The following is a 72,089-nucleotide window of genomic DNA, read 5'->3' as shown; positions in this document are numbered from 1 at the left end:
ATTTTATGTCAAAAAACATTTTATATTTATGACTTCATTTAATCCAGGGGGTTCATCTGCTCCCAAACACAACTGCCAATTTGTTTCTTTTTGTTCTAATCTATTATTTGTGTCCCCAATTAACAATCCCTTCTCAACAGAATCTAGAACAAAAAATTCAAATTTTTTTTAAATCTACACATACCTGAGAATGTTTGGCTAGAGAATTATTCTTGTCCTTATTTTTAATTGCTAGGTTATGCTCATATATCCTACGATGTAAAACTCTCTTTGTCTTACCTATATATATAGTAACTGTCACATGTTACACAAGTAGCTATATACACTATATACACAGCAGATGAACCCCCTGGATTAAATGAAGTCATAAATATAAAATGTTTTTTGACATAAAATAATAAAAATAAAACTGTGTATTTTAAGAAATAATTATAATAAAGAATCTTGGCATTGATATACAGTGGTGGGTCAAAGATTAAATAACTTTTAGTAAACAGTTGAATATGCATTTGATTTGATTTATTTCACATAAGGTATTTTCATTTTTTATGTTTTATTTTTTATTTTTTAAATTTGACTAAGTGGAAATAGGTCATTAAGTCCATATGGGGCTCAGTGTATTAATATAGGAGGGTAGGTATTTTTGATTCAAAATGTGGTTGTTCAAAGTAGTAATCCTACTTTTGGACAATAAATCCGTTTAATATAAAGATGAAGTAGGATAGTATTAGTACACTATAAAATTTAGGAGTATTCATTCATTTAATAAGCTTAAATCTACTTATTTTTTATATAAAGTATGTTATCAATACTTTTTTAATAATAATAAGAAAAACGAAAAAATACACATTTTTTATATGAAATATTTAAAATCAAGTATTTATAAGTATATACTTTCTATTAATGTATAAAAGTTTGAATGTTACATTAATTTTGATTTATGGCATCAGTCTGTTTACATAAATGTGCATACAAACAATAATTTTCCCAAAAATTTTTTTGCTGTTAGAAATTATGTTAATATTCATGTTTACATCACTTCCTGTAATTTTTCATAAAACGGGAGTTGGGGAGATCTCCCGTTTTTTCTGAAGAAGTTCACGAGCGAATTAAAGAGTGAAAGAAAGCGCTAAAAATATACACCTGGCTTTGTGGATTCCTTTATTGTAGTTTACTGCTGTGGACGGTGTGTTCTGTTTTAGAACTCAACTATCTTCCTTTTTTGCATTAACAATGTTCATATGTCTGTTATGTACCTGGAGCTTTTCTCCCCGGGCCTCCGCTGAAAATGGACATGTATCCAGTCGGACTCTCCCGGTTAACAAATGTAAAATAAAATAAATGAAATAAATAAAATCTTCAGCATTAAGCAGTTTGTCAAACTCTTGTATTTGATCCAAAACTCTAAACTTGTAGTCTGCCTTGCATGTACTATTCTTAATAGTGTTTCCCAAATGTGTTTTTTTCATCCCTCATCTGAATTGCATACATGTGCTTATATATTCATTTATATAATTCTCTAGTGATACGACCTACATAAAAAGCATGCAGGACCAACAAACTACTAAATATACCACAAATTTTGATTTACAAGTAAAGTGTCCCTTAATTTTAACATTATAATCATTAATACTATATTCTTCTATACCAGTGAACAGATAATCACAATAGTTACAGTTATAACATTTGAAGATACCTGGCTTTGTGCATTTTACTCTGGGCATATTTAACTTAGATTGAAAGTAAATTCTTAAAGCTCTTGCCCTTCTTTTGTACAAGCACTGATTGTTCCCCAGCATCCTTGTTTACTTCTGGACAACTTTTTGCAATTTTCCAGTTGTTAGCTGTTATATTTTTTTTTAGCTTTGTCATCAACTGTGTTACTTATTTGCATGGACACCCTGCAGTTGACCTCATTGGGTTTAATAGCTACACAATTTCCTTGTTTTCTCAAATTATACACTTCAGGGAATTTTTCTGTCACTAACCTTGTGGGGTAACTTCTACTTACAAATTTATTACATAAACTGACACTTTTATTCAAAACAATCTTGATCTTTTACTGTCAGTCTGTTAGCTCTCATAAGTTGTCTCTTCAGAATATATATATATATATATATATATATATATATATATATATATATATATATATATATATATATTAGGATGCATATTGTTATAATCTAGATATGCATTGTTTTGAACTCCATTCTTAAATATTTTGGCTATTAATTTTCCATGTCTCTGAATTGCACTTTAGCTAACAAAACTTTGTCAGATCTGACAATGGTAGTGTTCATTTTTTTGAATTCAATGGTAAGATGTTTTGCCAGATTAATGAGGTGGCAATGGGGGCCACTATGGCTTCCAGTAAGGCCAATATTTTCATGCATGGATGGGAAAGGAAAACATAAAATGTCTGATGGCACAATCTCAAACTAATAGCAAATTTGATAGTATCATAAGCTCATCCTAACACTCTATGAAGCATTTGCAGATATTTACATTATAAGACAAATCAGAGATGATTCAAAGGTGACTATTCATGCTAACCCATAGTAACAGACATATCCATTCTCATTTCTTGCTACCAGGCAAGATGAAATCATAGCATTATCCATTATAGATCATTCCAAGAAGTCACAAGATATTCTATTTCATAAATTTCAGCCTTCAACATAAAATAGCATATTTGTTAGTACAGACATTCTGTCTGCTGTACAGCGGCATTATTGTTATGTGCTTTAATTCAAGGATGTTTTAAGCAAATTTCAAAATCATTCTGTGTTAGCCTGACTTGAAATTGTAGTTAGGAAAAACATACAAAATCCATTTCAAAGAGAGAGATGCATAATAAGATATTAAATACAGCATTACAACAGGTGTATTTGATATTCTAGGTAAAAAAAAAAATCTGAAAAATTTTATGACTAAAAGAAATAGTAAACAACAACAAAGGGGCTATTATGGTGTGATGCTTGAAAAGCAGTTGATAGCATTAATCCTGAACAAACACAAAGTAAACTGGAGTATATTATAGCATTGGGGAGTAGATAGCTGTAAATCAAATGTAAATGTACCTTACTTATAACCCAGCTTTAATGTAATGCACAGCAGAATTTTCATATACTGAGTGCTTCAGAGAATAGCTACAGTTTCCATAAAACCATACTGACAAGCCCAAAAAGGGTAAAACATGCCATGTTTACAGTTAGCGGACTCTAGCTTTATTTGTAAAAATAAGTTGTGGGTATATCTACAGGTGTTCAAGTTGAAATCCCTTGACAGTCAGTTGCTCAAAGCACAAGACACAGAGGAACACAATGATAATCACTGTTTTCTATAAGAAATCACTGTCTGTGTGATTTCTAAGAGAGTATGCCAGCTGTAATTCCCTCATTTTGGGAGATTACTCCCTTCTTTGTGTTGGTGCAGCTGTTTAGTGGGTATTTGTATGTTCAGATGTTGTGCGGCTCTTCTCACCCATACTGGAGGGTGCAGAGGCTCTTGCAACCCTTCAAAAAGTACTTGCCATTTAATTACTATTCCCTTAGAGTTTTGGGCATGTTTTTGGCATACTGGTTCCTTGGCATTCTGATGCCCACGGCTTCATACTAGAATCATCATTGTGTATTCAAAAGTGATAGAGTTGGAAAACAAATATGTCATTAAATTGTGATTTCCTTTTATCCCATGATGCCTTCATCAAGAGAGATTTGTAAATGTTGTTTTCAGAAGGTATTGTTTTCCAAGGTCTTTCTGATTTGGTCAAATATGTATTTGCTCTGGGACATTTACTTTTTGTTTAAACCTTCTTTTCGACCTACCAACTAATCCAACTGACATCAGGCTTTTCATAAGCTAAGTCTTTCACAGAAAAGCTATACTCTTTAATAAATGCTATCCTGATAAATTCTCCCCAAAAAGTGAAACAACTGTCATGTCTAAAGCCAGTGGAGGCTGGCTTTATTGGTTGAAATGTATAAATAATGATTTCTAAAAAGTAAGTGTGATTGCACACTAAAAGCCATCATACTGAAATACTTGAATGCCCTGAAAGAGTGATTTGTATATCTTCCATGATGCCATCTTTGGAGGTAATTTGTAAATGCATAAAATATATTCATATGTACAAGTGGATTTACAACAACTACTTGACCCAAATAATTTATTTATTTATTATTTATTTATTTGCAGTTGGTTTACCAGGATAGTCCATTGGGCCAAAAGAACCCGTTTTCAATGGAGTCCTGGGGAGAAAAGCTCCAAAACAGGCAAACTAGGTACATACAAAATATTGCTAATAATAATTATACAAAGTACAAGATATAATATATATAATAAATAATATAATTTGCAAAGCTTTACAAAAATAATTTTTATAATGTGAAAAGTCATCTTCAAAACAGAACACTAAAAAATTAGTTTTTGAGGGGGGCAAGCATGCTACACCCCTCATGTGAGTACAGTTTCCCCAAACACTGAATTTCTAATCATACTATGCATGATTACACAGCCCTGAGGGTAAAGGAATACTGAAACAGGGATTCACCTCCATACATTCTCCATATCCCAGTGCAATTATACACAGCTCAATTTGACCATTGTGTGTGTGTGTGTGTGTGTGTGTGTGTGTGTGTGTGTGTGTGTGTGTGTGTGTGTGTGTGTGTGTAGTCTGACAGGGTAAAAAGGGCTGTTCAGTTTCTAACCTTGAGTTTAAAAGGGGAGCATCTTTTTGTATGAAACACAGCTGCTGATTAATTATTTTCTGCATCTATAAGTTCCTAGCAATATATTGTATTCCTGTTTTCTTCAAAGAATTGTTTACTTTACTGTTTTATAGAACTGTACAAAGGAACTGTTTCCATATATCATTTACAAGAGTGGGTGGGGCATTCTGCTGCCATCAGACCCCTTTCACTAGTCAGAGACAGTGCAGCAGTGACACCCGTTGCACTTCCTACCCAAAGAGGGTTGCTGATTGTTCATAGCGGTAGGGCTTAAAGGTAAAGCTAGACAATTCCTGTTGTTGATGAAATGGTGAATTTACACCAATGAGCTCTCATCAGTGTAATTTTAATCACACTTTGTCCTCTACAGTACAGCCTTGAGCATTCTAATAGTAGACAGGTTACTGATGACAAATGGAAGATTTTAAATAGTAACCCAAGGCTACACCAAAAAGTGTACAATGTCCCTCAGTTTACAAATACAAGAGTACAAATCTGAGGGGCTGCTTTAAAATGACAAAAAAAATCATGATATTTTACATACACAAAAAGCCCAATGGAACTTGGGTCCACTTCAAAATACTGACTTTCAAAATCCCTAAACTCAAAATACTGAGACCAAGATCTCTAAAGCTCAAAATACTGAAAACTCAAAATACTGAAACTCAAAATATCTAAAAAAAAAAAAAACACAGTACAACAACACAACTATATTGTAGCAGAACTACATACAGAAAATATTACTTTTCTGCAAGTATAGGTAGGGGGGAAAGCCACCTTGCATCCCCCATGTGGGGGGGGGGATGCACCCCCACACCCCCTGCTACTTAAATATATCAACTCCAAGATTGCACTTCACTACACTAAATTGCAATCTCAGAGTTGATATATTTAAATAGCAGGAGGTGTGGGGGGCAGAGCCCCCACAGGCGGGTGCAGGGGGGCTTGCCCCCTGCTTATACTTAGAGAAGAGTAATATGGTTTGTGTCTTATTTGTTACAGTATGTACTTGTGCTGGAATATAATAAGTGTTGGTATTCTGTGTGTTTCAGTATTTTGACTTTCAGTATTTTGAGTTTTCAGTATTTTGAGCATTAGAGATTTTTGTCTCAGTATTTTGAGTTTAGAGATTTTGAAAGTCAGTATTTTGAAATGGACCCATGGAACTTACATCTGCAGCATTTGTAAGTACTGCTATTACATTTATGTCAGGCCTTATGTGAAATCATCTGATTTACTAAAACAATAGAAGATGGAGCAGATTTTGGTTATAACAGCAAACATGTAGTGTATCTAGCTCTCTGTGACAGATATGAGGTACTCTATGCATTTGAGATGTTTTACTAAATGTCACAAATAACTTATGAACAACGTTATGCTAGGCACAAATGCTTTAAATAAACATTCCCATATTTGTTCTCAGTTTAAAAAGAAATATTTTTGTACTATGCTAGAACATATTCTACAGATCAAAGACTGCTTATTACAACAAGTCCTGGTTTGAATTATTCTGTAAATATTAAGTACGTACTGAAGACAAAGGTGGCACAGTTTTAGAATTAAATAAAAAAGCAGTATGGATTTAAATTTGAATAGTTCATAGTTTCATTGATAAGTAGCAGGCAATTACAAGCCTTGCCAAAACCCCATAGTCAAAGGTTTCTTCTAGCCTCAAGGAAAGCAACACAAGAAAGACCATAAAAAGATTGAAGTTGCCCACCCAATTATTTACATTTCTTTTAAAAGTGACAAGGCTGTTACTCTGGCTGAAATGTAGAGGAAGGTTATTCCAAAGCTGTGGATATGTTAGGATATAAAGCTATCATGCCAGTCTGTCTTATTTATTGATAAAGGTCTAGTTCCATTAATTGGGTGTTTCAGTAACCATTTGTTCTGAAAAAGAAGAGGAAGTCAAAGAAGGTCAAATGTTTCATGGCTCAAAAGACTAAACACAAATCCCAAAAGAGGAGTCTAGAAGAAACTGAGTACAGAAAGAGAGCTGACAGACTTTCCTGATAACTAAGATATTTGAGGCCAATGATCTTTTTAGTTATGTATCTCTGAGGTGTCACAAGCTGTGTAGTAAGTTTGGATAAATTCATGCCAAAATGGGAATTATATTCAATAATGAGTCTCACGAGGTATGGATAAAAGGTAATTAAGACTTCTTTGAATTTAGAGAAGATGCCTTTGGAAATTAGATGGCTATTTACTGGAGAAGCAGGATGGTCAAAAGATAGGGAGTTCTCAACAAGGGTACCTATATCCCTTAGAAGAGTGTCTGAGTGGAGTGATGTGTCACTTATATTTGTTGGGAAAATGTTTTGTTTACTAAAATGAACTATACTTTGAAATCTAGCATACTACTCAAAAGGAAATGAGAAAACAGTAAGTTTAACAGTAAAGAATTAGTCAAAGGGGGCTAGGTCAGTGGTTGACTTAGGTGGGAGTAGGAAAAGATACACTAGCAGTAAAGAAACATTTAGCTGAAAAGGCTAAACAGTTATCAAACAGTGTACTTACCACCATAAAAATTTGCTCTTAACTGATACTCCAACATGGAATCACCTTTCCAATGCTCTTCATGGCAAACAAGACCTCTAGCAGAGAGGGAAGCATTGTGCAGTTTGGGAGAGAGTGGAAGAGTTTGAGTATGGGAAATTTCTATGGGTGCCAAAAGGTATACCACCTGCAGCAACCAGTCCTGCATTGGAGTGGACAGACTAGATCCATCATGTAAGAACTGATGTTTGTCAATTGCCTTGTGAGACTATAAAACAATGTGTTGTTCTGTAGGCATCCTAGTCATTCCTCCATCACATATGCATTTCTGGGTGGTGCTGATACTATTCCTGCTTTTGTAACTCCATCCTACTCTGGATGAATCACCCCTGAGGGTTCACCCAGTCTTTCTTTTCCAGACACAATCTTCCTGGTGCAAGGAATTCCTTAAGAATGTTTATGTTCTATAGATTGTGATTGGTCAGACTATGACATGTGGATAGTAGTTCTTCAATCTGATAAAGTCTGGTACAAAGAAGTGACAGTGCTAAATCATTTTCACTAAGGTACTTTATTCCCCCCATTGGTATGTTAGTCAGTGGATTTGGGTCTTTGTCCACACTTCAGTATTTCTTTAAAGTGATGGTAGAAGTGGCAGTCTCCTGGATAAAAATCATTTGGTTTCTTTAATCAGGATATGGACAGCATTTCAAGTTTTCATCTTCCTTTGAAATGATAAAATGTAAATATTCCAAAGTGCTTCTTTGTACAAATAAACTGTGTAACATTATTCAGGAAATTACCACTTTCATTTTTATACTTAGTACACAGTGCCTTGCCATTTCAATGAACTGATAACCTCTTATGTTATGTGTTATCACTCATGATTTATTTGTTCAAGGGCACACATAATTACCTTTCCTTTGCCCATCCCCATTCATAGATGTACTGCCAGGACCTTTTTAAGCATTAATGCTGCTGAATAGAACATGTTGCCCACCAGACTATCCAGATCCATGCTCCATATGTTGAGGCATGTGGAGTCCATCCTTTTTTCTTCCAAATGAACACAACAACTTCCAGAACAGCATTAGCTGAGGAAGACACTCATGAATTATGTCTTATGACTGACACAGCACTATGCACCTTTTCAATTCTTTTAACAATTCTTGCCCTATCTACAATGGATATTGTATTAAAGTCCTGTGTTCATGCTGTGATATGGACTTGCATGCAGTGTTGATAGCTGCTTTGTGGTGGTAATGTTATCATCATCAGAGCATGGAGGGAAATATTTTTACTAATGATGGATGGAAATATTTTTTTTACTAAACATGCTTGCTCCTGTACAATTCTCATTTGCATGCTGCACGTGTCTGTCCTTACAGCAATAGTGTTAATGTGTGATTCTGTTCCTTTCTAAAAGTAAAGGTGCATGTCAGGATTGCAGGGGCAGCTCCATGTGAACTATCATTGCTATAGCTTAACATTTCCCACTTCAGACATGAGGCCATGTAACGGATTTTGCTTTATTTCTTTACTTGCTTGCACATAGTGTAGTTAGCATACACATTATTGTTTTTCTACTATTTTCACTACAGAGTATGTGGGCTAATATTAGTGACTAGGTGCCTTTCCTCTTCTGTGACAGTACTTTCCCTTTTGCCATATTCAAAGGCTTTACTTAATTTGTTACATGACAGTTGATTTATAGGACACATCAATGCATCTATACTTTGTCTACTAGCTGCTCCTTCTCCATGTTTTACATTTTTATCCGGCTTTTCTTGATACTCTTTTTTTTCTCAAATTTTTTTTTATTTTTCAAATATATATGAATGAATTCCATAGTATTTATACATAACATCTTAAGTAACTATGTACCCTGATTACATTAGCCTGACACTATAACAGATCTTAGTGTATACAGTTACTTTATAAGTATGTCCAATCTATTATCAGAGTGCCTGGTCAATTATTGTATAGTGCCAATCAATGATAAGACTTAATGGTGTGGATAAATTCTTTGTTCTTTAATTTTAATTTCCACTAATGCTGTGGTCTTCAGTAGGCTGTAGAAGTCTTCCAAAGTTGGTATTGAGTTTGTATTCCATTATGTTGTTATACACTTCCTTGAAATTGCAAGTATAGTCCATACTAGATACATGTTTGATCTATTCAAATGAGGACATTCGTTCACATTTAATAATTTATGAGCTTTAGTTAAATAAGCATTTCCAATTAAAAACAAAACACACACTGGAGCCAGTATAAATTTAGCACTTTCACCCCGTTTATTACAGAACTTCTTCAGAATTACCAAATCCAACATTTACATATATTTCATCAATAATAAGATAGTTGTTTTAATATCTTCAGTTAACTGTATCAAGTGTCCTTTTGTTATATATTTCCAATATGAGGTTTTGGGTGTTGTTTTATAGTTTATGAATGTTTAGTAAAATTTTGAAATACTGTTTCCCATGTCAAAGTCATTGTATATGATTTCATGTATGTATATTGTAAATGTAGGTATTTTTTTTAATGAAGAATTGTTAATTATTCTACTTAAATCTTGCAAATATGACAGAATACTCTGTAAAGTTAGCCAGTCCTTTTGTGAAATTTTGTATGTTGCTTTTATTACTTGCATATTTAACACGTTTAATTCTTTGATACATTGGCACCAACAAACAAATCCTTTCTTTTCCAGGAATTAATAATTTCACTATATATTTTATGTGGAAAGTTCTTTATAACTATAAATGGTGTTAAAAGATCAAACCATTTTTTTAAACTCTATATTTGCATTAATAATTTTCCTAAATGAGTCGATGTAATAATTAATCATACGAGTTTTTAGTGGGTTTAGTTATGTTATAGTGCATACTAATACATAATATATTTCATGGCAAATTGTTTTTATCTGTTATTTGAATTTTTTTTGTAAATCAAATTCATTTATTAATATTGCAGCTAGTAATTCTTTCCAGTTTGCAGAGTAATTTAGACTTATCTAGTCATTATTTAATAATGATATAGGTCTGTATGAGGTACAGAGGTTTGGGGATTTGTTTTCCTTTAGGATTGGTGTGATTAAGGAATATCTCCAAGAGGGTAGTATTAAAGCTTCTGACTGAATTTCTAATAGGGTTTTATGAAAGAGATATAGTATCTTTGCAAGAAAAAATATATATATTTCCATAATTATGCAATCTATACCTGGACCTTTATTATTTTTACCCTTTTTTGTTGTATCTGTAATTTCTTTGTAGGATATGGGTGCTTACAGATCTAGTTTTAATTTTTCTGGTATTTTTTTTATATTAGAACATTTTTCATCTAGATTTAATTGATTGATGTGTATGTATATTTTCTTTTTGGAAATGTTCCGTATAGTGATTTCTATAGGCATCAAGAATGTCACCTATATCTGAGACATTTTTTCCTTTCTTTTCATGGAAGATACTTTTAATGTTATGAGTTGCTGATTGCATTTTGATTATTGTGGCTAAATTATGTAGATATTTGGGAGAACTGGCCAAGGTATTAATCTTTGATTTTTCTAAAGCTAAACTAGTTTTATGTGTTAGAATTTCATTGTATTTATTGTTGAATACTTCCACTTTCTTTTTCATCGTTAAATGATTTTGATTTTTTTCAGTTTTTACTGACAAAAGTTTGGATTGTAGATCTAATAATTCAGAATCCCATTCTCTGATTTTTTTGTACCAAGATAGAGTTTTACCATATATGTAAGCTTTTAATGAGTCCCATATCATTATTTTATTTACCTATGTGGTGTAATTAATATCTAAGAACTGTAATTCAGATAATAACCAGGGTATGAACTCTTTAATTTTAGTTATATATGCTGGAATTCTGGAGTTAAAGATTAATGGTTTGTACCCATTTTGAAGTTTTAGTATCAGTGAATTGTGGTCTGAAAAGGGGCATGGAGTGATTGAGAAATTAATGATTTTAGAGTGTAAGTCATGGCAGCAAATATTTTATCTGTTCTAGTTTGGGTACCAAATCTGTGATCTTGATGGGAAAACAACAAAGATTTATTTTCTTTAAATTTGAAAGAATCTACAAGATGAAATCATTCTACCCACTTGTTGAAAGCTTTCGATACAGCAGATGTACGCAGTGGTCTTTTATTTGTAGTTTCAGAAATATCAAATATACACTTAGAATCTTTTCCTAATATTACGTTGCCTTTATAATTATTGGAAATGAAATCCAAGTGTTTTTTAACAGTTCTTGTTCTAATGCCCATGAACCAGTATAGACTGGCAAGGGTCCATATTATTCTGTTATTATATTTAACTATTACTAATGCCATAAAGCCTTCTTTATCATCATACTTACAAATGATTTCTGGGTTAATTACATTTGTTTTCCATAAAATTGTTACACATTTTGTCTTTGTCTAAGTGAATTACGCCAATATCATATATTCCTTAGGATTCCAGTTGTAATTGTCATTTGTTTTAAAATGAGTTTCTTGAAGGAAGACAATTTGTGCTTTGTTCAATTTTAAATATTTCAGTAGATTTGATCTCTTGCTAGGATTGTTTAAGCCATTGGCATTTAAAGATAATAAAGTTAAATCTATCTTAGATTATTTAGACTATGTATTTTTTGTTTTATTGTGACTATTAAATATTTTTGAGTGGTTACCAATAAAGTAATGTTTTTGTCAGGCATACTAAAAATGTTTTTGTGAAATAAATTTAAATTAATAAATGTTAACAAAACTAAGAACTGCACTAGCCATGGAATGAAAATCATTCCTAATCTGATAGATAAATCTACGTCCATCAGATTGTCACTCATACCTTGAAAATCCAGAACGTCTGAGCTCCATAAATTGAATTATCATATGGAAAATATTTGTAATAGGAATAAGCAATATTTATATTATTTTGAACAGATATAGTACAATTGTAGATTAGACAGAATTCCAATACAATATAAATGTCTACTATTGTATAAGCAATTATTTACATGAAAGATAGATGACAAGCAATTCAATCATAGTAAAGTAGGATGTATCATATATAAATCCTCAGTAAAAGATTATAACGCTCAATTATTTAAAATATTCACCCTTATTGATGAAGTCATTCAAAACTTATTACTTAATATAAATAGATGTGATAATAATATTTATACCTAATGTTTATAATACAATGTATTTTACTGGATATATCAGAAGTTATAGTTAATTGTTTGCCAGAATTTAAGTAATCACTTTGTTTGTTGCTAACTTACTTAAAGCATCAAGTTTGTTTTATGTGAACACTGATGAAAGTTAGTGCATTTTAATTATCAGTGCATCCATTTTCCCCCCATTTCCTACACATAAGGATTTCCATATCTGTCATTTCTTATTATAAAATGAGTGAAATTATAGGTTAAAAAACACAAATTCACTTATTGTGATTAATTAATACAAATTCCCCTTTCCATAGTCATTAATTGCCATTTTATGGCATACACTGCAAGTTTTTTTTAGATTTAAATGGCAACATTCTATTTTGTATCATCAGCAAAGGTAAAACTAAGTGATTATTGTCAATTTAATACTATTTGTTCAGAATGTAATTATTACATTCTGTGACATTCCTAGTTCAGGCTTCTATTGTTTCCCTTGAACAACTTTGTCAGTTTGATGTCATGTATAAAACATTAGTTGCGTTGGTAACAGCTTAATTATTATGTATGGTCAAGATGGGTTACAAAACTACAATTCAAGTTAAAGCAATTATATGACTTGTTATGCACATTTACTTATATAAGAAAATCATCATGCCTCCCCTTTATGTTCAATATAGTGCATGTCATTTATGACAAGTTAAAACAGTAGTGTTATTATACACAAGCCCATGTTATTAAATCCTGTCTTTAATATCTAAATTTATCAGACTGTTTCATCTTATATGACAATTATATATTTTATGTCTAGAGTTACTAAAATCATACATTACATAACTATTGTTTTTTGTTTTTTTTTTTTTTGGCTGTTGCTTAATTATTTGAGAGACCACAAGCTATAATGCTTATTCTTATCATTATATCCCTCCAGACATGTTTATATAGTCCATAGACTTTAAATTATGAGACCCTTCTAGTTTCTTACTTGATATAAGTATATCCCCACCCTTACATACACACATATCAGTACTTCAAGCACGGGCAACAATACCTATCCAGTTTTGCCAGAATATCATTCACTAGTTCATGTGGTGCATTTCCAGGCTGTTCTTAAAATATCCAAACCAATATTTGTCCTGTTCCATTTTACCAGCCTGTTCCTGTAGTGGCCACTCTTTCAGTGAACCACTCAACACACCTTCCATTCCCACAGATATTTTCATGAAGGAAATTTGATGACTCCCTAGCACTTCCCGGCAACCCCAAACACCCCTAGAATCAGCTATCCCCATATGCCCAACACGTCCAAGAAAGCTCACCTCCCAGACCACTGCAAAGGGTTCTATTCAAGACCAAGTGCTCTTAGTCTTTCACAATAACTCAGACTTCTACTCTTATGTAAGTCCCTAAAGTGTTTAGGCCAAAATACATTTTAAATATAAAATTGCACTTATTATTATTATTTTTTAATTTTATTTATTTTTTTTTATGAAGAATCAACTTAATGACCTAATTGGAGTGTTGGGAGACCATCAATATGTGTACACGTGGTTTAAAATAGCCCTTTTATTATATATATTTTTTTAAAACCAAAAACATTGCCAAAAATCATCTTGGAGGCTCCTAAGAGCCATTAAGCATTACTGTCACTCTGTCTCCGTTATCATAGCAACCTGGGAGCATTTGTTTCTGTTAGTGTGCCTGTGTACTGCATCCTGGAGGCTCAAAATGTACCTGAAGCAAAGCTTCACTTCACTGCAACTTCAAGCCTAAATTCCCTCCCTTTCAGCAAGGCAGCAGCCAGGAAAAAAACAGGGAGCAAATGAATAAAAAAAAACTCCCAACAAGCCGCCATAACTAGAGATAACACATTCTTCCAGCCTTCCCACCTCTCACTCAGCAGATGTATAAACACATTATTCTCTGCCAAAATATCCCAAATCACAGTTTTATCCACCCCCTTCCCCTAGATCCAGGCTAAAACACCAAATGTCTCTTCCTAATACACAAGCATCAGTAAACCTCGATTACAAGCTGCAACCCACAGCTTCCTGGAGATGAAAACGGCAATATACAACAGCTGCCAGACACAGCTGCATCCACACACACCATGTCAGGCTTAATCAAACAGCACTCAAAGCTATGATACCTGCCATAACTGATATTAAATATGTTTAGACAGAATAATAATGGCATTTGTACTAGCTGCCAGACACTAATTCATCCACGCACACCATATCAGGATTGATCAAACAGCACTCGAAGCTATGATACCTGCCATAATTGATATTAACCTTGTTTAGACAGAATAATAATGACATTTGTACTAGCTGCTACACACAGCTGCATCCATGCACACCATATCAGGATTGATCAAACAGCACTTGTAGCTGTGATACCTGCCATAATTGATATTTACTATATTTAGACAGAATAATGATGACATTTGCACTAAGAGCTTGCTACTATTATTCAGCCAGGATATACATGACATTTCTAAATCATACTTTAACTGAAGAAGGCATTAATCTCCATGACAGCATATTTTTTTCAAACTCTCTACTGTTACTGCTATTATATATTATGTTAATTTGTTACATTTGAGTCTGAACTCTGAAGAATGGTACCTTGTTGAATTAGTTAATTAATTACTTAAATTATTATAAGTACAAACAATGAAAAATGAACAAGATAAGTATTCATTGAGTTCAAGTAGGGGAATAGAAACTTCTATGTTTATATTATATGTTGCCTTGTTTGGCTTATATATAATGTAAATAGTAACCCATCCTAACCTACCTTTGTGAAGAATTACTGGACTCTTTGAACATTCTGAATAAATCATTAGTATTTCTCAGTTGTTTAAGAAACCCTCCTTTTTAAAAATAAAAACAGATGACAAGTGGTGTATCATATCAGTTGATACTTTGAGAAATGTAGTTGTAAGACTTATTTTTTGGGACAGCTATCTCAGAATGAGATTTTTGTTTCTTCTTTCTAGCATCAGTCCAAGGATTTGTTTCTTTTATTCTTTTAAGAGTAGGGGCCATCCATTCAATTTCTTCTGGGATAGACACTATGTTGTTTTTGATGAATATAGTAGTTTCTTCTAAGTCATTAAGGTTCTTATCTCATTGGCAAAAATTATTTTTATCTTGGCTGGAAAGACCAGCTGTGCTTTAATGTTGTTTTGTTTCAACAGTTTTATTATTGGCCAGACTTTTTTCCTTTGTTCTGGCATTCTGGAAGAATAATCATTGTCAAACATTATCAGGCTTTGATTGTATTTTAAGGGTGATTTTCTCCAAGCAGATTTTAATATTAGTTCCCTCTTCAGAAATGAAAGAAATGTTATAAATATAGATCTAGGTGGAGTATTTGTTGAGTTAGATGCAGGTTTCCTCAGTGCTCTATGCACCATTTCAATTCCAAATGAAATTCCGTCTTTCAAGTCTAAAAATTCAGGAATCCCGGTTGTTAAGAATTAAATAATGCCTTCTCCTTCAGTGTTTTCAGGCAGAGCAAAATCCTTATGTTGTTTCTCCTTTCCCTGTTTTCTAAATCATCTATTTTGTTAGGCAGCCATGTATTCTGTTTAAGCAGAAATTCTTTTTGGAATTCTTCCTGGTTGAGTCTCCCTTCAATGTCATTTAGAGAAGTCTCTATATTTGTCATTTTTGTATGGTGTTGCTGTAATAGTTCCTTAAGAGTATCAGTCTGTTTTTGAGAATTTAATTTGAGGTTTTCTAAGTAATTTTTAAAGCCATCCATCTTCAAAGATAGTTCCTGTAAGGTAGATGTCATCAATTGCAGTTCTTTTTTCAAAGCAGCATCTGGATGAGAATTCTTTGAGTTGTTCATATTCAGTGACTCAATATATCTCCAAGTTACTTGACAGGAACATTTTTGTATATCTCCTCCAAAATTGATATTTATGTAGTTTAGTAGTTTATCTATAGATTTCAGATGTTTTAAACTTGAAAATAATACAAGTTTCCTATATTATTATACTAGATTATGGAGCTCTCAAAATTCACTACTCTCAGTTGGCCATCTAGGCTCCGCCCCACTTTTCTTGATACTCTTAATGCCTTATATATCTGGTGTTAGTCATTTCATCAGAGACATTGGCCTCTTTGGTGTTCTTATGCAACAGTGTGACACTGTCTTTGAATTTAGCCCAGCATATGGTAGTGTCCTACTTCTATGATACCATAACTTTTTTTTTTTCCTGTACACCACAGTCAGAGTCACTTCACTGTACCCAATCAGTTTTTTTCAGAATTGGTTATAACAATCCAAAATGCAGTTGCATTTATATTTATTTCCAGTTTGGTAAAAGGAAACTCTACACCTGATCTGGGCAAAAATAAACACTTGATAGTAAAATGCATTATCCCAAGACAAATACCATATTTTATTGCTCTGGAAGATATAAAATAAGGTTACATTACTGTGTGTGTGTGTGCGCGCGCGCGCGCGTGTGTGTGTGTGTGTGTGTGTGTGTGTGTGTGTGTGTGTGTGTGTGTGTGTGTGTGTGCGTGTGTGCGTGTGTGTGTGTCTGTGTGTGTGTGTGTACATATATATACATAGAGAGAGAGAGAGACAGAGAGAGAGAGAGAGAGAGAGAGAGAGATAGCGATAGAGATATACGATATATATATATATATATATATATATATATATATATATATATATATATACAACTTATTGAATGGTGGTATACTGAAAGTCACATTACTGAATGCAAAATCACAAAATGTCAGAATGTTAAATTTTACAATGTTGAACTCAGAATACTTTCTAATAGTACTGTATATATGTAGTTTACATGTACACTGTGCCAGAACACAGCCGGTCAACAAATAATATTATTTAACAGTGAAACTCAAAAATGACTGCTGACTTGAGACCTGGGGAGGGAGCAAGTTCAGTTCTTAACACATGTTTGGGAGTACTTATTTTAATTTCAACATTTTAGCATTTTGACCTTTTAACATTGTATATTCAAAATAATCACTTTCAGCATGTCACTTTTTAGTAAGTTGACATGGACCCATTTAGAAAAGATGTAACAGCTGTAAGTTATGTCAATATATGAAAGAAGTCAAGAATTTTGTAGTGACAGCAAGAAGCTTTGAAATTAGGTTGAATAATTTGTATAATTGCAGGTCCAAATATACGGTATACATGGATCTGTGTGAATTATGTCCAGCATTTTATAGAGGAAGAGCCATTAAAAATTCTATATACAAGTGAATGAACATATAAGAACAGTAGACAAGATTGATGTAAGCAATGCCTTGGCAAAACACATTAAGCAAAAACATTTCTTAGAAAAAGAAATAAGGCATGCTTCAAATTTGTAATAACTGATGAAGTCAATGGTTTTGATCATAGGTTAGATGCAGAAGATGAACTGGATTGAAGAGAATATTGCTGGCAAATCAGGCTGAATGCATGTGTATAACCTGGTTTAAATGATAGGGAAAACTTTAAAGTTGTTCTTAGAAGGAAAGGGTTAAGGCATTAAGTGCTTTGGGCCACATGTTATTGTTATTAAGTATTTAAATAAGTTTATTCATTCTACAACTTGGTCTGAAGAAGTTTCATGAAGGGAATGAAAGTGCTTACCAGTTGGATTTTTATGTAATAAAGTAATTCTTGGTTTTTAGCCATTCATTTTTATTATAGTTTTATTATTTATCTGTCCTGCAGTCCAGCTAATTATCCAGGAAATGGAACTTGCATTTCTGATGTTATACAGGCTTAGAACAAATAAGTTAAAGTAACGAATTAAAGAAATCTTTCATCCTGGCTAAAAATGAAACTGCAATAAAAATACATAGATAGTATGGCATCTCTAACTAAGGATTCTCCAGCATCTAATCCTAACCCTGCCCAACAGCCATGTATTTCCTCATCCACTTTTACCGTCAAACCTGTGCCCACATCCTATATAAAACTAGTCTTAAACAAACTCAAGCCATGCTCTACTTCAACTGATGAACTTCCAGGTGAGTACCTTAAAATAGCAGCTGATATAATTGTCTATCGTGTTTCAATCCTTATTAGCAGTTCAGTCCAAGTATCCCACATTGCCTCTCTCTTAAAAAAGTCACTCATTATCCCCCTGCACAAAGAAGGAAATTCAACAGACAGCACTAACTTTAGGCCAATAGTAATCTTATCCCCTTCTACAAATACCTGAAAAATATATTCAGAACGAATTGGTAAACTACTTCCTGCAGAAAGAACTCCTATCCCACACACAACATGGCTTCAGTTCTTCCCAGAGTAATAACATTGCATTTCTAGCCTATATATGTACTGTTAATAAAGCTAGAGATAATGGCAAACTAGTTTCCTTATTTCTAGATTTGTCTAAAGCCTTTGTCACAGTTTGTCATAGCAAACTTCTACTTCAAATGTCCTCAGTAGGTCTGTCTCAGCCCATCCTTCTATGGTTCAAAAGCTAACCATCCAATAGGTATCAGTCAGTAAAATGGCACTCCACATTCTCTCCATGCCTCCCATTCGCCAAGGGTATACCACAAGTGGTATACCACAAGGCTCTATCCTTGGTCCCCTCATCTTTAGCATTCTAACCAATAACCTCCACACGTCTACACAACAGGCCTCCCTAATACAGTACATAGATGACTCAACACTTATTTGCACATCTGAAAACATGGCACCCCATCCAAAAAACTACTCAGGAAGCTTTAACAGCCACTGAAACATGGCTTTGTAACTCACACCTCATGCTCAACACTCAAAAAAAAAAAAAAAAAAAACAATTACTTTTTTCCCCAAATCCCTCTCTCATGAAAAAAAATGTAAAGTCCTCTTTCTTAATAATACAACCATTGAAGTCACTTCTCATAGCAAATTATTAGGGATGATAGTTGACAATAATCTTTAATTCAACCTGTATATACAAAATTGCATAAGAAAATCTCATTAACGCTAGGAATACTTTATACAGACAAAAACATTCTCACTGATGCAACTAAAACTACACTTGAAACTACTTATCCCCACACTTCTTCATGGTGCTCCCATCCTTACTAACCTCCAGGCTTCACAAAAATCAAAACTTGAACAATGCTATAAAAAAGTTGCTAAATTTGAGGCAAATTACCCCTTTCAGAACATACACCTGTGTAGAACTAAAAAGCCTAAATTCGTTAGAACTACCCCATCAACTAACATATATACAGTTTCTTACCACCTATAAAATTATCCAGAATCCATCTTCTTGTCTAGCACTAAATAACATTCTATATAACTATGTTCCCAGTCAGTCATTACCATCCAATGAAAACAACTCATGTCTGTACACAAACCTATCAAATCTGCTGGGTATTGTCTGCACTCATATTGCTAAGGACTGGAATGCCTTACCTATAGCCATCAGATCAATATCCTCCCTCACATCCTTCAAATCCATTTTAAAATCCTTCCTAGCCAAAAGCTGGCTCTGTTCTTGCTCAACACTAGGAGAAATTATATTGCTAAACATGAACAAATATCAATTCATACCTTACATCTCCTTACTCTTCTTTCTTCACTCACTTCTTGACTTCCATCAATTTCCCTCCGCTGGATTTCTTTCTAAATATATGATAAACCATACCATAAGCCTGCTTTTCTCTCACTTCATATTGCAGTTTCTGTTTGCATTATACTAACTTACTCTTAATTTCTCTATAAACTGGATACATTTTTCTAAACATTAAACCATTGTTATATAACGTGTATAGATTCCTAACCAATGTTTTCATGTCATGTCTAATTTGGTATAATTATTTAAACTGTTGTTGTTTTTTGTATTATTCTAAAGATTGTAAACTTATTGTTCTTAAATGATTTTGTAATACTTTGGAACTTTTCTCCCTGTGCCTCCGCTGAAAATGGGATCCTACCCAGTTGGATTTTCCTGGTAATCATATGTCAGTCAATCAATCAATAAATAAATAAATATATTTCCAGAACATATTGTCATCCATACAAGCATTACCCTTAAAACAGACAATACGGAAAAGAAAGTAGACTATATAAAAGAAAATGACAACAAACAGTTTAAACTTGCAAAACTATGATCCAACAACAAAATGCTCATATGGACAGTAATGAATCATGTTTAAATGACAACAAGGGAAAACTTGGCAAGCAAGGAAAGCAAACTGAATGTTTGCTAAAACAAACAGGCTACAAGATATTGTGGATGATTAAAAAAACAGGAGAGAAGAAATAATTTAATAATATTTGGTATGCCAAAGAAAATTAAAAGAGAAAAATAGGGTTAATTTTCACACCATCTGGATGTAAAAAGTGTTAAACTTTCAAGGAGGAATGTTCTATGGTATAGAGAGAGCCCATAGATCTCTCACAAAACATCCTGCAAGGGAAGGATTCTATCTCAGCTCTATAATTGTTAAATTTACCTCACATCAGGATAAAGAGCTTGTTATTAGGACTGCTTGGGCAAATCCTCCTTTGCAAATTAGTCGTTTTGTCACTGGATTTGATAACAACTATTCACAGAAAGTAACGGAGAAAATGATGGCTTGCATCCCCCTGCTAAGTCCCCAAAATTGGTAACCACTTGAAATGTCAGTCAGCACCCGCTAGAATGAGTCCAGAAATGCAGAGGTGGAATGCTCTAATGATTAGAGTTGTATATACTAAGTCCAAGATGCCATTTTTGGAATATTTCCTTTTCTCTGAGATATGGTGATCTCAGAGTTGGTATATATAAGTTCAGGGGGGTGGGGGTTGGCCTTCCATATGAGAGGGTGCAGGGGTGCTTGCAAAAGAAGTTTTAAGAGGAAGAACGGTGGTATTAAGTACCATATTTCATTTCCAGTAAGATTAAGAATCTTTTTATCAGAAGTATCAAGTACTTTTGACGCTATAGAAGATGCCCTTGCCTTTCTTAAATCTAAAAAGATACACAATATTCAGGAATAAATAGACTGAAGCCATAAAATCCTAAATGAATAAGCAGAGAGACCTGGATAGAAGGAAAAAAAGGCTCAAGAAAATGGAACAGTAATATGATGAACTAATGTGTTTATCTAAATAAAGTATACCTTTTGTGGATCCAGTGATATAGATACAGAAATTTCACACAGTACTATGGACCCAATTTGGACATGTTACCATGAGGTGCAAGCCTGGAGTACACTTCACAGTAACCATTTTCTGATTCCGAAACAGCCCTACCACAGAGCTGTACCACAAAGTAGTGCAGCACTGCAGTCGGCTGTGTCTGCTGCCAACTGCAAATGCCAAACAGGTATTTCTGTGTCAGCAGTCTATGCTACGTAGCGATGTGGTCTCCCCTTGGAAATACCTGCAGTAAAGTATTTACACAGCGAAGTGATTCAGAGTATCACTCATCTATTTAAAGTACCTTGGCTGGCCATGTTACTGAACATGACCAAAAGCTGCAGTTCACCCACTGTTTCCAATGAGGACTTTAGCAAATGGGTAGTGATGGAGTGGTGTGTGTGTGTGTGTGTGTGTGTGTGTGTGTGTGTGTGTGTGTGTGTGTGTGTGTGTGTGTGTGTGTGTGTGTGTGTGTGTGTCTGTGTGTGTGTGTGTGTGTGTGTGTGTGTGTGTGTGTGTGTGTGTGTGTGTGTGTGTGTGTGTGTGTGTGTGTGGTTCCCATTCAGAAGCCTGAAACATCATAAGCCTGAAACCCAAAATCCTGAAACCAAAAGCCTGAAAATTCAGAATCCTGAAAACTCAAAATCCTGAAAGCCCAAAATCCTGAAAGACCAAAATCCTGAAACTCAAAATCCTGAAAACACAAATAATGCTAATATGTCACTATAAAGACACTAATATCTACCAACTGACCCTGACCCTAACCCTAACCCTAAGGTCCATCACTATCGCACACTCACCTGACCCGCGCCCTAACCCTAACTCACTTAAACCGCCCTAACCCCAATATTTGTCACTATTGCATACATGCCTAACCTGCGCCCTAACCCTAACTCACTTAAACCGCCCCTAACCCTAAAATAAAACCAACCGCACACTTACCTGACCCCAACGCATGACCTAACACCACAGGGCTAACAATAGCAAAGCCACAATGACATCAGTATGTCTATTTTGTGTTTTCAGGATTTTGAGTTTCAGGATTTTGGTCTTTCAGGATTTTGGGCTTTCAGGATTTTGAGTTTTCAGGATTCTGAATTTTCAGGCTTTTGGTTTCAGGATTTTGATTTTCAGGCTTATGATGTTTCAGGCTTCTGAATGGGAACCGTGTGTGTGTGTATGTGTGTGTGTGTGTGTGTGTGTGTGTGTATGTGTGTGTGTGTGTGTGTGTGTGTGTGTGTGTGTGTGTGTGTGTGTGTGTGTGTGTGTGTGTGTGTCTCTTGTGTATGCCAAAGAATGAAAGGCCTCATGTGTATGTGCACATGTGTCTCTCTGCCTGAATGACTGCAGTTGTGGAATGTTTATACTACGAAGCAAATCCTTCAGTACTGGGGGCAGAGAACATTAGACACAAGGGATATTCTTTTTATTTCATGCTCAGAAGGCAATACAAAGATAATAGAATAACAGAATAACATTTTTCAGCAACAAAGACATGGGGCAAGGGGAACCTCAAACACCAGAAAAAAACTCTTCAAATCATGCCTTAAAGACACTTAAAGAAATAAAAACATCTTCAGCACTAAAGATATGGGGGTGGGGGGTGAGGGGTACTACAGATTACAGATAACTCTTTATATCATGTCCTAAGGGAATTTTTAAAAATTCAAACTATGAATTCCTGACGCTCACCAACATCTTTTTAGCAAAGGGTAAGCTCCCTGTGTCACGACAAGACAGTATGGATAGTCCTTAGTTACTACCTTAACTCTTTGAAAATAAAAACAGTTAACATAACAGAGGGAAAGATTTGAACCCTGAACCTTTTCCACATGAGCCTGAACCCTCTACAATAACTGAGGAGTCAGTGTTAGAGGGTAGTTTTACATAAGTATGAAACTATAGTATCTAGCATTTTCATTAATCACAATGGTCCGTGAGTTACACTGGACAGGGGACGTATAACAGGGAATAGCAAGAGTGATCTATAAAATTAAAGAAAGCTGAGAGGGGTGAGGGTGTGCCCTGCGTGTGGGGGGAGGAGGGATGTCTCTGAATTGCATATCTTAGATATGGCATTATTATCCATCTTCTGGGGGGAGATTTAATATACAGGTGTTGAGAATAAATAGTATTCCTCTAATTGGTCATCTGAAACACAATACAGCTTTTCAAATCGTGCCCAAGATTCTCTTAGGACAAGTACTCTGTATATCACATATTGATTGGAAAGTTCTGCCTTATTTAAGTCTAACTTTACCCTACAAGTCTATATTTACTTAGCATTTTTGGCATATTACACAATGTAGAAATATACTATTTCACAGTAATTTATAAGTTTTTCTTTCAAAATACAGTGATACAATAATACTGTTTTCAGTGATTTGCATATTCAACATGCAGATCAGCTCATTAGCATTCATTTTCATGATTTTGGTAGTTTTCTGTTATTATAAATAATTTTCGTAGACTGCGCTCAAGCTTCTTCACTCGTTTAAGCAATAAAGGACAGTTTAGAATATTTTAAAAGTGCAAGTCTAAAAAAATAGTAAATTGTGCAATCACCCACATACTTTGCAGAGCACAGTTGGAGATTCCCCTGGGGTTGAGCTAACTGGTACTGAGACAGCAAGCTGAGGAAGAAACCAGTCAGTTTACTTGCTTGCATATTCTTTTCTTTAAGTGAAGTCCATCAGATCTCTTAAAATGTTTTAAATCTTTTTTTTTTGTACTTGTAGAGATAAGTTCCTTATGAAAAGAGGGAACAGGACAGTATGAGGTGGCAGAAGATTATGTAATTAAATATACCATGCTATGTGAGATAAAAAGTGAAGAACATTTTTGCTAATGAAGCAAAATATGTACATAATAGTGTTTCATAAATAAGAGTTCTATGATTGGATTTAAATCCTGAAATTGGAGCTGCATTCTCTATGATTGGATTTGATTCCTGAAATTGGAATTGAATTCTCTAGAAAGTGTCTGGAAACTTTAATTTGAAATATTCAGTATTATAATTGTAGGAAACTTTAAATCCAAGATTCAGTAAACTCCGTGTAGCAATAGCATTATTCTTACATGGAGTGAATGGTAGCCATGTCCGCATCCCCCCTCTCTGCAGTGCATATTACATATTAATGAAGGCGCTACTGAGAGGGAGCCAGGGACACAGATACTGAATGAGTGCTAGGGGGTGTGTTACAGTACCTGCAGATCTGTAACATGCCCCCTGCACCGACAAAGTGCCATACGGCACTTTACAAAACAAAACGTACACTGAAATAATTAATGGCAAGTGAAATCAATGCAGGGGGTGTGTGACTGGTGCTGTCACACACCCCTGCATTCTGAAAGTGCTGCATGGCACTTTACATTAGAAAACAGTGTCTGTGGACACTGAAATACTTAATGGCAAGTGAACGTGAAAGTGCTGTATGGCACCATACCTCTCAACTGTAGATTTTTGCAGAATGTCCAGATGTTTACCTCATAGTTTTGGTCTGTCCCCCACAAAATTACTGGTTTTCTGGCAAACAACTGAGAACTGAAGTCCCTAAATAATAAAGTCATTTGAGTTACAGACTTTGTATAATTCAGAAAATGCATGCTAATACAAAACCGGACATTCTAGGGAACAGTTTCTAAATATTGCCCTTAAAACTTAGAAAGCTGATAGAATGACAGGTCTTGCATTAGCATGGATTTTCTGAAGAGTATGATGTGTGAAACTAAAATGTCCCTCACTATTTTCTAATTGCAGTCTTTAATGATGTGTCACTGATTTGCCAGGGAAACACAATCCTATGACAAATGGACTAAGAATGAGGCACAAATCTAGACATCATGCAAAAATCTGTACAGTTGAGAGGCTTAGGAATATGAACTCACATCATATAGGGTGTGTGTCACAGTATTCATAATATTGCCCCTGCATTGTAAAAGTGCTTTACAGCATTAAATCACTTACCTAATAATGTGAAGGTTAACAGTTTACATTTAAATTAATGTTTATTTTTTTTTCTTATTTTTCCTGAAAGTTTAAGCATAGCTGAGCTGGTTTACAAGGGGTAGCACCTTACTCAACAGTGCACTAAGCTAACAGAGCTGTCCAAATTTCAGCTATATTTGGACAGCTCTGTTAGCCAATGGAACTGTCCACATTTCAGCTATAGTAAAAGCTATATACAAATGTATAGCTCAGAGTTGGACAGGTCTGTTAGCTTAGTGCTTAGTGTCATGGCTTAGTATGTAGTAGGTTCACAGCTTGAATACCAAAACAGACCATTTAGTTTTTACATGAGAAAGCAGTTATATATGTATGTATATATATATATATATATATATATATATATATATATATATATATATATATATATATATATATATATATATATATATATATATATATATTTTGTTATTTTATTTAATGTTGTAGTAATTAATATTTGTTAACCAGGGCAGTGTAGTTGGTCCAAATTCCCAGTGTCAGTGGAGATATAAGGTGATACCCCCCATTTAAACAACACAAGTGCCCCATACAATACAGTCACACCTTAAGGTAATGTAATGAAAGCACATAGGAAGGTCATGTAAATTATATAATGACTGGTCATTAATATTCCAAAATGAGCATTCTGATTGTTTAGCCCAGTCAGCATGCCCATTGTAAATCTTAGCATATACCAACGGAAAAAGGTCCAGTTGTCCTGACTGTATTCCATTGCTATATACTGTAATTTTATATATTTTTTAACAAAAAAAAAAAAAAACGTAATCAGGACTCTGGACATAGCAAAGAGACAAGACGGAGAAAATACTAGGAAAACCAGATACGTTATTCAAAACTAAAGCCATGTACCTGATTTTCATTGCATGTCCTCCATTCCCTCTCACTCCTATCCCTAAACTGTCTGACATTTTATTTTTATATATAAAAAAAAATGAAAAACAAAAATGGAGCAACAGAGACCTTCTTTTCTGCATTGCTTTCTTTACAAAGCACTGATGTCCTGGGTATACAAGTCCCATACGCATGCGCAGTACATCAGAAAAAGCCCTCAGATACTGGAAAAATGTGGAAGGACATCACAGCGCTGGTATACAAAGACATTTATTTAAGAAAAGTAAATATTTTCTGTTAAATAATGTCATTGTATAATAGCAATAACCAACCCTGGGGTTGTGGTATATCAAGATTTACCCACAGTTGCCTTTATTTAATCACTCGGGCTTTACCCTCATAATTAAACCACAACAACCATGGGTAAATCTTAATATACCACACTGGCATTGTTGGTTATTGTTTAAGTAAAATATAAATACTTAATAATAATGTATCACTAATGAGTAATTAATATTCAATTCTGACTTATTTTTTAAATGAGAATGTTTGTTTGCCCTTAGCTCAGTTTTGCTAGGCACTGCTAAGCCAAGCTAAGCAATGCTTAAACAGGACCTGTCTGAGCAATACTTAGCAGTGCTCAGCTCTGCTTAGCTGGCTTGATCATTGCTGAGAAGTCCCATTCTAAGTGGTATTCAGCTCAGATAAGTGGATTTGCACACTGCTAAGCATTGTTCAGCCTTTGCCACCTTAAGCACTGCTCAACTCAGCTTAGCAGGTTTGTGCACTGCTCAGGTTTGCTCAGCATTTTTGAAAATGGTCCAGTGATGGAAAAGGGTGGGCATTTTGCCTTATTTAAACCATACAGGCAGGAATACTGCCAGGAAAGTGATGAGGTTAAAACTACCAACATAGCAATTGCAACAAAACCCAAATTAAAGGTCATGCTGCTAAATGCTATGAGTCTAAACATGAAATTGCTCTCATTGCAAACAGCCTTAACTGTGGAGAATGCTGACATCTGTGCAGTCACAGAAACCTGGTTCAAAGCTGTGGAGAGCACCCCAGCCATACCTGATAACTCATCCTATCATACATTCGGACGCCAAACTGTGGGTAGTAAAGCCAAAGGAGGTGGACTTTCAATGTATATTAAAGACATACACACCTCCAGGCTGGTCAAACTGTATGATGCAGAGGAGACACTCCAGGTGCAGTTAACCATTGACAAGACCTCTATACAAATCATAGCTAGCTACCAGACCCCAAATTTGACCCAACATGTCCAAACTGCCTCTCTAGACCTCTTTGAATCTATCCATATTCAACCCTTTACCCTGATCCTGGGTGACTTTAACTACCCAAACATAGACTGGAAGCACTACTCATGCCAGAACATAACTGGCCAAAGATTCCTCGATTTTGTCGATGCAAATGCTTTGGAACAGCTATTCGATACCCCCAGAAGAGGTGATAATATCTTGGACTTGGTATAAATCAACATGAATAACAACTGCAGCATCCCTGTATTATTATCCTCTCTAGTAAGATTAGATCACAAAGCAGTCATGTTTGAAGTCACCATCTCCTGTGATCCCCCTCTAGCTAGGGTCAAACAAAAAAACTTTTACAAAGATGATTACAGCCTCCTGAGGGATGATATAAACAGCTTTACAGCCCCTCCCCCTCTCTAGGAACTGGCACCAGTATCCAAAACTATACCAAGCTACTATATGAACATTTATATAGATGCATGGAATCAGGAATACCTGACAGGACTAAATCACCTTTCACAAGGAAGACTAAACCTGTCTGGTGGACATCTGCAATAAATGAACTCTATAACAAAAGAAAAAAGTGATGTCCATGACAAAGAAGGAGCAGGTGCCCAATTGGAAGCAATCTCTCCTTAGTCTAAACAAGCATATAAGAGCACTAGTGAAATCCTTCAAAGCAAACTTTGAGTCCAGATTGGCCACATCTACTAGAGACAGTCATATGGCCTTCTTCACATATGCCCGTAATCTCAAAGGTAGCACCCAGATCTTTTTAGAACTGGTGGTCAAAGACACCACATATGGGCGGCACAGTGGTGTAGCGGTTAACGTTGTCACCTCACAGCAAGTGGTTCTCCGGTTCGATTCTCGGCTGGGGTGCCTTCTGTGTGGAGTTTGCATGTTCTCCCTGTGTTCGCGTGGGTTTCCTCCGGGTACTCCGGTTTCCTCCCACATTCCAAAGACATGCATCTGGAGCATTTCTCCCCGGGCCTCCACTGAAAACAGGCTCTGTGGAACCTAGTCGGACATTCCCGGTCAACAAATGTTAAATAAAATAAAAAAAATAAATATATACAAATGTCATAAATATAGCAAACCTGCTGGCTTACAGATTCAGTGAAAATTTCACCCCTCTGTCCCCCATCAGTAAATAAGGACATTCCCAGTATCTGCCCTCTTCCCCTTATTTCTAGGGATCAGGTCATCACTGCTCTTTCAAAAGCAAAATATACAGCCTCCATAGGACACAATAATATCCCAGGCTGCATCCTACATGAACTCAGGCAGAAACTTGCATCAGCATTAGGTGTCCTATTCAACCAAAACCTGACTACTGGCTTTGTCCCAGCTTAGTGGAGGACAGCCACTGTCATCCCTTTACACAAAGGTGGCGCATCCCCTGATATGGGAAATTATACACCCATCAGCCTAACTAGCCTGATCTGCAAGGCCATGGAATGGATTATCATGGACCTCATTAACAAGGACATTGGCAACCTCCAAACACTCAATCTCACACAGTTTGGCTTCATGAAGGGGAGGTCATGTGTATTACAGTCGTTCAACATTTTTGAGACAGTCACCAAAGCTATGGATGAGGGGAAGACAGTGCACACCACCTACCTTGACCTGGCCAAAGCCTTTGACACTATTCCCCACTTGGACATAATAGATAAACTCTCTCAACTAGGCATCAATCTGTATGTTACCAGATGGTAGCTAACTGGTTCACTGATAGAACTCACCTAATCAAAATAGGAGAAGCCACCTCAAGCAGGATACCCATATCGAGTGGTGTACCCCACAGTTTGTTCTTGGGGCATCTCTTATGTGGGATATACTTTTCTGAGTTGCAGGCCAAAACCAGTGGGCTATGGCTGACCAGGTTTGCAGATAACTGCAAGCTGGAAGCTATTATCAATTCCCCTAGTGATGTGGACATCCTCCAAGAGGGTCTTACCCAAACAAATGACTGGTGCCAGAAACATGGCCTCAAGCTGAATACAAACAAATGCATCATCATCCCCTTCGGGGAGAGTGATGTCCCCACAAATTATCACATTAATAACAATGTCCTAAGCATGCAGTCAGTTTTGAGGGATTTGGGCACTCAGATTGATAGTAACCTGATTTTAACCACCATGTTGCTTCCATTTATGGAAAGCTTCCTACATGGTCTATCTCATAAGTAAGGGTATCTCATCCAGGGATAAGGACATCATAACATCCCTGTATTCTTGCCTTATAAGGCACATTATTGAGTACAATGCCCCATTTGGTATGTGCCTCGCAAAGCACATGCAGCACCTGGAGAGACTACAGAAGTTCCTCACCAGGAAAATCTAGGCCCTCAAACATCTACCATACACAAATAGGCTAAAAGCCCTATCCCTCCACTCTGTGTCATACAGACTCCTCAAAGATGACCTCTGTCTGGCATACAAGGCCATGTCCAACCCAGCCTTAATGGAGTTGCTGCAGATCCATAAGACAAAATAAACTTGCACAACCTGCACACAAGGCCTTAACCTGGTCTGTGACATGAATAGAACTTGTTTGCGGGATAGATTTGTGTCCCAAAGACATGGCCGACTGTAGAATAGAGTCTCTCTCCATGTCATGCATAGTATCTCTCAAGGCCTCTTTAAGAGGAACCTGGATGACTGGATGAGAAACAGAACATACACCCCTGGGATCCCACATGTGTCCCTGCTGGACAGGGAAAACAGGTACTGATTTTGAAGGGACATGGGCAAAAGTCTTTGCTAAGCCTATAAGGGCCTTCAGACCAATAGCCTAGTATCATGCTATGAACCTATGAACCTATTACTGTACATGTTTTTGTAATTATTTCAAACTGTCCTGCAATGTTGTCTGAAATTATTCCCTGTGAGTCTGGACTCTGTAATTACTGTATTGATTGAGCATTGTCTTGTTCCTTTATTAGTTATTATTAAATATAGGTAAATTGTATAATTGTTTCTGGTCTGTATAGAACTAAGTAAGCTCTTAGGATATTTGCATGTGTATTCAGTGACACCGTATAGCCCACTCCAACAGGCTTGGTCTTGGTCACACTTACCATTTGGCTAATAGGCACATCACACAGTTGGATTCATCCATTTGATTCTCAGAGCGTTTTCTGTGTGGCGACATGAGTGAATGGGCATTCCTTCATTGAAGGTTGTGCATTAGGCCCGGCAAGCCAGCACGTAAATATCTACTGCCAATCATTAGCAGACCGGAGTTCCGCTGTGGTGACCCCTAACCGGGAAAAGCCGAAAGACACAACAATAACAACAACAACACAGTAGGATTCATCACCCTTTGGTAAGGGCTTTGCAGCAGCTGATAAAGAGCAGGATTGTGGCAGTCAGAACTACCTTTAAGTGAGGGCAAAAGGGGCCATAGCTGGTAAACCTGTGCCAGCCTTTCCCAGGAGTGAGTGAGTGTGTGTGTGTGTGTGTGTGTGTGTGTGTGTGTGTGTGTGTGTGTGTGTGTGTGTGTGTGTGTGCGTGTGTGTGTGTGTGTGTGTGTGTGTGTGTGATTCATAAATCAAATCCCAAAGTGTGTGTGTCAGCTACTTGGGCAGGGACACAAAGCAATGGTCAGACAGAGAGGGTGATGCATGTTTTGGCTTGGGTGCTCTGCTGAAATGTTAACCATATAGCTGCGCCAGTGGGGAGTCTTATTGGAGACCTGGAGAGAGAGGAAGAAACCAGACCCAGACTGATTGTGATCTCTGTGTGCTCTGAAGGGTAATTGTACTTTACTGTGTGTGTATTTGTCATCCTCCCATTGTGTACATTCCTCACTGGTGGTAGTAGTGAGCATTGAGGGTCCTTGATTACTGGGCCACACTGACAGTACGTACTGGTGGCTACAGTTGACATATCACATCATGTACCATCCCTGAGCCTGTCTCATTCTGCCAATGTCATACAGGATCATTTCACAGATTGTCCAGGTCTCCCTGACCATTCCTGACATATTCTGGCTAGGTCAGTGTGTATCTCACACCTGTATCTGAATGCCTGACACCTATGGCTAGCATGCCTGGTGAGCCCCTGCAGCAGGACAGCAGGTTATAGGTACAAGTAGTGGGGGATGCTGGGTCTGGCTCAGCTGCAGTGCTTACACATGAGCATGCAGTGTAAGGGAATGGCTATAGCACCAGATATGCATGCACCATTACTGTATTCCCAGGGTTCTGGCATGTCACAGGCACATTCTCCAAACTCTGTGGACAATCATCATTTATTGTCCACCTGGTGTGTGGGAATACACATTTGTATGGCATGAGGGTCTTCATCTATCAGGCGCATGTACCCATTTTGCAAACAATTGGGTACTGCAGATGTCAGACACCTATGAGGAGGTCACCCTACACCACATATGCACCACTCTATGTTATTGTGTATGCCAGATGTTCCTGGAATGTAGCACTCACCTATTTGTCAGATGTAGGCTGGATGACATGCTACAGTAATGTTGCCCATATGGGCCACCCAGCAGTTGATGGCAGTAATGTCTGTGGACACATAACAACAGTCTGTCACAGCAGCCAGGCCATGTCTGGTAGTTCTGGTACCATTTCAGATTACTAGGCTATGGGCCACGAGCATATATATGCCTAGCCCACATGTTAGCACATGCATATGCAAGGCAGCAGCTGATGTCCTCGTCCAACAGGAATACGGGTGTTATCCCAAGAGTGTATGTGCTGTTAACCATCCAGATGACCAGGTTATGCCTGCAAAGGTTTAGATAGCTACCCTGCCTGATGTGGACAGGATGCCCATTCTATTGCAGGTTGCTTGTGTACGACACACATGTGAGCTGTCCACAAGGCAGTCCAGGTCACTCACCGGGTTGAGTGTGTGTGTGTGTGTGTGTGTGTGTGTGTGTGTGTGTGTGTGTGTGTGTGTGTGTGTGTGTGTGTGTGTGTGTGTGTGTGTGTGTGTGTGTGTGTGTGTGTGTTACCACAGTGGAGTATTGCTTGCAGTTTTGCAGCAGTGACAGCAATGTGGGGTCTGTGATTGCCATGCATGCCACAGTGACATAACTCCTGAGAAGTATGTATGATACTGGGTAGAGAGTTGGCATTATAGCCTAATACCAAGACAGGCCATTCAGCATCTACATTGGAAAGCATGTTTATATTAATGTTAATTTTACATTTTTATATTAATGTTACTTTTATTTACTGATGTAGTTACTGGCATTTGCAAGGAACATGTGCCAGACATAAAAACAATATAAACTGGATGCATTTAATGTTCATCGAAAAGGTCATGTTTAAGCATAGCTGAGCAGGTTTGCACAGTGGGGCATGGTGCTCAGCAATCCTTAAATGAAATATGAGGTATATGCAGCAATCTAACAGCAGATCTTCAATGGCTGAATGGTTAGGGTGCTGGCACTTGTACATTAGGTGCAAGGGTCGAATTGTGACCATTCAGCTTTTTATACATTATAGGGAAATGTTGTAAATGTTTTTATTTGTTTTGTATATATTACAATATGTTAACTGTGGTGGCCCAGCTTGACCAGAAGCCCATTTGCAGTGGAGACTTGAGTATAAAATTCCCCAGTTACACACAAATGTCTAAAACTATTACAGTTACAGGAACAGATAACGTAGTTAAATGCATAAGTTTAGGAGATATAATAAAATAGATGCACCTAAGAATGAAGTAAAATTACTGAACAATAAGTTACAATACCATTGTATACATCTAAGCAGTAATTAGCTTGCTATGTGAAGCAACAATATAACCAAACCTGACAAGTCTCAAACCCAGGACCCTCTGCACCAAATTCAGAGCATCACACCAGTAGCCTAAATCAGCTGCATGAATTTAGTGTTTATTTTAAAATATATCATGCAGTGCAGTGATGTAACATTAGGGAAACAAATATCTCCCTACCAAGTATTGAACCTAGGACCCACTGCATCAAGGTCAGAGTAATGCAGCATTAGGCCAAATCAGCTGTGGATATTTAGTATTTATTTTTAAATTATAACTTGCAGTATAATGATGTATCATTAGGGAAACAACTGCACCCCTACCAGGTAATAACTCCAGGACCCTCTGAACCAGAGTCAGAGCAACACACCACTATGACAACTAAGCTGTAGGGAATTACCCCCGTCCATGTACATATATCATATGTCACAGTGATGTAACAATAGGAATAACATACACTTCCACCAAATATAGAAACCTGAAACATCACACCTCTGAGGAATTAACGGTGTTTTTACCAAGACAGCCCAATTCCCAGTGACACAACTTCTACATATAATGGCATAAATGACAGCTTACTTGGGCCAGTGATGCAGACACTGACCCAGTACACAGTCAAATAAATGCTGATGGATGTACGGAATGCCTACGATATCAGGTACACCTGACAACTGCAGAGACTGTTGCAGAATGTCCACAGATGTGTCACCTACTTATGGCATGGTTCTCGTCAAATCTATTCTGTGTGCTGAAGTACAATGCAGGTCAGTGCTGATTGACCTTACAAACTCATGACAGACAGGCCAGTGTCACATGCCAGAGACATCCAAACACACATCTCCATGCCAATCCTGTGTCACACACAGTATGCATGCACATATATCCTGCAAATACACCTCCTATAATAATGACTTAGTAGTTCTATCTGTTACATTCCTAGCATGTCTCACATCAGGACACCCACAGTCCAGGCCCACAGTACAGTGTGTTGCGCAACATTTACATGCTTGTCAATACAACATAGAAATAAATGATCCCTGCAATGTCCAGCAGAAATGGTTGCTGATAACACAGTCACTTCCACTCACAGGAGCACATCAAAGGCCGTGAGGGTGGGATACATGTCACAGATATGTATATGTTTCTTAAATGTCCCCTACCAATAACTGGATGTCACTCCTGCTTAACATACATACCAGAGGCTCATACCACACCTGGACAGTTATGGGTACACACACCCTAGCCATGCTGTGACACAAGAGCTGGCACTGCCCCCTCACTGACATATAAAGCATGCAGTCCCCTAATGCCGTCACACTCCCCATTAGGAGTCCTGGCCAGAATCCAGAAGCTGTAGCCTGCTACACATGCAGCAGTCTGTCTGGCTAACTGCTACAGACCTAACATACCTCCCAAACACCTAGAACAGGGCATCCACAGCACAGCCATACATAAAGTGTTAGTGGGGGAATTCTCAGGTGACAGGGACAAGTGTCACAGTCTCCCCTACAAACATACATAGCTGATACACCAGCATCAATTGCAGCAGCATGCACATCCAGATAGAAAGGATGTATGGCAAACACATCTGCCTGTCAGCTCAGTGACCCCAACACACATTGTTAAACAGTACGCTGCTACAGAATCTAAAGGTCTGTTAACAATGGGCACACATAGCATGAAGCACTGTGGAAATAACACACCAATGTATACATTGGACAGCATCTCTACATAACCTTTATGATGCTGTAGCTCTCACACCTAAATAATATCCTACTCACAGGCCAGGAAAAGGGGGGAGGGCTACATGAAGTCCTTAATTATAGCACTGTGTTGCCATGCCATTGGCTAATGATAACACAACCCAGCTATTCGGGATGCTAGTAGCAAGTGGGAGTCACTGATTGCTGCACAGGCAATCACCTGGTAAGCATCTGCCTATGGAAAACAGCTCTGACACCTTCTCCTAGAAGTCAGGCTGCCATTTGCTAGGAAACCATCACTTGCTTTCTTCCACAAAGGAGTACAGCTGTATACAGGTATGTTGCACAATTACACATGAAATTGAATGCAGATAGGGGGATGCAGTCATGGGATATAGGAATCTCAAAAGTAGGTTTCAGCAATATTTAATGTAATGACATGTTGCTTTTATTCTGCTGTCTAGCATTTATGGCCATCATGTATGGTTCTGTCAGCACTGGAATATATCACACCTCTAGCCCCTGAGTCACCACAGCAATGGTCAGCTCACATATCAGTGATACTGGAATGTCTGTTGTACAATAGTGACAGTAAGTAGTGGTTGATACAGCTGGCATATCACATCATGTACTGTCAGTGAGCCCCTCTCAGTGTCTGAATGTCATACAGGCTTAGTTCAAGGATTGTCCTGATGTCCATGAACATTCCTGATGTACTCTTCCTAGGTCCTTGTTTACTCCACAGCTGTATCTCATTGCCTGAGACCTATGGCTAGCATACCTGGTGACTCCCTGCTGCAGGACAGCAGGTCATAGGCAGTAGTATTGGGGAGACTCTGGCTCAGCCTCGAAAGTAGTGGGCACATAGGGGTCATACAATGTAAGGGAATGATTAAAGTAGCAGATATTAGTGTACTATTGATATGTTCTGGGGATGTGGCATATCACACACACATTCCCTGAACATTGGGGACAACCATCACATATTGTCAAACTGCTGTGTAGAGATCCACTTTTGTCTGGCAGGAGGTCTACATCTATCAGGCACATGCACACATTCCACAGACATATGGGTACAGCATATGTTGGACACCTACCAGAAGGACACCCCACACCAGACATGTAGTGCCCTCTGTTATTGTGTAGCACAGATGTTGCTGGTATGTCATCGTGCACCTGTAGTAGCACTCACCTATTTGTTAGAAGTAGTCTGGGTGACATGCTACTGTAATGTTGCCAATAGAGGACACACAACAGTTGATGGCAGTGATGGGTGTGGACACATACCAACACATTCTGTCACAGCACCAGGCCATAACTAGTATCCCTGATACCATATGAGGTTATGTGGCATATGGGCCCTGAGCAACCATATACCTAGGCTGGCTGTTAGCTCATGTGCATGCATGTCAGTACCTGCTACCCCAGTCCAATGAGGACACAGGTGCTTTCCCAAGGCTGTATGTAGAGTTAACCATCCATTGAAGCAGATTCCACCTGCAATGGTGTTAACAGCTAACCTGCCTGATATGGACAGGGTGACCATTCCACAGCAGGGTGAGTGTGTGGTACACACATCCAAGCTATCAACAAGCACAGTGGCTGTCACACACCAGGTTGATGGCATGTGTGCATGTGTTAACATACTGGGGCATGAGTTGCACCTGTGCAGTATTCCCATCATTGTGGATTCTGTGATTGCCTTGCATGCCACACTGAGCTCACCCCTGCTGATTATGTATGTCACCAGGTAGACTGTTGGCCTTATAGGCTATAATTCTATGGTAGATGTTTGAGGCCCTGGTATTGCCTGGTGGGGAAGCTCACTGATGTCCCCAGCTGCTGCATGTGTTGTGTGATGTGATTGACAAACAGGGAATCATAGACAAAACAGGGCCTTACTGGGCGGAATACAGGGATGTTTACACCCCATGTCCCCTGATGGCATGCCCATATGTATGTCTTGGGCCATGTAGCAGCATTACCTTACAACAGATGCAGCCTTGTAGTGATAGGTGGCGCCAAACACCTGTGTCTACAAATCCCTCACGACCAATTGCATGCCTAGGATGTATTTAGTACTGTGATAATATGTGTAGACATCACTCTCCTCAAAGGGGTTGACAATGGATGTTGTGGTATGCTGCCTGAGTCCATGTACCTGTTGACAGTCATCTATCTGTGTGATACCCTGCTAGGCAGATGTCCACATCATTAGGGAATCTGGTGAGGGCACACAGCATGCAGTCATCTGCAGACATGGTTGGACATGGGGTAATGGGTATTGTATTTACCTCGGGGTGCACATTACACATAACAGAGGACAGTACACAGAACAACAGATTACTCTACTAGATATGGGTAGACCATTTGGGGAGGATTATCCTATGTGGCATAGGTGGGTCATGTCTGTGCACCACTGTGATACCCCTATGGTAACATATGGTGTGATGTATACATGGAAGTGTTATATCTATAATGGGTAGGTGGGTTACACCATCACAGAGTTTGTCCAGGTAAAGGTAGGCAGTTTGTAGTGTCACCCCCCCCCCGTCCATGCATATGGTGACTGTGTCATACAGGTCAATCGAGTGCAACAGACATGACACCTTCCTGGACAATGCCTAACTGTCTGTGATGGAGTGTATGCAGGTTGCTAATGTCATGGTTAATGGGTTCCAATATAAACTGTGCCATGGCCTTGCAGAACAGCATAGTTAGGCTGCTTAGTGTATCATGTGACTGAGTGGTGTACACCACACCATACTCTGGAGAGGTGACAGTACTTGTCCATCAAATGGCTGGGACAATGGCAGTGGGCAGCCCACCTTTGGTGTTACAAGGTTATGGTTTGGGTCATGTAGAATGCACTCTGTAATGTGGTTGTGTCCCATGGCAGATGTATACCACAACATTCAGCTAACAGTGGTGAACTGTTCCTCACATTTAGGAGATGGGTGAGTTTGTATGGACATCCTGATGTACTGATGGTGAAGAGAAGGGGTGATGCCTACAACAACAGTGCCAGCCATCCAGGTTGCCATACAAACAGCACTGGTATAGCTGGTGTCCATGACCACCACAAGTGAGCAGATGCATGTACACCCTGTGCTGTTGCAGACATATGTGCAGTAGGGGAGAGGACTGTCTGTAGTGGATGCAGACAAAGTAAGCTCATTGTTTGTGGTGCTGGTGTGCAGGACTGATCCCATTCTCATACACACACTATGAAGACATTGCTCCAGAATGGGCAACTGCCCCTACTTTGTATCAGACAATGGTATGACATCCCTGTTATGGACAGTATGTATTGCAGATGTCCACCAAACAGGTATTCATATCCTAGCAGATGAAAGTGTATGTCTGTAGTGTATGGTATACTACATACATTTATAGGAATGCACATATAATGCCTGTGTGTATGTGTGCCTGTTGCTGCCAGTCATTGATGAGGATTTGGGGGCTGTGTAACTGTGTATACATCCCCCAGGAGGATGCACTACACGTTGGAGGTGTATGAATGGCTGGCCATAGCTGGACGGGTATTGTGGGAGATGGTGAGCGCAAACGTGACTGCTTGATGTTAGTGTTGTCATAGATGATGACACTGTAGGTATGCTGCAGTGGTAACCTCTGTTGTGTATTGTCAACTGCACTACACCTTCAACTCATGTGGGGTAGCCCTGGCTGCCCTGAGGTGTTTGCAATTGGATTGATGACATCTCTCCGGGCAGTTGTGTGCTGTCATGAGTATGCCTTACAATGCATGTTACAGTAATTTAAGTGACCCAGGTTCAGTGTACAGACACAACTCTTAATACAGTTGATGATGTCCATATAGGCAGAATGAGATTACTAGTCATACGTGGTGGCCAGCAGCTAGCTGTCATCTGCATAGGTGTGTGCTGTCAGTGGTGAACTACCCATGCAGTGTCCCCAATCCATCTTACTGGCTGCACAACATGGAGGTGTTTATGTGTCTCATATTTACTGAAACACCATGTCCCATGCTGTTACCAGCTTCCCCTTTATGTTCTCAATGTATGTTAAGTTGCTTGACCAGGTAAGGCTGGGGTGCTCTCTGCAGCTGTGAACCATGGTGTATATGACTGCACAGATGTCTGCAGTGCCCAGGGTTAAGAATGCTTGCAATGAGGTCTGAGTCATACATACTACTCTACCATTTAACAGCATTGCCTTCAATGCATGTCACACTGACAGTTGTATGTTGGTATTGAATACCTCACCACAATTACTAATGGGGTCACTATGGGGCTGCCGACAACCAGTGCCAGACCCATGAAGACCTGTGATGACAGATGGAGGCCATCACTTGCAGAACATCATGGTCTGTTTATCATATCATCCCACAATCACAGGTACTGGTACACTGAGAATATCACAAGATGAAAGGGGCATTTATTAAGGCCAACCATTTCATGATTGTATTACACCATCTGTCTGGGTGACAGTAGAATGCTGTTTAAGGCTAGGGACATACATGCCTGGGGCCCATAATCAGTGTGCTCACTCCTGTTTTACTGCATATAGTCCAGGACTATACATGTCATGCCAGGAACACCTACAGGTACTATGACAGACTCATGATATTACCTGTTGGTGAGAGCCAATAATGCGTATGCAATATGGTGGAGTGTGTCACCTGCCTCAACCTTGATGCAGGTGAGGACGGTTTGCATGGTACTGTGTTTGACAAGAATGGGGTGTGCTTTCCTGAAAAAGGGAAGCCTGTGGTCGACAAACATGTTTCTTTGGCAGATAATTTTGATGACTCACATGTGATTCTAGCCTGTTGTGCTGGTAAAATTATGCTCACATATATGGGGCAGATGCTGAAGGGCTGAGCACAATATTGCCATCTAGTCAAGCCACAGCCCACTTGTGGTAAACCTGTCAGATACAGAGTGAAGCAGTACTGAATATGAGATGTCTGCGTGCAACAGGTGTTGAAGGTCATGGATAAAATTTGTGGGTGTTAACTTAGCCTTTCAACTTGCTGCTGCTGTCTGCATAGGTACATTCCAGAATGGCAATGCTGGTCATGTATTGTAGTAATGACCGAGGACTTAAAAGAGGTAATGTCCACCTCATGCCTGGATGCAGTCCCTTTACTGATGTGGTAAAGCATGTACAAGCCTTTTCTGACCACTGCTACTACTTGTTGCCTGAATGTGACAGTGTTATCCTTCTGAGTACCCAGGGCTATCAACACTGTCTGTGTGTTAATAGTGTAGCCATTGATGTGAGACATAGTGTGGCCATGTCCATGACATATGGTATAATGGGACTGCTGTCTGCATTCAGCTAGAGTCCAGGACATTGGCTCCATTACATACCCACTGTATGACCCCATAGCAGTGTGTTAAAGGCATTTTGTGTGTCTATGACAGACAGCACACTAAGTTAAGTGGACACAGCCTTGGACAGTACCTACATATGTGAGTGGTGGCAGTTAGCATTCATGCCTACATATGTGTGGGTCATTGGGTGCAGCAGCTAATCACAAGACCTCCACAAGTCTACATACTGCACACACATATGCAACACAGATTGGGTTCACCATCTTATCAAATGTGGACTGTGTTAGACATCTTGCAGTACTGTGACAGTTACCAGGACATACCATACCCACAGGAAGTGCAACTGACAGTACTTCCCTGGGTTTGTTAATATGACAGCTTCATGGAGTCACATTACCTTTGCTTATGCTATTTGTCATAGCATTCAGGTGCTTCTAATGTGAAATAACTGCTTTATACAACTAGAAAACAATGTTAACGGTATGTTTCTTGTCCTACACTCTTGGGACCTCTGTATTGCATGAGTCATTGTCACGAGTGACACATGGCCAAACATGGACTGCAACCTGCAGGGTGGGACACATGGTGGCCATACCTCTTTCCTCTACATAATTTTGCAAAATGTCCTGATGTTTGCCACATATGTTTGTTCCATTCCCTATGACATTGTGGTTTTGTGGCACATATGTGGCAAAACATGACAGAGTAACATTAAAGAATGATGACGTATGTTGTCAGGTCAGAACACATAACCTTCAGGGGATGCATGACAATGCACAACCTGCTATGCTGTCTACTTTTTATGAGTGTAGCGACAATATGTGAAGATTGAGCCTAATATTTTGCGTTTGTCCAACTCGTCTGTATGGCTTTATCCAGGTGTCCTTCTATGATGGTTTGAGAGGTATGCTGGTGGCCCTAACACAGTCACACCACTGCAAGAGGATATACATACATACACATACACCAACCGTGTACTACCATTGTTGGGAGTACATCCCCTACCTGGCAAGTTTTACCTATGTTGCTGTTATATAAATGACACAAGCGCCACAGAGCCTATATAGTGTAGGTGTGTCTGCCACTACTATTCAGGTACTTGACATATGCAAGTGGTGTAAGCATTGCCGCTGGGGTCTGCCAGGCCCTAATAATGTTATAAACTTCTCACCCCCACACATAATGCTGCATGTGGACATGCATTGAAACAAACATGCACACAGAGTGGGCACTCTTGTGTTCAGAAGACCTACCTGTCTAGTTACCTACACTACATACCAACATAGGTATTGCAAGCGCAGCAGTGGTTTTGATTTATAAAATGTGTAACTTCACTTCTAAGGTGGATGACATCTGTAGGTCCTGAATAGGTTGCTAATGGGAGAGTAAACAGGGTGGAACAGGCACACTAAATGGTATAACCATCACACACACACACACACACACACACACACACACACATACACACACACACATACACACACACACACACACACACACACAACAGCCACGCTGCTACAGGGGATATACATACACAAACACATGCACTCGCACAGTTGGCAGTATTCAGATTATAAACCCTACCTATCTAGTTGTCTTTGCTATAGTGCTACATGCATATTGCATGTGCCATGGTGATTATCTGCTGGAGATATACCTCACAATGTCATGAGCCAATTAACCTGGACAAAGCCTTCATTAATTGTGGGATACACTCACAAAATATAGGGACACTTTTCACATATTTCCTCTTACATACCTAGACAACTGCTAGTGTAACAGATTTTGCATCAGCATGACCTTTCAGTAGTTTATGACATATGAAATGCATATGTCTGTCAATATTTCTGACGTCAACCCTCAATTATTTGACATTCTGCAGTAAGTTGTACAGTGGAGTGGTACAGCCTACAGAGTTTAAAACAGTGCATCTAAGGTGGATGACATCAACAGGTCCTGTGACATAATATCATGGGGAAGTGGTCCACAAGCTTCAAAACAATATAACCAACCTCCGCATGGATTATGCATTAGTCACGCACACACACACACACACACACACACACACACACACACACACACACACACACACACACACACACACACACACACACACACACACACACACATACACACACACACACACACACACACACACACACACATATATATATATATATATATATATATATATATATATATATATATATATATATATATATATATATATATATATGGTTCTACCTTACTTCACCAACAGCAGAGAACACCGACATGAAATTCTGAAGCCTGAGAAGAGCGAAATTTGAAAACGCCGAAAGTAGCTAAACTCGACAGCTCATAACAACGTCAATCTGCAAGTAAGGCTTAATGGAATGTTGTCACAATTCAGATAGGGAAACGATATGTAGCGTAATACACCCTCATCATTGAAATATGTTGTGAACAGTACAAATCACGGTAATCAACACTCCATAGTACACTGATTACGTAGTAATTGTATGTGATAGTTGAAATACGTGAGGCAGTCATTCCATGTCGTTCTAGGTATTGAAAGGAGAATGGCGTGTTGTGAGGACATTGCACCAGGGGTTATTGGCAATTCGTATACAACAGTATTATCCCAAAAATGTAAGGCTATGTTGATTGTAGATAGCTATTTATATTATATGGAACGTGCTAGGGGCGAAAGGCGGTACTGGGCTTGCAGATACAAGATTACGGACAACTGCAGAGGGAGAGCCGTGACTGTACTGGTATGTGATGGGGCAGGATAAGTGAGTTAGGGTTAGGGAGCGGGTCAGGTAAGTGTGCGGTAGTGATTGTGTTTGGGTTAGCGGATAAGTGAGTTAGGTTAGGAGCGGGTCAGGTAAGTGTCTGTAGTGACGGACCTTAGGGTTAGGGTTTGGGTTAGGGTTGTAGGTAGTTGTGTATGTGAGGTTTAGTGTGGGTTTGTAGGGATTTTGGTGTGCTTGTGTTGTGTATGTGGTTTTTGGACGGGGAATGTGTTTTGTTTGTTGATTGTGGTGTGTGAATTGTATGAGGATTCATGTTTGTGTACCGTCGGTTATTTCGTTGTCGGGCATGTGGAATGTCGTGGTTTTGTACTGTCGGTTATGTGGTTTCGGTGATTGCGTTGTCGGTGTTATGGTGTTTCGTTTATGTGAGGTAGAACCATATATATATATATATATGGGTCTACTTGATATGACTGAAATTTCAAAATGTTGAAATTCATATGGCTGAGACCATATGGTCAACATTTGAAATGTTGACCATACAAGTAGAACACACACAAAAAAACTTACCTTAATGCTGCTAGCAGGGGGGCTTTGGCCATCTGCACCCCCCATTGGGGGCTCTGCTTTCACACACCCCGGAACTTAAATATACCAACTCCGAGGTCTCACTACAGTGCGGATGTGGAAATAATTCCATTCTGCACTGCAGCGTGATGCCGGCTCCCCATGGTCGACATTTCAAATGTCAATCATATGATCTCGACCATATGAATGTCGACATTGTGGAATGTCGACCATTCGAAGGGGACCCATATATGTATATATATATATATATATATATATATATATATATATATATATATATATATATATATATATATATATATATATATATATATATATATATGTATATTTAAAGAGTATTACAGTTGCCAGTATTGGGATTAAAACTCCTACCCATCTAGTTATATGTAATATAATGTTACGTACTTATTGCAAACACCGCTGAGCTTAGATAGCTAAAGAATGTCCAAAGTTGCTTCTAAGGTGAATGACATCAGCAGATCTTGTAATGTAGGGCAATGGGGGGTCTACTGGGTGGAACAGACCTCAGAATGGTATAACCTAAACACACACACACACACACACACACACACACACACACACATACAACAAGTTGACAGTACCGAGATTAGAAACCCTACCTATCAAGTTGTATGTATTATAGTACTACATATGTATAGCATGCACTATGAAGAATAGAGGGCTGAAGAGTGTCCAAAGGTGCTTCTAAGGTGAATGACATCAGCAATCTTTGTAAAGTGGGGCACTGGGGGATTTATTGGGTGGAACATGCCTCAAAATGGTATAACCTACACACATACATGCCACTACCAAGATTAGAACCCCTACCTATCTAACTGTCTGTACTATAGTGCTATGTACTTATCACAAGCACCACGACAGGCATACACACACACACACACACACACACACACACACACACACACACACACACACACACACACGCACACACTTGCCATTACCAAGATTAGAACCCTACCTATCTAGCTATATGTACTATAGTGCTACGTATTTATCGCAAGAGCCATGAAGCTTAGATGGTTGAAGAGTGTCCAAAGGTGCTCCTAAGGTGAATGACATCAGCAGCTCTTGTAAAGTAAGGCAATGGGAGGGTTTACTGGGTGGAACAGGCCTCAAAATGGTATAATCTACGAACACACACACATACATACACACACACAGACACACACACAGACACACACACACACACACACACACACACACACACACACGCACACACACACACACGCACACACGCACACACACACACACACACACACACACACACACACACACACACACACACACACACACATACCACACTGAGTTGCTAGTACCAAGATTATAACCCCTACCAATCTAGTTGCATGTACTATAGTACTACATACTTACCACAAGCACCATGAAGCTTAGATGGCTGAAGAGTGTCCAAAGGTGCTTTTAAGGTGAATGACATCAGCAGTCCTTGTAAAGTAGGGCAATGGGGGGTTACTGGGTGGAACAGGCCTCAAAATGGTATAGCCTACAAACATACAGTTGTCAATAATGAGATTAGAACCCCCTACCCATTTAGTTGCATGTACTATAACGCTACATACTTATCACATGTGCCATGAAGCTTAGATAGCTGAAGAGTGTCCAATGGTGCTTCTAAGGTGAATGATATCAGCAGCCCTTGTAAAGTGGGAGGGGGTTACTGGGTGGAACACACAGACTCAGACACACAGTTGTCAGTACCAAGATTAAAATACCCTACCTATCTAGTTGTATGTACTATAGTGATACGTACTTATCGCATGTGCCACAAGCCTTATGCATTTGAAGAGTGTCTGGCACCACTGTTGGGATGGATGACATCAGTAGCTGCTGACAGATAGGCCACTATTGTGGAGGACACTGGTATCAGGGCCATTAAATGGATGACCGTTGCATAGACATAGGCCTATTTGGTATGTGTATACAGATGTAAGTGTAAATGATGCAGACACACACACACACAAGGTGGGTGATGTGAGATTACAACACATACATCACTACTATTACACAATGGAGCTCACCAAAGTACTTGCACATGCCACTGTCTCCACCAGTACATCACTCTATGGCTTTCAGGGTGTTTCTCTCTCTCTCTCTCTCTCTTTCACTCTGCCTCTTTCTTTCTCTCTGCCTATGTCTACCTCTCCCCTTGTCACTGCTTGTCTATATTTTATATATATGTATATTTTCCCTATATATATATATATATATATATATATATATATATATATATATATATATATATATATATATATATATATATATATATATATATATATATATATATATATATATATATATATATATATATATATATATATATATATATACACATATGACACTCCACAGATGCAGATATATCTTATATGTGCCACATACAGATAGATGAGGATAATCCTGTGTGATAGGTGTGGGGAGAGACAGATAACATGTACAAAGCTGTCTGTATACAAAGGCATGTATTGACAACACCGTTATATAGTGGGATGTTTTTTCAGACATGGGTTCAAATAGTTTAAGTGTAGGAGCATGCCCAGTATGATCTTCAGTAGTAACAGTGGAATTTCAATCTAGAGGTACCTGTACTCCAGTCCAGGATTTTGTGTTCTACAGCTGATTGGCTGATGAACCTGTGTAAACAGTCCAGAAATTCAGTGATATAGTGGCTGAGGGATCTCCTGGCTGTGTGCTATCCTTATTAAGTAAGTCATATCCTGGGGTGGGTACAGAGTGCATTGGAGAGAGCAAAGATTTCCATAATATGCGTGGTATATTCCACATAGCACTGTGACTTCCTGGGATGTCAGTGGCATATTGGTTTAGATTAATGTGAGGAACCACTGACTGACATTTGTTTACTGACTCCATAAAGTGCAGAGAACCTATGGTGCTGCACAAATTGTTCTAGTATGCACAGTCTATGTTTGTGTGATTATTGCTTCCTCTCCTCCTTATATGTGTCTCTTTGTCCTTGTGCAGTGCAGTCACAGGCTTTGTCCACACTTGCCGCTTTTAAGTATTGATAGTTATGTTGTGACTAGGGTAGAAGTCATAACATCACACACAGGGTTATGGACTTCACACCTCTAACTGTACGTGTTTAGCAGGCTACCCATTATTGTGTCCCATACATCTGCTGTGGTCCTTAGAAAGTTTGCGTTGCACTGTTACTATAAGGCTACATGTTGGCCATAGCTGTAAAACTCTTACAGACACACATCTGGACAGGCACATAGATGACAGTTGTATACAAGCCTAGACATAGGGACAAGGGTCTTAATATTTCTGATACAAATGTAGACAGCTGGTAGAAGGTTTTTGTATTAGCTTTCCTTTCTTATGGGTATGAGTTCTGCATCTCAACTGTCTGTCACTGATGTTTTCACATCAACCAATTTTGTTTACAGATAGTTTGCCAGGCAAATGCAAAGTTATGACAAGCAGAACAAATATAGGAGGCATATGTGTGGACATTCTGTGAATCCCTGTAATTCCAGGGGAATGAATGGTGCCCACAGACTTGTTGTCAGTACTGACACAGTAATGTGGCAGCCTTTATATTCTGGCAGTACACTGACCTGTCCCACCCTGCTATTGTACTAGGCACCATGTACGTTACTCAGAGATGTGTACTATCCATATGTGTGGCCCTCTATCCCTCCACCATCCAGCTTTCCTGCAGTAACATATATTTCGTCTGGACAGTGTGTATAACTCCTACTGTAGGTGTAGCTGACATGCAGATTTGTTGCACGGACAGTCTGCAACCATGGACCCTGAGAACCACAGTCCTATAGTTAGACCAGTAGGTCACAACAGCCACCAGTAAGTGCTGTGTACTTCCTGACACTATTAACCACAAACATACAGAGCACAATGACCCCTGCATATTGTAGAACTGGAAAAAGGTATCAAGTTGATTGTGACATGCCTGGGAATGTGTGGTCTGCTGCTATTACCTTGCAAACATTCATATTACTGCAGTTCTATGTGAACATGGGTGTATTGGGGGGGGGGGGTCGTACTGCTCAGCTGTACACATCTTCACTGATTGTTCAGATGTTTGGCAATATTTTGGTTCCATTTTTCATTACACATGTGGTTGTGTGGCAAATATTAGTGAAATCATTTACGACTGAAGTTGAAAAGTTATGACAGCCATTTGAGTTTCAGAAGTCTTGTCCACAGTACAGAGAAGTCATGCTACTGCAACAGCTGTTATTGCATCAACTTTGGATCCTTGTAAGAGCAATCTTTATTGCATGTGCCCATTTTTGAGCCTTTGCCACACATTTCTTAATGGCTTTGTACAGCTTTCCTGCTGTTGGAGGTTTAGACCTATGTATGGGACTCCAACATTGACATCCATGCATTTGTCCTATGACCCCACTGTTTGTAAGTCCCTCACAAAGTGCAAGGGATTTTGCTGGCACAGGGTCTACTACATATTGTGTGGGGGGCAGAACCTGGCAGTGTATGCCTGTTATCCCACATAGCTGCCCATCGTCTGCTGCTATCCCAGTAACCCACTCCATTCCATGCAAACATGCAGCAATACCATACATATGCTACCACAGTGTACTATTCCATTCATTTATTGCTAATAAGGGTGACTTACCTTTTGGCAGGAGTTGCAAGGACAGTGCTTCAGGGCTGACTCTGTCAGATGCAAACAGCAAACAGCCTATACATGGTAAGGTATACGTAGTGTGATGTGTGTGGCATCCTTTTTACTGTGTGTGTCAGTCAGAGAGAGGTGTCAGTCCCTGTGTTCTTAAGGTGTCAGTGTATGTGCTATGTGTTGCCTCTTTGCCAAGGCCATGGCATACTGGGCACACCTACATCTGCCTACAGGGACAGATTGAGGGGGTTCCTCCTCCAAGTCTCCCTGAGCCTGTGGGGACCTTGGCACTGGTGGGGGTATGTGTCCCTTCCCTGTGAGGTTTCTGTTTCAGCTGTTTCCACAGGATCATATCGTGTAGCATGGCACATACTATGAACATATGTGCACATGTGCCTGGAGAGTACTGCAGACCTCCACCTGATATGTCAAGGCAGCAGATCCATAGCATGAGCATCCCAAACACATGCTCTATGATGTTACTAGTTTCTGCATGTGCCTCATTATGGCACTCTTCACTGTGTGTGTGTGTGTGTGTGTGTGTGTGTGTGTGTGTGTGTGTGTGTGTGTGTGTGTGTGTGTGTGTGTGTGTGTGTGTGCGCATTTCTGATCTGTGTCATCATCCACTGTTCCACTGCTTAGCCATTATCCTCCATGAGATGGCCATATAGGATGTCTCTGTCCCCCCTGGCAAATGCCTGGTACAGCTATGAGGCATGCCAGATGTGGGATCCGTGATAACTGCCAGGGCTGCCAGCACACATATTGATGATAATGCCCTGGGCATTGCACATGACTTAGCAGTTGATGGACTGATAGCCCTTGCGGTTGACGTAGACTCTACTGTCTTCACTGGGTGGTGCTCGGATGTGGACATGGATGCAGTCTATGGCACCCAGTACCTCTGGGTAGCTTGCTACATGGTAGAAGAGATGCATATTGCTGTTCCTCTCCTCAGGGGTGCTGGGGAAATAAATTTGCTTACTGGCATGTCTTAGCATGAAATCCAGGAAATGGTGGAGTACCCTGGATGCCATTACCTGTGAGACTCCCATTATATCCCCAGGAGGTCTTTGGAAAGTACCTGTAGCTAGTACTCTTAAGGCTACAAATACCTTTGTTTTGGCTGGGATGGGTTCCCCTCTGTTGGCTCTGGGTCTGAGGTGAGGGCAGCAGAACTCGGCGGGTTGCTGAAGAATGTCCCTGTTCACCCTGTAGCACTACTATCTCCAGCTTATGTAGCCCCTGAAAGGTTACCTTGGGTCTGAACACTCTTCTCAATCTGGGCCAGTTGTCAGCATCATTGTCATTACCATCCTCAGTCTATAGCATGTAGAGATGTAACAAAGGAGCAGCAGCCCCTATTATTTTGTCAGTTAAAATTCCAAAGTGTGTATTCCAATGGTGCAGAATATGTGGGAAAATCAGATTAAAGGGTGTCTGCATACTTTATACTGGTGTGTGGCCAATGGTGCCTGTGTGATTGGCTGACTATGATATATTCCACCTACCAGCTACAATACTGAGGTGTTTGAATGGGCCACTGTGAGTGGCAGAGGCCTTAGTAGTAATTTATAGTTGATTGTCTTTTGTCTTCTATTTCCTTTTTTCCCATTTCCTCCAGTTTTAAGCCTTCAAAACTATTGCAGCTAGTGAGAACATTGCTGAGTAGAAAGGGCCCTCCCCTGGATACAAACACACTCAGCATTTCTGAAACCAGACAAGCATAGCTAAGCAGCCTCAGAGACACACCCTTGCTTAGCTGTGCTTAGCTGGTTTCAAAAATGCTTAGCAGTGCTTAGCAGTGCACAAATCTGCTTACCTGGGCTGAATACTGCTTAGAATTAAACTTCGAAGCAATGCTCAAACTGGCTAAACAGAGCTGAGCACTGCTAAGCATGGTTAAGTTTTCATTTAAATAAATGCACTAATTGGACATCAGTTGCTCATTACTGACATATTATTAAGTGTATATGTTTTATATTATATGACATGCCCCTATCTGCTTTGATTACATTACCTTGGGGTGTGACTGTACTGTATGGGACAGTTGTGTTCACATGGGTGAGTTCACATCATATATCAATTGGCATTGGGAATCTGGACCAGCTACACTACCCTGGTTAACAAATAGCAATTACTACATCATAAAATAAAATAAAATAATTTAAAAATGCTTTCCCATGTAAAAGGTGAATGGCCTGTCTTGGTATTAGAAGAATGAACTACTGCATGCAAAGCCGGAACTCTAACCACTAAGCTTACAGAGCTGTCCAAACTTCAACTATACATTTTTATATAGCTCTTTCATGATACAAATACAGTGAGAAAAATACAACCATTTTAAATATATATATCAAAACATGTAATTCTATCAACTTTCTAAGTTTCTAAGAGCAATATTTAAAAACGATCCCTATTTCTGGCCTTTTATTGCACTTTTAGTACTGCTTTTGTCTGGATTTCTTGCTCTAAGAGGTTCAGAGGTATGCGTCCAGGGATAATATTTAATGTACTATGCTGTATGGCACTTTCACAATGCAGGGGGAGTGTTACAGCTCCTGTCACACACACCCTGCATTCCATTCTGTTCACAAATCCTCTTTTCAATCTCCACAGAAACTGAAGGGTTTGTAAGCTCCAATGTGCTTACACCAAGCATGACTCACACCCTTTTCATGTCAGCTGCCTCTTCTGCCTACACCACTGCATTATAGACCCCTACATGGTTAGGTACCTGCAGACACTGTGGCCTATTTTGATATTCAGTAAACTTAGCTAATTTGCATACACCTAATTACCTATATCCTAGTTACAGCACTACATGAGAGCCTGTGTCCTTAGCAACCACTGTCATCTGCCATTGTAAGAGTCTGCATGCTGGCCAGTATAATGAGGAATTTACTTTTAACTAAATAATCCCCTTTTAATATTTTGATTTTATATTTTGTCAGATCCTATGCTTGGGAGCTGCTGCACTCCACTTGCACATAGCATATGTGCATGTAAATTAACTTTTGATTGTTCATATTTGGCATCGGTTTTACATGCCAATGGCCTTAGTTTTGGCCATTGGCATGCCTGATGCAACTAATACATGCTTTACTTTGAGTTGTCATAGCCCCGTTTTTTTATTTTGCAGTCTTGTACACAGACACCTCTCACATACATTTGTTATGCAGACACGGCTCCTACACAGATGCCTGTCTGCTTCCTGAATCAGTACATAACCTCATTTGCATGGTTTTCACTTGCAAATAGGGTGATTTACATTTCATGATCGTCTCCATGGTTGAACAGTGCTGGGAGGCTCATGCATGCCCCCGAACACTGTTTCCTGGTTCGCAAAGGCTCCAAACTCCCTCTTCAAACAGTATGCTTACATGGAGATTAGCTCTGTGTAAGATTTACTGAATTTAGGACTAACTGTATGCATAAAGAAAATGATACTAGTGCAATTAACAAACATAGAATTTCAGCATCAGATAAGGCTTCAGTAAACTTTATTGGATTACTTAAGCTTATAGATGTTAATAGCTTTTCTGACTCACATTTTTTATTTTACACTCTTAACTCTAATAGATTTGGTATGAAGTCAAGAATTGACAGGATATATACTTCAAATGATTTTTTTGTTTTGTTTTTTTTAAACAAGAGGTAAAGGTGATGCTGTGTCCTTTATCAGATCACAATGCAATTACTTAGAGTTTAATGACAATTTCATGAAAATGTGCTTCTTTTAATTGACTGACAATTTATATAACACAATTAGATTTTAAAGAATGTTTTCTAACAGAAATACATAAGTTCTTAGAATTTAATAATAATGGTGAACTTCTGGATGTTCCTATAGGACTCCATGAAAGCATATGTATATATGACATAGTCTCAACTTGGTATTACAACAAGAGAAAACAATGGGATAAAGACTTAGTAGAAGTGCAGGAAAAGATATACAAAACAAAGTTATAAATACAAAAAGTTGATAAAGGTTTATTATCAGAAATTAAAAAAAAATGATTACAGACTTTCAGCATATTCTACAGTATAAGGTTTCCTTTAGTTTAGAAAAAGTCAGATTACATTTTTAATCTCCAGCTGCTAAAGCTTAATATAAATCATGAAGAAAAATGTCCTCTTGCAACTAATTAATCCAAGTAATGCACAAGCACAAGGGCACATGCACCGAAAGCAGGACACTGGATACCAAGACAGATTGTTCTCTTTATTTCCACAACAAAACGAAGATGCAAAAAAGTTGGTTAAGCGCTTTCATCTAGGATACTAGACTTCTTCAGAACATTAACAATACTAATTCTCCCCATTATATACCCAAAAGCCCGCCATTTATATCAATTATCCAATCTAGCTTATAACTTCATTTTGTCATTATTTAAAGATATACTAACATATTGCTCTACATTATATTACAATCAATGTTTCACAAAACTGACATGATATATATACTGAACATATATTATCTAAAAGATATATATTCATTTCCATACATTGAGAATTAAAATTGAGATGAAGTAACATGATAAATGTTATTACTTCCAACATAAAACAAATTCTAGTTTATATACAATATAATTTTTAAAAAATTCCACATGAAACACTTACATAAAACTCTAGTAAAATAAAATTCTCATACTATGTTTTCCATTCTTATACATCTATTCTCTATTATTGTATACAAATAATAATACCTATATTCTAATATATAAAATATTTAAATTGATTAATTAATTTATTTTGATCTCTCAGTTACGATGACAGCAATATCTATATGTAGTTCCTAGTTTCAAAGCTACTGGGGACTGTGGGGATGTCCCACTCCATCCATATTATCTCCTTAACAGTAGTCTGTCCCCACCTGACTTAACAGTTGATGGCATGGAATGTATTGGACATGAATGTCCATGTCTTTGATGCATCAAGATGTGATTTACTGTTAGTATTACAGTCCAATATACATTACTGGCCCCCCACGGGATTTAATAAATTAAAATGACAATCAATAATCTGATAATTTACGTCCTGACTAGAGGTTTAGTAGGGATAACTTCATTTAAACCAGGGGGTGTGGCTGCATCCAATCTTAGCTGCCATTTGATCTCCTTTTCACTCACTAGTGATTTTATATCTCCCCCCCTGAGGTAGATGTATAAGAATGGAAAACATAGTATGAGAATTTTATTTTACTAGAGTTTTATGTAAGTGTTTCATGTGGAATTTTTTAAAAATTATATTGTATATAAACTAGAATTTGTTTTATGTTGGAAGTAATAACATTTATCATGTTACTTCATCTCAATTTTAATTCTCAATGTATGGAAATGAATATATATCTTTTAGATAATATATGTTCAGTATATATATCATGTCAGTTTTGTGAAACATTGATTGTAATATAATGTAGAGCAATATGTTAGTATGTCTTTAAATAATGACAAAATGAAGTTATAAGCTAGATTGGATAATTGATATAAATGGCGGGCTTTTAGGTATATAATGGGGAGAATTAGTATTGTTAATGTTCTGAAGAAGTCTAGTATCCTAGATGAAAGCGCTTAACCAACTTTTTTGCATCTTCGTTTTGTTGTGGAAATAAAGAGAACAATCTGTCTTGGTATCCAGTGTCCTGCTTTCGGTGCATGTGCCCTTGTGCTTGTGCATTACTTGGATTAATTAATATAAATCATCTCTCAGATCCAAAATGATGGCAAAAACTATTAGCATCAACAATATATCCATCTGTGGTAGAAAGTATGCAGATATGAAAGAAATTCTGGACTGTTTTAAAATCAGCATGAGAAAATAAATGCACAGAATAGTACTGTTGAAAATGAAAATGCAATTGATACCTTTTTAAATAGGCATATGCAAAAATATTTTTGGAGCAAAAAAAAAAAAGAAAAAAATCAGTTTCTATAAAAGAAATAAAGGAGCATTTTATAAAGACCAAAGGAGAATAAAGCACCAGGTAATGATGGCATCATCTGTAAATTATATAAACTATTATTTCAAAATATTTTCTCTCTTTTGCAGAAAGTATTCACAAGAATTAAAACCCCATTTAGCATACCTCTGTTATTAAAATATACAATAATTTCTCATCTATTAAAACTGGATTAAAGATATTATCTCTTCTTATAGACCAATATCATTACTGAACTTTGATTGTAAAATCATTATGCCTGTTTCTGCCAATAGTCTTAAAGATATAATGCCTAAATTAATAGAATAACACCAACCTAATAGGCAAATCCAGGATAACATCAAAAGAATAATTACTATCATTGATTATGCTAATAGTCAGTGATGACTATCTATAATTAAAATCAATCTAAAACAGCCTTTGATTCAGTAAATTGGTCTTATTTAACTGTAGTATAAGAAATATATAGCTTTCCAAATAATGTTATATCTCTTAATCATCTTTATAAAATTAATTCTAATATTAAACTAGGATCTTTTATTTTCAGTCAGTAACAGTGAGCAAGAGAGCACAAATCAGGGTTGCACCTTGCCTCCTTTATTATTTGGTGTGGCTGTTCAGGCTCTAGACACTTACATAAAACTTAAAAAATATTGTACATTTTAAAATAACTGATCAATATACTTTCAAAATTCACATATTTACAAATAATATACTGTTAATTAAGTAACACAAGTTCTTCATTAATAAATATAAAACAGTCATTAAAATATTTTGAATTGATGTCCGTTCTAAAAATTAAATCAGAATAAAACTAACACCTTATTAATTAACAAATGAGATGAAAGCTAATAGTGAATTTAAATGGAATAGTAAAGAGATTAAATATTTAGGGGCATACCTCTCGACTGTGTGGGTTTTCGCAGAATGTCCAGATTTTTGCCTCATATTTTTGGTATGTTCCCCCTAATATCTGTCCCTTTCTGGCAAATAGCTGAGGACTGGAGTCATTAAATAATGATCGTCACAGAACAAGGTACAGGAGTGACAACTTCACTGTTGAAGAGAACCATATCTTCATGGATGCACATAGGAGATACGGAAAGTGTCTTCTTGGAAAAGGGAGCACTAAACAAGCATAGTGAGCTAAGGCATGGAATCAAGTTCTAGATGACATAAATGCAATAGAGAGAAGGAACTATACCTTGGCACAGTGCAGTACAATAGATAAGAATGTGGTGTCCCATGCAAGGAGTAAAGCTTGACAAAATACAATTACATGTAGTACTACAGGTGGTGGACCTTCCATTGTACTTTTGAAGAGTATCTGCTCTCCCTATGAAGGAATGACAATGACTCTCAGGATGAAGGATGAAATAATGACAAACATTTGAGTTTAAGACTCCACATCCTTCGGAGAATTCATGCTAATTCAAAACCTATTATTCTATCAACTTTCTAAGTTTGTAAGAGCAATTTTTAAAATCTGTCCCTATTTATCCCCCCGTCATTTTAGGCTTCATCCAGATTTTGTGTTCTAAGAGGTTGAGAGGTATGTTTAAGGGTTCTTCTTATATGCAGCTGTAAAGAAATAGCATCAATAAATTAATTATGATAAGAACAGAAGAAATAAGTTCTTACCATTAGATTTTCCTAAATCTTTAGGAATATAACATGTTATTACAGTGGTATAATTATGAATTATGCTGTCATTTCTGGGTAAGAAGACACCTTCTTTAATGTGTTGCAATTTCAAATCAATGTAGTCATTTAGTACAGCCTCTGGTACCTGACAGTGGAAATGCTCAGGACCAAAGTAAAGCCATACTTATTGCATTTTGTCAAGTAAACCACTGTTAAATTACTGTGACTGTCATTCCTCCACCCCTCTGACACATCTTTATAGGCCTACACTTTAATGTACACATTCCTACATGTTTTGACAAAGAGTTTTTTATTAAAAAAATGAAAGAAATTAAAGTTTAACCCATAATTCAAAGTGGAGTCATCAGATCTTTCACTTACATCACTTTTTTATTTTACTGCATAATGTTGCAGTATTGAATAAAAATTATTTAATAATATTCTAAGAGGAGAGTTACTCTAAAAACTGCAAAACTTGCTATTTGTAGGGATATAATGGTAAAGCATCACAGAACAAGGCACAGGAGTGACAACTTCACTGTTGAGGAGAACCATATCCACACGGATGCACATAGGATACGGAAAATGCCTTCTTGGAAAAGGAAGCACTAAACAGGCAAAGTGATCTAAGGCATGGAATCAAGTTCTAGATGACATAACTGCAATAGAGAGAAGGAACTATACCTTGGCACAGTGCAGTACAATAGATAAGAATGTGGTGTCCCAAGGAAGGTGTAAAGCTCGACAAAATACAGTTACATGTAGTACTACAGGTAGTGGACCTTCCATTGTACTACTGAGGAGTATCTGCTCTCCCCTATGAAGGGATGACTATGACTCTGAGGATGAAGGCACTGGGTTTATTCAAGGTGCAGTAGATACCAACACTTTGGTAAATCAACATTCATACACTGGTGGTATAGAAGGTCTGTGTTTTTCCTCGCATTTTTGAGAATTAGGGCATGTATAATTCAATGTGGTAAATATCTGCATATAACTGTGAAATGTTTCTTCACTGGATGCTTCATCAATGCCAGCTGCAGCACCATCTCAGCAGACAGCATGTGGTATATGTGGACATCATAACTATAATGTTAATTCAGACATATTTCACAGGAGTCATTAATCAGATAATCATGTGTTTTCACACAGGTACAGCACCCCAAACTATAATATGTTGTGTGCAAGCAGATGTTGGCAGCATAATAGCTATTGACAATGACAGCAATACTACCACACTCATGACCAAGCCTCAGGACAGTAGCACACCATCACAAAGTGTACTGGTAGTGCCCCCTACCCCCAATTAGGTTGGGAACTGATATAGTCACTGACATAGACTCACACATTGGGCATAATGAGGAAATGCCATTACCAGAAGCCAGGGAATCCCCTCACAGCTTGATACCTGTTTTTTGCAGACAAGTTGAATCTTGAGAAGAAGACATGACAGTCCCTGAAGTTCAATTACTTGCTGTGCAGCCTGTGCATAGGAGTTCCAGAAAAAAACATCTTTCACAGTTATCTCAAGAGATGTGAAATGCCTCTCTCCATAGCAGCAGATGTGCCATGATACAGTTCAGGCCCAGGCTACTACCACTGACAGTTATTTAGAGATGGTGCTACAAGGTACACAGCAAGAAATTGACCAGTACATGGGAATAGTGGCGGCCAGAGATAATGGCTTGATAATTCTCACATGCAGTATAGATGTACATATGGTATTTAGGTTAACATCTATCCACACACTAGCAAGGACTTACCAGACACATATTGGAGACACTGCTGGACATGGCTAAAGGGAGTATTAGCATTTGTGGTGGATGAGTAAGTTGGACACCACATGTGTCACAAGAAAGTGATGCAGGTATTCCTGTGGATTTGCCCAAGAAGAAGACAGTTAGGCTTCCATATCATGAGGTAGGACCTATGAGTCAAGCTATATCTCCCACAGCACTTTCTGGTCATTATTGAAGGATTCCCCTGTATCTAGTAGATTTTGTCATCAGATCCACTCAGCCCAAAGGTCACAACCTTGTACTTGCCCTCATTCTATGGGACCATCACTAATACTATCATTAGGGGAAATTGTATAAGACACATTTCAAATTTAACACAATTTCTATAACTGTGATACCTACCTCAGGCAACAGTAGAATAATGTATAGTTAACAACAAATCACATTTGTTGGAAATGACAAGTGCTGCATTGCATGATGTAAAAAAAAAAAAAAAAAACTAAGACAAACAAATTTAAAGAAAAATGACCACTATAATATAGAGAATTATGGTTGGATTTCCAATTGTAACCATATACTGCTCAGACAAGCTCCACGTGGGTTTACAGAGTGGTCCTAGCAGCAAGGAACTCGAAAAAGCGACTACCTTCTGGATTTAAGTATATTTGCTTTTTTTTCACTGGAAATAGCTTCTGTTGCTTACTTTAAACTAGTCTGAACTGTTTTTTTTTCTGATTACTGCATTTATTTTTAAATCTGCACTTAAAGTTACATTTAGTCGAATTTAATTGAAAGTTTGCTTGTTTGTTTGTTTAATTTAACTGTGGAGGCTGCCCACTAAAGTATGCTAGCCTGTGTAACTAATTTATCACTGTCTCTGCATTTTCTGTGTATTTCTACAAAAAAAACAAAAAAATAATCCTTGTTTTCCTGCCTTTCTCGACTAGTTTAGACCAGTATACAGGCATTGCTGTATTCTGGGCTGTGGTGTAGTTCCTGTGTTGTCCATTACCTTACTTGGATAGAAAGAAGTTTCTTTGCTCACCAGTGGGAGTGGGGAGCCTTGAGCAGCCTACCTGTCCTTGGGGGAAGTGACCTCAGCACAAGAAGCTGTAGTAATTGGTTGTTTGGGACCATTCCTAGCTCTTTTGTAGTTCACTGCTTAAAATCTGCCTCTGGGCATTTTTTTTCTGGCTATACTGCTCAGACAAGCTCCACGTGGGTTTACAGAGTGGTCCTAGCAACAAGGAACTCGAAAAAGTGACTACCTTCTGGATTTAAGTATATTTGCTTTTTTTTCACTGGAAATAGCTTCTGTTGCTTACTTTAAACTAGCCTGAACTGTTTTTTTCTGATTACTGCATTTATTTTTAAATCTGCACTTAAAGTTACATTTAGTCGAATTTAATCGAAAGTTTGCTTGTTTGTTTGTTTAATTTAACTGTGGAGGCTGCCCACTAAAGTGTGCTAGCCTGTGTAACTAATTTATCACTGTCTCTGCATTTTCTGTGTATTTCTACAAAAAAAAACCAAAAAAACAAAAAAATAATCCTTGTTTTCCTGCCTTTCTCGACTAGTTTAGACCAGTATACAGGCATTGCAGTATTCTGGGCTGTGGTGTAGTTCCTGTGTTGTCCATTACCTTACTTGGATAGAAGGAAGTTTCTTTGCTCACCAGTGGGAGTGGGGAGCCTTGAGCAGCCTACCTGTCCTTGGGGGAAGTGACCTCAGCACAAGAAGTTGTAATAATTGGTTGTTTGGGACCATTCCTAGCTCTTTTGTAGTTCACTGCTTAAAATCTGCCTCTGGGCGTTTTTTTCTGGCTATACTGCTCAGACAAGCTCCACGTGGGTTTACAGAATGGTCCTAGCAACAAGGAACTCAAAAAAGCGACTACCTTCTGGATTTAAGTATATTTGCTTTTTTTCACTGGAAATAACTTCTGTTGCTTACTTTAAACTAGCCTGAACTGTTTTTTTTCTGATTACTGCATTTATTTTTAAATCTGCACTTAAAGTTACATTTAGTCGAATTTAATCGAAAGTTTGCTTGTTTGTTTGTTTAATTTAACTGTGGAGGCTGCCCACTAAAGTGTGCTAGCCTGTGTAACTAATTTATCACTGTCTCTGCATTTTCTGTGTATTTCTACAAAAAACCAAAAAAATAATCCTTGTTTTCCCGCCTTTCTCGACTAGTTTAGACCAGTATACAGGCATTGCTGTATTCTGGGCTGTGGTGTAGTTCCTGTGTTGTCCATTACCTTACTTGGATAGAATGAAGTTTCTTTGTTCACCAGTGGGAGTGGGGAGCCTTGAGCAGCCTACCTGTTCTTGGGGGACGTGACCTCAGCACAAGAAGCTGTAATAATTGGTTGTTTGGGACCATTCCTAGCTCTTTTGTAGTTCACTGCTTAAAATCCGCCTCTGGGTGTTTTTTTCTGGCTATACTGCTCAGACAAGCTCCACGTGGGTTTACAGAGTGGTCCTAGCAGCAAGGAACTCAAAAAAGCGACTACCTTCTGGATTTAAGTAGATTTGCTTTTTTTCACTGGAAATAGCTTCTGTTGCTTACTTTAAACTAGCCTGAACTGTTTTTTTTTTTCTGATTACTGCATTTATTCTTAAATCTGCACTTAAAGTTACATTTAGTCGAATTTAATCGAAAGTTTGCTTGTTTGTTTGTTTAATTTAACTGTGGAGGCTGCATTTTCTGTGTATTTCTACAAAAAAAACAAAAAAACAAAAAAGTAATCCTTGTTTTCCCGCCTTTCTCGACTAGTTTAGACCAGTATACAGGCATTGCTGTATTCTGGGCTGCGGTGTAGTTCCTGTGTTGTCCATTACCTTACTTGGATAGAATGAAGTTTCTTTGCTCACCAGTGGGAGTGGGGAGCCTTGAGCAGCCTACCTGTTCTTGGGGGACGTGACCTCAGCACAAGAAGCTGTAATAATTGGTTGTTTGGGACCATTCCTAGCTCTTTTGTAGTTCACTGCTTAAAATCTGCCTCTGGGTGTTTTTTTCTGGCTATACTGCTCAGACAAGCTCCACGTGGGTTTACAGAGTGGTCCTAGCAGCAAGGAACTCGAAAAAGCGACTACCTTCTGGATTTAAGTATATTTGCTTTTTTCACTGGAAATAGCTTCTGTTGCTTACTTTAAACTAGCCTGAACTGTTTTTTTTTTCTGATTACTGCATTTATTTTTAAATCTGCACTTAAAGTTACATTTAGTCGAATTTAATCGAAAGTTTGCTTGTTTGTTTGTTTAATTTAACTGTGGAGGCTGCCCACTAAAGTGCTAGCCTGTGTAACTAATTTGTCACTGTCTCTGCATTTTCTGTGTATTTCTACAAAAAGCACAAAAAAACAAAAAAATAATCCTTGTTTTCCCGCCTTTCTCGACTAGTTTAGACCAGTATACAGGCATTGCTGTATTCTGGGCTGTGGTGTAGTTCCTGTGTTGTCCATTACCTTACTTGGATAAAAGGAAGTTTCTTTGCTCACCAGTGGGAGTGGGGAGCCTTGAGCAGCCTACCTGTCCTTGGGGGAAGTGACCTCAGCACAAGAAGCTGTAATAATTGGTTGTTTGGGACCATTCCTAGCTCTTTTGTAGTTCACTGCTTAAAATCAGCCTTTGCACGGCTTTGCGCGGTCGTGCGCATAGCGCAGCGCTGGTTAAACAAGGTTAAACAAGCTTAAACTTTTTCTGGCTCCGCCAAGTCTGCTCTTCAATTTTTCCCTTAGAACTCTTTCTACTTGCAATCTAAACAGCCTATACTCTATCTGAAAAGCTCAGCACTTGCTCCTAAAGCATTTTTATACAGGTAAAGCACTCTTAAACAAAAGAAAGTACTTCATTCACCTAAATTTTGTTGAGTACACATCTCCCTATAGGTCCTTTCTGACTCAGTTACACAGCAATCTTTTTCACTATTTCTAGCATGTCAAAGGTTCAGTTGCTGGCATCCTCTCCTGTTCAGCTGGTGAATCTGGGAATCTTGAGGCAATGTTACAATTGCCTCATGTACACAGACAACCCTCTCCTCCTCCCAACAAATACAAATATATGCGAGAGATGCAACTATATAGCCAAACTGGAGGCTGAGCTCTCTCAATTCAGTACTGGCAAGACCAGTCAGGAGGAGAAGGTAACCACGCACACCACAAACCCAGTCTCACATAGAACTATCACAACAGCAAACCAAACACATAAACACACAAAAACATACTCGGAGGCACTGATTAAAAATCTACCAAAACAACAGAGGCCTCCAAAGCAGACACCCAAGCAACCACCACCTCAAGACATAGCACATGCAACACATAGTTCACAAAGTCAGTGTGCTAAACAGTCACAGCCCGTAAGGCCAAACAACATGCCAGACACACTTGTAATAGGTGACTCCATAGTCAGACACACTGACGTCCCACTCACCAGACTGAACAAGGAAAAGGTCACAGTAAGCTGCCTGTCGGGAGCTAGAATCCGCCACATAACACAAGCACTCAGGTCACTCCACAGCAAGTACAAATATGACTCAGTCATTGTACATGCCGGTGTGAACGACCTGAGACGTACCTCCCTGGACTATATGAAAAGAGACATAGAGGAGCTCTCTGATTATGTAGCCCAGGCCGGTATGACCCTGACCCTGAGCAGCATCTTACCCTCACCAAGAATGATGCCACAGTACAAAGACAAAATGATCAGTTTTAACAATTGGCTTAATTACTGGTGTCATTCTAAGGGGATCCAATGTCTGTCTGCTTGGGATGACATGCTTGACAAGCCACGCTGCTTCACAAGGGATGGCTTGCACCTGTCACCCCTGGGCTTCCGGATATTGGCCAAGGCTCTTGCCACCCCCATAGTGCCTTTTTAGGCAAGGCTCAAATGACAAACCTACCTCCCTAGAAAACACAAGTGGAAAAAAAACTAAGGGTAATGCTGCTCAATGCCAGAAGTCTAAACCTCAAGATGCACGCCCTCGAAGCCCTCCTCAGTATGGAGAACATCGATGTCTGTGCAGTGACTGAAACCTGGCTCAAGGCTCCTGAGAGCACTCCAGCACTATCAGGTTTTACCTCATATCATGCTTTCCGGCCCCAAAACTTGGACCAAACCACAAAAGGAGGGGGAGTATCCATTTTCATCAAAGATACCCACACCTCCAGGTTAGTGGCAATGCATGAAGCATCGGAGACTATCCAGGTGCAACTAACCATAGGCAAAACTGCCTTACAGTTTGTAGCATGCTACAGACCACCCTCTCAAACTCAGGAACCCCACACAGCCTTCCTAAAGACACTGGAGAGTATGAATGTCTCTCCAAATACCATCATTTTGGGAGACTTCAACTACCCAAACATAGACTGAGAACATTACTCAAGCCCCAACACCCTAGCCCAAAGGTTCCTAGAATTCATAAACTCAAATGCAATGGAACAACTACTCACCATTCCCACAAGAGGAGACAATATACTAGACCTGATCATCACAAACATGGGGGCAAAATGCTCCACACCAGAAGTATATCCCTCTTTGGTAAGATCAGACCATAAATTAATCTCACTGGAAATCCACATCCCGCCCCCATCCCCTGCACAAAAGACCACAGTGAAGAACTTCTCAAAATCAAACTTCACACTTCTTAAGACTGAAGTGGTATCCTTCAAGGCCCCTGGGCCAGTGGAAATCACAACCCACACTGCTGAATCCTTTGCAGATGCCTTCTATGGGCACCTTCAAGAATGCATGGATCATGCAATCCCAAATAAAACCAAGACCCATTCCCCCAAAGGCAGGCACCCTGTCTGGTGGACCCCAGCCATAAACAAACTTTACAACAGGAGGAGGAAGCTATTACATGACAGAGCAAAATCCCTAAAAGGGAAGGCGTCTCTGATCAGTACTAGCAAAAAACTACGATCACTCATAAAATCATCCAAGGCCAACTTTGAGAGAAAATTCGCAAAAGACACAAAAGACAATCACAAGGCCTTCTTTAGCTATGTTAGAAACCTGGGTGGAAACTCCCAGATATGCTCAGAGTTAGTCCAAAATGACACAAAATACACTGAACCCACTGACATTGCCAACATTCTGACAGACAGATTCAGTGCAAATTTCTCTTCCCCCACCCCACCAAAAGGAGAAATAACTATCCCAGCAGAGTGTAGCCTCCCTAACATCTCAGATGCCCAGGTGAGAGCTGCCCTCTCTAAAGCTAAAAACACAGCATCAATGGGACCGGATGGTGTCCCGGGCTGTGTGCTACATGAACTCCAAGAGGAACTAAACCCACACATAAGGCTGCTGTTTAATCTTAGCCTTACTACAGGATACGTACCCAAAGAGTGGCGTACAGCAACAGTGGTCCCACTTCACAAAGGCGGTGCTTCTACGGACCCTGGAAATTACTGCCCCATAAGCTTGATGAGCCTGGTCTGCAAAGCTATGGAGAGGATCATTATGGAACTCATAAACAAAGACATTGGGGACCTACAGACATTGGATCCTACTCAATTTGGCTTTGTCAAGGGCAGATCCTGCCTTTTGAACTTGGTCAACTTTTTTGAAACAGTCACTAAGGCCATTGATGAGGGTAAGGCAGTTCACACAGCCTACCTTGACCTTGCAAAAGCCTTTGACACAATACCCCACTCGGGCAGCATAGACAAACTCACCAGCTTAAATGTAAACCCATATGTCACAAGATGGGTTGCAAACTGGCTCAAGGACAGAACCCACAGGGTCAGAGTTGCTGGAGCTATGTCAGACTCTAAGCCAGTCACAAGCGGTGTCCCACAGGGCTCAGTCCTGGGACCCCTCTTGTTCGGCATTTATTTTTCCGAAGTACAGGCAAACATAGGAGGATTGTGGCTGACAACGTTTGCAGATGACTGCAAACTGGGCGCCATAATTGATACTCCAGCGGACACAAACATCCTTCAGAGAGGCCTCATAGAAACGGATAATTGGTGCCAGAGCCATGGCCTTAAGCTGAACACCAAAAAATATATAGTCATACCCTTTGGGAAAAACAAGGTACCGACAAATTACCGCATAGGCGGTAATCCATTAAGTACGGAAGAGGTAATCAGGGACCTAGGGACCCAGGTTGACAGTAACCTCTCATTTGACACTCACATTGCCAAAGTGGTTAGGAAGACCTTCTATATTGCCCAGCTTATCATGAAGGGTTTCACATCTAGATCAAGAGAGGTCATTGTGCCCCTGTACTCTTCTCTTATCAGGCCAATGATTGAGTACAATGCCCCATTTGGGATGTATCTCACCCGACACCTGCAGCAGTTGGAAAGACCCCAAAAGTTCCTCACCAAGAGGATAAAGGATCTTAAACATATGTCATATGCTGCCCAACTGAAAAAACTCCAGCTCTATTCAGTCGCATACCGCCTACTCAGAGGTGATCTGTGCCTGACGTACAAGGCCATTTCCAATCCTGAATTAATGGACATGCTCCACCTCAGAAAATCCAAATCCATCAGAGCCACGAGAACAAGTGACTTAAACCTCAACACAGAAATAAATAGGACGTGCTGGAGGGACAGATTCATAATCCAGAGGCTCCCTACACTCTGGAACAGAATCCCAGTCCATGTTAGGCAGAGCCCCTCACTGACTCTATTCAAGAGAAATCTCGACGAGTGGATGGGAGATCATAGGTTTACCCCGGGGGTCATCTCTGTGTCACTACTAGACAGAGGCATAGTAAACTAAACCCTAAAAGGGCGTAGTATTCTCATCCTAAGGGGTGGTGTAAGCCACATACACTCTGGCTAGGCTTATAAATGCCTTAGGGCAGATAGCCTAGTACGAACCTATGAACCTATTATGTATTCAAGAAATGGATGTTCAATAGGTGAATCTTGGCATCCATGTTAAGAACACATAATTAAGGGTTATGATTGGATATCTGATCATAAGTCATTGTAGTGCATGTAGATTTATCTGCTCCATGTACTACAAGTTACAGAAAAAAAAAAGAAAAGAAAAGAAAAAAGCACTAAGTGTTTGGCCGGCTTTCAAAGCCATAAAGCACTTACTGAGTGCTGTTAGGAAAACAATGTAACACAGTCCCTTATGTTAACACTTACCTTGCCACACCTCTCAAACATCCAGATTTTAACACAATGTCCAGATTTTTGCCTTATTTGATCAAGGGTCTGCTCCTCATAAAATATTTAGTTTTCAGACAAATGACTGAGTACTGAAATCACAAAATAAAGACAATCATTTGAATTTCAGAATTCTTATCCTCAAGAAAATGCTGGCAAACACACGTCATGTTATTCCAGCTACTTTCTAAGTTCATAAGAGCAAAGTGAGGGACACATTATTGGTATGGACAGTGGGCAGAAACAAATGTATTTTTTTATTCTGCAGCTGTCTTTTGCTGGTCAGTACTGGCAAATTTGAGTGCCTAGTGCAAGACCTGACTTTAAAAAGTTCAGCAGGGGGTGCTTAACATTTAAGTTTGGGTCTCACATTATAATAGTGCTTAATTAATCTGCCTTTTCTGGATATCAGAGCATAAACAGTGTATCCACACACTACACGTGGATAAAACATTTCTGACTGCAATACCCTTAACAACTAAATGCATTTCCATTAACACAGGATGTCAGTTATTCAGCATATATCACTATATTACTTCACATCACCTGCTGCTTTCATCGGGTTTATATTAAATCAGCGAATGCTTAAAATACCGAATGCTGATTTATCGACTCTTTAAAAGCAAAACTTAAAATCCTGAAGACACAGAACAGCGATTTTTTCCCAGGGGAAAAAAACTCTGTTCCACAAAACAAAAAAAACAAAAACCCCTTAAAAACACTAAATAAACTGGGGGGCTTTGCCCCTCATACCTCCCGATGTGATCGCACCACACTGGAGGAAATGGCAAAGTCCCTAAAATGGCCCAGAGATTTTTTTCCCTGAGAAAAAAAAATCACTGTTCCATGTCTTCGGGATTTCAAGATTTCACTTTTCAAGGGTTGATAAATCAATAGTCACTATTTTAAGCGTTTGCTGATTTAATATAGACCCCTTTCATCCATGGCCTCCTGTTACTGTTTTAACTTGCACTTATGCCACTGATCACTGAACACTGTGCAAATGATGAGGACTAAGACCATATGGATGACACATTGGAATTGATCTATGGAGAAATGGCTGATGCACAGTGTGAATTAACCATGCACTACTCATCAAGACCTACAGGTAACAATGTATGCACCAAGTGTTATCTTTGTAACTTTACACTGTCACATAGTGAATGGAATAGTTATGGACTAGATGCCACTGGATTGCCTGTGCTGCTGTCATTTTCCTGACCATTGGCACTATCATCAATGGTAGAACAAATAACAGAGGGAGCTACACTACCACTATTAGTCACTGGCTGTGGTATTGTGTACCAGGCCAATGTATGATCATGATCATGTTAGCAGAATGCACAGGCTGCAAACATTCTGCATGCAGTAACAGGCCCATACTGAAGCATCCCTAGTTCACCCAGGCAATGGAAATAGGCTATAAATAGGCCAAACACTCATGCAATGTCTATCCATGTCTAGGTCAGGGTGGTGTTAAAGTACCCTTATGCAGCTCCCTGCAGGGTATGAAGTGGTGACATTAGCCAAGATTCAAGTGAGTAGCCTGCATCACCCCAAAAATATACCAGAGAGGGGAAATATAAAAAATGGGTGATTAGTCACTACTACGAACCTGATTATATAATTCAAGATAAAACTATGTGTAATAAAATTATAACTGTCTGCACTTACCTAAATTATAATAGTCTGCACTTACCAACTAGATGACCATGAGGACACCTACAATGCAGAAAAGAGGTGAATTTAAATCAAAAATGAAAGTTTAATTTTGGTGGCGCAAGACAGTCGACTATGTACACATTTGATTGAAAAGTCCATTGAGCATGTCAGAGAAGCCAACAAATGCAGGTTTTGTAAAACAGAATTGGAAGCAGTCACACATCTTGTTGCTGGGTGTGATACACTAATGGCAGAAAGCCTGTATAGTGAAAAGCATAATAATTAGGCAAGACTGTCACATTGGGGACTGTGCAAACATAGGTTCATAGGCTCATAGGAAGTTACTAGGCTAATGGCCATACAGCCTTTACAAGCCTAGCCATGTTAATCCCAAGTATTCCCAGTTGCTCTTCTTGGGTAGACTGCAGAATGAATTTATGAACATTGTGGGCCTGTGATCAACATTGGCTACCCCTGTCCATGAAAGACATGGGTGCCACCCCAAAGGTGAATTTGCGGCCTCCCATCCAATTATCTAAGTAGCATTTGAATAGGGTCAGTGAGGAGATCTGTTTTACATGAATAAGAAGTCTATTCCAAAGATGCAGCAGTCTATGACAGACATATCTGTCTTTCCAGCATAATAGGTTCATAGGTTCATAGGCTGGTACTAGGCTATTGGCCGTAGGATCTATACAAGTCTAGCCATAACAATTCCCTGGGTATTTCTTCCACACTATTTATTTCCCTGGACCCCTGTCTAGCAAGGCGACTGACGTGATGCATGGGGTGAATATAATATTATAGTAGTTGAGAAGCTATGGAAACATTAGCCACAAAGTATTATAGAAAATTATAAAGTTTGTATCACATGGGATCCCCCATTACCAAAATTTCAAAAAATAAATATGAGAAAATTACATATAGTAGTTCAGAAAAAGAAGATAAAAGTAACATTAGTCACTGAAACTGCTACTCCCAGGGATTATAGAGTCTTATGTATAGAGAGACACAAAGTTGTAAAATACCAGGATTTGCAGGCAGAAATAAAGATAATGTGGAACAAGGATGCTCAGATAGTTCTAACAGTAGCAGGAGCAATTGAGCTCATAAAAAAAGAATTTAAAGTCATATTTAGATATGTTACCGATACACGTAACTCCTGTTGAATTGCAGATGGAGTCATTACTGGGCACATTGCGTGTGCTGTGAAGAGCACTTTTGGCTAACATCAAAGACTGAAACAATACTAATTTCATGACATTTAATCATACTTTGACTTAGGAATGGGGTCCATTCCCATCATGGTATTAGAAATCCAAAAGTCAAGGAGAAATTAAAAACAGGAAATGGTATAGAGAATGTGTCAACTGTGTAATCATGAGTGATGAAAGGATGCTGGGCAAATACATTACCAATGAAACCCTGTTCATCACACACACTACCTGCCACTTGATGGAATGATTATCCCTCCTATTATGGTATCTCTCACTCTGTGATCAAGATAGGGCACTTGGAGTCAAATGGGTGAAGTCTACAACACCAACCACCGCAGAAAAGTGTGTCATCCCATAGAAAGCACGCATGCTACTGACTCACTCCCTTGGTTACACCGGAAAGGAGGTATGCTCATCCACATGTGCCAAGAGAATACTGAGGAACTGCTGTGGTATCCTTGAGGCAGAAGCATGAGTGATAACCAACATGCCACCAGTCTGTCTGAATGTTCTCTGTGGTGAATATAATAAAAGTTATATGTGTATATTGGCATCAACAGAAACACGAAGGCCATACATTCCACAAGTTGCAGATGGGATGTACAAGTTCTCCAAAAGCCGTTATGATCTTCTTGTCCACTATAACACTCTTCCAAGAAGTTCAAGTGTCTGTCTACATCTCACTCAACACATTAGATTGCAATACAGCAGAAACATAAAGTTCAGAGTGGGAAACAGTAAAGTTTGTTTGCTAAACTCCCTGGCTCTTACCTCTACTATGATGGGTGAAGATGAGCTTTTGGTAGGGTTGCCACCTTTTCAAATGGCCAAAGTGGGACATTTTTGGTACAAACATCAGATTTTACAGGCCGACACATACCCTTACTCTAGTCAAACATAATATGGATGAATAGATGAGAGACCACAAATTCATCCCAAGTTTATCACCCTTGTCCTTTGTGGATAGGGGAAACATGTAAATGTTCTACCCAGCTCTGAGTTACTCATACTTAAATTACAAAAACTAAAAACTTTATGGGAATCCAGGGTTAGGCTTCCAGAGATCATCAAACATGAACAGCCTAGTAAGTACCTATGAACCTATGAATAAGCATGCGGCTAAAAGTTACTTGTCTGCTACATAGAAAATGACATGCTTATAGAAGTTGTTGTTTTTTCAACTTAAAAGACTTTAGTAACTTAACAGCACATTAGAAACACTTGTATAATCACATTCTTTGCAGCCAAGCACAGAAATGCACCTTCTCTATACCAAGACAAAAAGAGGTATTCTGTGACTGTGTAAATTGTAAGGGGCAAAGAAAAACTAATAAAGGATTCTGCATTACAAGAAGCAGATCATTCAAAGCCGAAACATGACTTTTAAATATTGTTTAATCTTTGTTCCAGAAGAACTACAAAAAACATTCTCAGGAGAAGAGAGAGAGAGAGAGAGAGAGAGACAGAGAACAGTAGAAGAAAATATGTTCTTCTTTCATAATTTTGAAAATGAGGACCACCCCGGGTATAGGAATTATGTGACTGCTAACAAAAGTTCTGCAAAATATTTAGATTTTTCTATAAGAAGAATACATCTGATTATTGTTGAATGAATAACTGAATATCATCTATTAATTTCAAAGAATATTCACATTGTTTTCTTTATTTATTTTCCTTTTAACAAAATTATCCCTGGGATTCAGGAACACTCTGTGCAAGAATAAGGTTATTCTTGCACGGAGTGTTCCATGTCCATGTAGAACTTGCATATTCATGAAGGCACACTGCTGTATTCTGAACACGGACACGATCCATGTACTAGTGCAGGGGGCATGTCCGAGCAGTGCATGGATGCTAAACACGCCCCCCCCTGCACTCAGAAAGTGCCGTACAGCACTTTCTAAGCTGTACTGGCATAATATTAGAGCTTTGGTTTAATATTATGCCAGTATTTCAGTGTCCATGGACACTGAAATGTAAAATTGATCATTTCAGTGTCTGCGGACACTGAAATTATAACGGCAAGAGGAAAGCAATACAGAGTGTGTGTCACAGCTTCTGTGACACACCCCCTGTATTGCTAAAGTGCCATACCGTAATGTGAACAAATGCACACATAACAGAGGATAAATCCCCCAAAAGTTAAAAAGCACAAGCAGAGCCCCACAAACACACAAAGTTAATAGAAAACATGCATCGGTATGAAACACACACATAGAAGTTTGAAAGCCCAATCAATGCCAGTATTTCAGGAATACCGTCCCAAGTAGTTGTCAGAACACCACAATACACACCCATATAACCTAAAAATATAATAATAATATACACTTATTTTTAATACCCTAAGGAATGTGTAAGTGTAGATAAGTGGGTGTGTACAATATGGCCATCCCCTTACCATAACTTAAACATCCCATAGGCGCTAAATAAAAATAGAGAGGTAAAATTTCTAACCAAAGGTAGTGTAATGGTTAGAATTGCAGGTGTTCATGGTCTGAGTCCGAAGACAGGCAACTTATTTCCCCATGTGAAAGTAGTGTTAAAATTATTCTAATAAACTTAAATTATGTAGCAACTATTTTTTTGTCAACCAGGGTAGTGTAGCAGTTCGAAAAGTGAGATGTCAGTGTAGAAAAGATGTGAAACCCCATATAAACACACATGCCCCATACAGTATAGTCACACAAGAATATAATGTAATGAAAGCACATAGGGAAATGTCAAGGAAGGTAAATGTAAAATTATAATGTGTATGCAAATATTATTTTATATTACAAAATGACTGGCCATTAACATACAAAAACAAGTGCGCTAACTGGCTAGCCCAACCAGAGTGCCCATTGTAAATCCAAGAGTACACTAACAGAAAAAGGTCCGGTTGCCCGGACTTTTGTCCATTTGTATATCTCCTGTTCTTTGGGGGTTTCTTTTCCTGCAGAAATAGCAATGGAGAAATGAAGATCTCCATTGCTTTTTTTAACATATCTGGCTATGTTTTACGAGTTGAAAAACTCGTATAACATAGCAAGATATCATAAAAAAAAATGCAACAGAGATCTTCCTTTCAACAGAGAAAGTAAGATCTCCATTTTAATATATCTCACTATGTTATACGAGTTCTTCAACTCGTATAACATACCGAGATATGTTAAAAAAAGCAATGGAGATCTTCCTATCTCCATTGCTACCTCTGCACAACACTGATGTACTGCATAAACATGGGAACACATCTCTTATGCATGCACAGTACATCAAAAATGACTCAGGATACTGGAAAACTGGGGAAGGGCAGCACGGAGGCATTATACGATGACATTATTTAAGAAATATAAGTATTGTTTTTCTTAAATAATATCTTTG

The sequence above is a fragment of the Protopterus annectens genome, chromosome 3.part0 (genome assembly GCF_019279795.1).
Source record: "Protopterus annectens isolate FY-2018-M chromosome 3.part0, PAN1.0, whole genome shotgun sequence".
Classification (NCBI taxonomy): domain Eukaryota; kingdom Metazoa; phylum Chordata; order Ceratodontiformes; family Protopteridae; genus Protopterus; species Protopterus annectens.
This window is presented reverse-complemented; position numbering follows the sequence as displayed.